This window comes from Puntigrus tetrazona, chromosome 7 (assembly GCF_018831695.1).
Source record: "Puntigrus tetrazona isolate hp1 chromosome 7, ASM1883169v1, whole genome shotgun sequence".
Taxonomy (NCBI): Eukaryota; Metazoa; Chordata; class Actinopteri; order Cypriniformes; family Cyprinidae; genus Puntigrus; species Puntigrus tetrazona.
In genome coordinates this window covers 18,359,024-18,431,112 of record NC_056705.1, presented here as the reverse complement: position 1 = coordinate 18,431,112, position 72,089 = coordinate 18,359,024, and the positions used below count along the sequence as shown (strand labels likewise).

Here is a 72,089-nt window from a genome sequence, read left to right as displayed (position 1 = left end):
AAGATCCAAAGTAAGAAGTTGCATGTGTGTATATATATATATGTAATCAGTTTCAAATGAAGCGTGTTCTGCTGAAACAATTTTAGTTAGACCTCCTGGGGCAAAGCACGACTGGCACATTCGATGTCTACAGCCAGCTAACCATCTGCTGTTATACAATTAGGTGGTGTTTTTTCTAGTCTTTTTCTGTTAACTACAAAAAAAAAGTTACAGAAATTACTCAGCTGACAGAATAAGCTTGTGGTTTGCAGACTGCTAAGCCACAGCAGTGTTTTACAAACAGCCCAGCCCAGAGTGTTATGAATGTTGAAGCAAAGTGGGTTTTTCTTTTTCCAGTCTTTAAAATGTCTTTCAACTCTTGTTAGTTTATTTCAGCTCTAAACACATTCTAATTAGTTTTGTGAGTGTAATTATGTCACAAAACCGAGTTTTTGTTGCTTTTATACCGTTTAATGTTTGAAGTTTTACATGCTCCAATATAGAAAAGCACATCACTTTTATATATCATTAACAGTGCTCTAAATACTAGTACTAAACTTCGTAGCTAATCTATAATTACTTATGTATAAAATTTCACATTACAGAAGTTACCACAGTTATAAGTGAGTCATCTGACTTAAAAAGTGTATATTGGATGATTTTTTCTCATATATTGTTCAAATGTTGAATGGCATCAATAACTTTGTGATAAGCTCTTTAGATCAGGTACATTTTAGATTATATGAAATTAAGATGTATCGGTGAAAACATAAAAATGTTGTAGGAGTCCACGAATTGTGAATCAGTGTGTCAGAGGGATATTGAGCTTTGCAACTCATGTCCCATTTCAAATGCCCACAGGACTGCTTTGGCGTTGAAGAGAACCCCCAAACGCTTTATTCTGGCCTTATTTTAGTGTTACATCAGTCATTAAACACACACTTGCACACCCTATTTCACTTTCAGAATCCACCACAGAAGGATATAACGCTTAAGGCTTGAAATATTTTTTTAGATGCTTTCAAGCAAATAGATTACACTTTTGACTTCACATTTCTAGTGTAGACACAACATCAATCTTACTTTTTTTTTTTTTTTTTTGACTCAGGTCTTGGACATTGAAATCACCAAGTGGTGCCCCATTCAGTACTGTACCCCCTCTTCCCTTAATTATATTTTTAGTGACTTGGTCTACTGGCTAGAACCTGTTTCAGCAATGCCTGCGTCCGAAGTCCTCTTCCTTGCTTATAGGAGACCTGGAGTTTGGTTGATAGCCTCTCTGCTCTGTTTGGGTAGCTACCGTGGCATCTGGCAGGCCAGCTGCTACCAGCATTCCATCCAGCAGACAGACGGAGCCACAAAGTCAACCACATTGCTGGAAACCACAGCTGAGGCCTTACAGACTGGGCTGGAACAGGGAGCGTCTAGTTCTGTTGACCACCATCAAAATACCTGCTGCTATAAAAGGACAGTTATTTTCTCACAGTCAGCCGTTGTTAGCCACTTCATCTCCTCCAGCCTGAGAAGAAATTTTGTGAATTTAACAGCAGGGTGTTTAATGGCCACACATGTTTAATTGCAACAGATAATCTTACTTAGTGAGGAAGGCTGTAGGAGCTAAACCTGGAGTGTTATAGTGTGCTGATCAGTGGATCTGTTTGATTTGAGAATAACATTTTTAAGGTGTTTTTACTGCTTAGTCTACAGAGCAGTGGTGCACAGCAAACTCCCATTTTTCTCAGTTTATAAAAATGAATGGGCGTGTTCATTTAGAACAGCTAACTTTCATTAGATAAATGTTTAAAATATGCAGTACTCGCTCCTTAAAATTGCATTGAAATTGGTAGGTTTTTAAATATTTTAAAGAGTCTCATTCTATTCTCCTCAAGGCTGTATTTTTGTTTTTATCAAAAATACATAAAAACAATTATTGCATATATTTATGACTGTTTCCTAATTGTTTTAAGTGCAATTTATTCCTGTGACATTACTTCCAAATTTTTAGCACCATTTTGCGTGTTTCCAGTGTCACATGATCACTTTCTAATACACTGATATTGAAACATTTCTTAATGTATTAAACACATTTAAGCAAAATAATTAAACAGTTTACAATATATACAATAATTGTTTTATGTATTTTTGACAAAACAAAAATAAGCCTTGAGAGAGAGAATAACAGACTTCTTTTAAAAATGTTAAAAACCTACCACCCCCAATGCCATAATTTTATGAGCAGAGTACTGCATATTTAAACCCATTTATTCACAGTGCTGGCTGTTCTAAATAAACCGTTCCATTCATTTTTATAAACTGAAAAATGGAGTTGCTGCACTCTGTAGACTAAGCAGTAAAAAACACCTTAAATGTTTTATTCTCCAAATCAAACAGATCCACTGATCAGCACCACTTATAACACTCGGGTTTTGGCTCTGCAGCTACGAACGTTACCGTTATAAATTGAAGCATGTTGTGTCATTAAACGAGATTCTGCTGCTAAATTCTGGAATTCTTTCACTCGGGCTGGCGCAAGTAACTAACAACAACGACTGTGAAAGTAACCGTCGCTGTGCAACGAATGACACAGATGGTAATAACGAACTGGGCCAACTTCCTCCTGTTGGCAGTCTGTGAGGCCTACTCGGCTGTGATTTCTGTGCACCGTGATTTCTGTGGTATCTGCTCTGCTGATGAAATAACTGATGACGGCTTTGCTCACTGCTAGACCTTATTTATAACTACCCAAACGCAGAAACGAGAACTATCAATCAAACTCCCCGATGCATAATACTAACGAGGCCAGTCTGGAACAAGTCAGAGGTAATATAATTAGAGAGAGGAAAATTACAGCTTTGAATAGGCTACTAGTGATTTGGTAATCGAACTCGAGCAAAAACGTGTTTTGCCGAAAACGTGGGCAAAGGTACAAAAGATGTATTCATTGTTTTAAAAGCATCCTGGCTCTTCGGCTTATACTTGGTATGGCAACAAAGTGAGCCAGAAAACAACAAGTGACCATGTGTGTTTAACTGACTGATACAATACGCTAATAGGCAGAATAAAGAATTTTGAGATTCTTCTTCAACATCAAGCTGAAGTCTAGTATTGGAAATGAGACATGAATTATAAGAGACTCAATATCCCTGACAATGATTCTGAGCCGTGACCTACAACTGTTGCTACACTGACTTTTTATCTTATTTTACATAATCTAAAATGTACCTGATAAGCTGTTGCAAAATATTGATAACCATTCAGCATTGAAATAAATCATAAGAAGACAAAAATCATCAATATGCACGAAGTACAATTAACTTTCGCACAATGGCTGTAACAGCAATGTAATTTTATGCATAAGTAATTATGAGCCAACTAGCGAAATTTTTAGTATTTTTATTGTTTGCTATTGTATTCTGCAAAAGTGATATTGCTTTTCATATTGGTATGTAAACTTCGCCAACATTAGCGACGGCGACAACAATTTTGTGACAACAGTACTCGCAGAAACTGAGTAGAGCTAATGTTTAGCCTGAAATAAACCAGTCGGCAGTTGGTGACCAAAACACCGAAAGAAAAACCACTTTTACTTCGCGAACATTCGCATAGATGCGTATTTTACTGGTAACACAATTAAGGCAACTAATGAAAACTCTGTTTTTATTCTGTAAAGTGCTGCAAACTTTTGTAATTAAATAGAAAGACTGAAAAAAAAACAATTGGACTCCAATTATATAACGGCAGATGATTAATATGACCTTATGCTGATAATGTGCCGGTCGTGCTATTCCCGTAATTCAGAATTTACGCATTTCAAAGAGAACGCGCTCGCGAACTGAATTACGCCTATATAACTGTAGCCACGCATGCAACACTTTTGAACAGCACGGCGTTTCTTTGCTACTCGATCGCAATGCTCATCTGGGAGCACCTTTCAAAATCGAACTCCTATCACGCCTGAGCCCTGCGTATGACGTTCATCTGCCCAACACAAGCAAACACAGATAAACAACAATATTTTAATTATTACAAACTAACCTTTGCAATAGAAAGCAATTAGACAACATTAGTTAAAGCGTCAGCAAACATAAATTGAGAATGAACAATGCTTTTGTTGTTGGCTGTGGTGCATTGTGAAACTTATTTTGTGAATAAACAATCGTAACTGTCTACATTGTCATGCAATTAATATATTAACTATTGTTAACAATGACTTTGCTTAACGTGAGTGCCTGTAAACTAAGTCTCGATAATGTTAATATGTTGACTTACACTATTTAAACATTAAATATTTTTCTTTTTAATGGAAAAATATCGGCATAAGCGCTTCTCAGTTGTACATAGAAAATGTTCGTTGAAGTAAATGAAACGCAGTAACTTCCCAATCACCTCAATACACTGAAAAATAAATCTAAACGAAGTTAATTAAATTGATAAAAAATAATAATATAATTATAAAAAAAGCATAATATAACAAATAATGAAAACACTATTTACTTCTTAACATACAATAGACATAAGCTTAGCAACACTGACCTACTGCTAAGAAGTAACACTGTATCATCTAGGCTCTGAATTTTATTAATAATATATGACAGGCTAAACTACTAATACCAAATAATATCTGCTGTAATCTTTACAACATACAAAACAGACAAAAAATATTTAGTAAGCTGTGTAACAGTAGTCCCAAAAATTAAGACATGAAGATAAATAAGAGGCTTTTTAACTTGCTTTAAAGCCAAACTGACGAAATACTCATTACATTCAGCATCTACATAAATATGAGAGCTGAGACAAGAAATACCGGAGAAAGGCTGCTGAAAGGGTCAAATCTTTGTTGCTTTCTTTAAATGTTAAAAAGCATGGTTTCATGCAAACAGTGTGGGATTCCCGATCAGGCTGGGGGAGAAGACTGGAAACCACGCAGCACCACACAAAGAATGCAGGAAGAAGACTATTAAAAAACGAAAACAGAAGCAATTTCCTGGCATGAAACACAGGCAAAGGCTGAAACTGAAGAACACACATGTGACATGATTGTAATGCATGAGGAGCGGCAAATGTTGCTGTAATAATGAAATTTACTCACTGAAGTGTAAGCCAGGCTTCAGGAAAGGAAGTGGAGAAACATCGCCTAGGTGCCAATGTGAAAGCTCGGCGGCTTCTTTCGGCTTCGCGACGCCCGGCTGCAAACGGTAAGCCATCGGCCGAAGTTCATGGCTGACGTCAACAGAAAGTAACGATGTCGCAACGCGCAATATCTTTGCTGTGTTAAGCTGAGCCTTTGAATCCTTCAAATGACTTGTGATTTAGTGAGCAGCTGTCCACAGCTCTGAAATCATTCAGAAAAAACAACCTCTTCGACTGTGTTTTGTTTTGTTCGGCTCGAAGTTGAGCTGCACAGCTATTAGCGGAAATATGGTCGAAATTATGAGATATGTGACGAGCAAGTATTTAAACTATTCAATGCTGATTTTGAAATGCATGTATTACAGGCGCACTAAACCGCTTATGGTCAGTCTAACCATCGCGATATGCTGGAACAGGCGCCCTCTTCAAGCCTTTCTCTTTTCTGAGCTGGGATGCGACCATGAAAACTCACGATCTATTTCACCATGACTGATGTTGTCACGAACAAAAAGTTTCTGAGCAACACTGCCTCTCTGAAGATCTGAAATACAACCGTCAACCACATATGTCAGCTGTCGCCTCACTGCACGGCATCTATGGTTCTGTTGTTTTCACTGACGTCACTTCATCGAGCGAACGAACAGCCATGTTTCAGTAATGACGAGGCTCTTTGTTGCTCAACAGAAATTCTTTATGGAGTCGAACGTAACGCAACACATTACTCCTCATTGACTCGCTGAATGACTTTAAATCTGCAGACACTCATTCGATTTAAATACAGTATTGATGTATACGCATTGTTTGAGAATGCCTAGCTGTGTGAATAGTGAGGAAATATTTTAGACTGCTTACAGGTGTCCTTTACCTAACAAACCAGTCTTTCCTTGCAGTGCATAGAAAATTACCATGAGAGGTAGTATTATATCGGTTTTAAACACAACTATGTATTGGTAGTGAAATATAAATAATTGATGGAATTGGACTCGACACCTTTCAATGTCATTACCTGTGGCATGGCTAAACTAATGTGAGAACCAGGTATAACAGAAGAAGAAGCTCTATGTTGAACATGAGCTTTTAAATGATGTAACAAACAACTGAGAAAGACCTAATCAATTCTGCTTTAATTCTCTATTTCACTTGCTGTTAATAGCAAACATCTTTGTCACACTGAACCTAATGTTTGTCTGGGCTTATTTGAACGTCACTTAATTTTCTTTCTTGCAAACTTATAGATGACTCGCATGGCAGTTGCAGATAAACAGACAGAAGACACAAAGAATGGATGTCTGCCAGGTAATCTACATGGGGTTTGCTGTGCACAGTGTCTGGACATCTGAGCATAACAAGCTTCCCCTCTACCTGATCTGCTGGCATGCTGACTGATCTGGGTAGCTGTTGGCAAATGCGAACCTAGGCTCGCAAGCATGCTGGCGGCTGCGTTGACACCCGCAGTTTTGTGACATTCCAGCTTCAGCAGGCTGTGACTGGGGCGGAAAGATGCTGCACTCGTCGGCGGCGTCATCCTGAAAGTGGGTGACAATAGGCTGAGAGAGGCGCAGCTCATCGGAGCCAATGGTCTGGGGAATAAGCAGCTGCACCGTCCACTGATCACTACGTCGGTCTTTAACGGGACGATGAGCCGTCATCTTCCGCGAGATGGCAGCCGGCAGCGGCATGGCGCAGCTTTTAACAAGCTTTGGCAAAAGCTACCGAGCTCTCGCTCCGTCGCTGAGAAAGCTCATAAGAAAATACTCGGGAAGAAACTGTGGCGAAATTGCTGGCATCAGTTTGAGAGAAGAACTCGCAGTGTGATTTCGGTGGTGTTCAGGGCTTCTTCCAGATGAACAAACGAACTTCAGACGGACATTGTGTTAGCCGACAATGCATTTTGAGAGTACTTTGTTTTGAATGCCAGGGTACATTCTATTCTGCATAAACTGGGTTGATATGGGCAAAAGAAGAACAATGATTATTCAGCGGAATACGTTAAATTATTCGAGGAATTACACTAAACTTTTATATTGTTTTTTGTTTTGTTTTTTTAAAAGAATTTCAACATATTGCGAATAAATAAATATTGAATTGAGCTGAAATCAGCATGTAAATTTAAATTAAAAGTCAAACTTTTAAACAAGTGTATCTCTTTTTCTTTTGCACATTACCTGTGAATGCAGAAATCCCAAACAAATCACATTACCATTGTTGTTCAATAACCATTATTTTAAGCATTTTCATAACAGCACTACCACAAGCAATCCAAGTAATTTGTTATAAGTTCAGTAATGTTGTGAGCCACACAGCGACTGTTAGCTGCACAAATGAATGCCGAAAAAATGTATGACAAAAATAAAAAGATGCTCAGCAATATTATCCAAAGCTTCTGTTCAAAAAACATAAATACTAAAGAGGCATGAAATAACTGTTGCCAGAAGTCTTGAATATGGCCAACGGTGCTCACTCTATTACTAAAAAAAAGAAAAAACATGTATAACACATAGTCATGCTGACCAATGCAATCTAGCATCTTTAAGTGAATTGCCTTATCACTGGAAAACAATCGGCAGAACAAAAATATTTTGTCGGTTAGCTACATTGAGAAGCCAGTCGCTCAAATGGTTGGCAGCACTCTTAACTGAAGACAAATGTGTTCACCTTTCTTCCAGCAGGTGATCTTTGCCAATATTGAAACTCGACATATAAAATGTGTTGTTGCGCGGATTAGATATTCAGTAAAAAAATAACATGCTAAGAAATAGTTGACAATGCGACAAAATGCAGCTTTGTTCAGAGAGGAGCAACACGTTCTGAGCACGATGTGGAGCGTGCAGAGACCGAGGAAAGCGAGATTCCTGACAAGGCTCAGGCTCCAGAAACTGCTACGACCCATGTTTATCTGCTAAAAATGGTAAAACGGCGAGAAGGCCCAAGGCAAATCTGGTGACTACGCTATGAACGTTAAGCTAACTACAACAAGATACTCTGCAAACACTGACAAACTGGCAGCTCTGCGTATTTGATAAAGAAAATTGGTGCTCTCAAACTACCTCGATACAAAGAGACCGTGCTGCTGAAAAACGATCGCAACTACAATATTCGCTGACGTGAATCACAAACGTTCGTCTTACCGGCTGAATTCCTACGATTTTCGCCGGCTTGACCCTGCCGTGAGCGCTCTGTCTGGGCAAAGAGTGCTGCAACGGACGATCTCCCTCACTGGAAGATTTCACCGTCGCCTCGCCGACGGAAGATACCATTTCGAACCGCGCGGAGGAAGCGTGCTAACGAGGAGGAAGACTCGAGCGATCGCCTGCTGCGAGTAACGGAAAGGAACATTTAAGCTTCGCTGCTCAAATTGCAAAGGTAACTAGTGTGCAGAAAACACGATATTTTAGCTCGTATTTTTAATCACTTATATTCAATGGAACACGACGCGACACGTAACCAACCACATTTTAACGCTGTTGCACAGTCTGCAAGTATTCAGTTTAATCAGAAGTCTCCATTCAGCTGCTTTCTTTCAGGCTGAGCGTATAATGTCTGCTAATGTTTATTAATTAGCAAACCTGTATCAGTTTGTTCAAGGCCTTTCCCAAAGATTTGTTTATTGAAACTAGAGTCATCTTTGTTTTGTGCAATCTAAGATTCAGGCTACTGACTTTACCAAGCAATTAAATGAAGAGATGAAGCTAACAGTTGAACTCTGCAATACTGACACAAAAATAGAATTCTGGCATCTGTATTGTTCCAAGCTGCAGGTAAAAGGGCACTAAAATAGGCGTGTTCAACAGTACTTTATAATGTAACAAGTATATTTCACTGACTAATTGTAATATTAGTATTGAATTAGACTATTTGAACATCTGAACTAACATTTGAATTTACCATGGATAACAATTTAGTAATAACACCAATATTTGTATGCCTTTTAAATGCTACGCTTTACTGATAGCTACACTTGAACCTGTTTTCTTGCGTTTAAACCTATTCATTATGCATAAGGAAACTTGTGTATTTGCAAATATTTGTGCATTCTGAAGTACTATAAGCTGTCGCATCAGTAGATTGACACTCCTGGTAAAAAATATTTGAAGCTATTACAAATAATATATTTGAGGTAGAACACTTTAAATGAATTATATGAAATGACAAATATTTGCTGTATTACATTTCTACTCTATTTGTCATGGCTCATTACTTCTGTGTGATGTGTTTAATCACGCACTGAAATACATATAAAATGTTTCATATATTTCAGTTGCTGTTATTACACTTTGAGAATGACAATTAGTGCATTTATGTTATGTTTACAAGTACTACAGTTGTGAGGAAATTTCACTCTTACGACCAGCAACAAATAAGAATAATATTTGATTATATTTAAATTATTTAGTGAATTATTATATCTTAATATAACTCATGTACTATTGTCTCATATATACTGGTAAATGGGCAAATAAATAAGTAAATATAAATATATATATATATATATATATATAACATATATATATATATATGTAGCAGCATGTATGTATCTTTGCCTGGGTATGTGAGGTGAAATAATTAGTGTTTGTGAAACCTGTTCAGCAAGCTTTCAGAACTCTTTGATTTTACGTAATTTGAGATTTCAAAATGCATTCTTTTGACTTTTAACATGAAGAATTAACAGTGCTATAATGACAGTCAATTCTTGGGTGTTTCCTCTTTATAGTTTGTGCCGCTCCTAACACAGATAACATGATTGTATGTCTGCAACGAAAACACTACATTGTGCTCACGTCTTATTCCCAAGCATGTCCAAGTAGCTATCTCTGTGCATTAGATGGTGAAAGAACTATTCTAACTCTACCCCAGATACTCAATTTCGAGCATAAATAGGAATGGTCGGCATCCCTGCTAAGTGTCGGTGATTTAACTAAATCACAAGCAACAACACTAAAAAAGAGCAAACAATAATATCTCATCTTTCGCTCAACAAATAACGGAAATGTGAGATGAGAAAGTATCGTAATCTGACTCGTCACTTCACTAGCGATTAATCATTCGAATGCTCTTTTGAAAGAGTACTATGTAAGTCGCTTTCCATGGTATAATCCACCATTTTTATTATGAACTAAAGAAGTTAGACTCCATGCTCCGAATGTCCATGATGTCTGGGTGCATTCGGCTTGTTTTTGAAACTACGTAGAAGAGGAACATTTTAAAGGCCACAAGGCTAAAATGACTGAGGACACTGTGTCTGTATGTCTTTCTCTGCTCATTCATGCTATATACATGTTTGCAATCGCCCTATGTAGTCTTGATGCCATGAACTCTTGGTCATCGCGATCAAGCATATATAGCTTTTGTGTAACTGTCTGTTGATTGTTGTGCAATTGAAGCAGGTATAATGTTAACTTTCAAGTAAAGAACTAAGGCCTTTCTTTGCGTGAATTCGGCATGACGAGCAACCATGAACATAAATAACGTATTGTCGCGACTGTCGTAAACATATAGCTCGTTTTTATAATTAACCAACTTCAAGTGTTTTTATAATACTTATAACACTATAATACCAAATGTTTATTCTCGAAACTGTCAGAAAGACGCTTTAAAACGACACATAATGACGACACAGGCTCTGTTGAATTATCTCAAACATATGTTAACATTGTGCTATGAAAACTTGTAATATTTCCTCGATCGGCTTAATAGTATTTAGATAACTTTCAATAATGAATTTGAGACCAGTCATACAGCTTTGTTAATCACATGAAACAATACGAACAAATAACGAATGATGGCAAATCTCCTGAACGAACTTGGTGCTTCAGGTATGGTTTTAAAGTGTTCGTGCTCTCGACAGATCGTCTGTTTGCAGATGTTCTATTAGTCAACATCTATTATGACTTTTCCCAGTAAACTGGATGCATTCAAGGGTTAAATGTTTATACGCTAGATGTGCATTAGGCATGTGAATGTGAGATGATAACGTGAGCTGAGTTGTGATGCTGTGCTCTGAGAACTCGTCTTCGATTTACCTGCTGGCTTTCTCAAGAGAGAACACTAGCCAGTATCTGATTTGGAAATCTGGTATCTTTAGGTAATTGTAATATTACAATTATTTCCTTTCAAAAGAATAGCTAGTATAGTGTGCAACTTACAGGAGTATTGACTGGCAAAAACTGAACTGAACTGTTATTAGCTTTTAAGAACCAGTTCGTCTCTCTGTTCTGTTGCTGCTGCTGTCTGCTGAAACTTACATCTGCATTGATAACGAGGCGTGTTTGCTGCGTGTATTGAGACATTTTAAGTAATAGCGAGACAGGCTTACTGGCATGTCATATCTTAATTTCCTGTTAAACTATTAACATGTTGGGCAAGCCAATTTTAACACACACAAGAATAACGTCGAGCTCAAGCAGACTTGAGCACAGTGTCTGGGCGTCTGGCGAAGTTTCTTTCAGAATGAGCCTTTTCCTTTAAGCTGCTGTGCAATGTTGTCTTTCACCAACTTTGACAACATCAATCTATTATGCTATGTCTCATGTGATACTTATGTAATATTGAGCAATAGCGACTACGCTGTGTATTGATGATTTTTTAGCTCACATCTACAGTGGTCATTAATTATAATGTTAGTCTGAGTCGTGTCTGTTAATGCAGTGTGACCGCAGGCTGAACCGAGAGGCGAACCTTACGGGAAGGTCTGCTGGTAAAAATGAGCCCGCCCTCGTCCCACTCCCCCACGAAAATGCATGGACGCAGAATGAGCACTTTACTGTTTGATAATGACTGAGCCTTGCACCTGCAGCCACGAAGACAAGCTATCGAAGGCTATGTGCATTTGTTTGCAAGTCTCTGCTGTGAAGCGAGAAGTTAAGGAATAGGAAAGACATGAATCAAATGCACTGTTCGTGTTGCTCAGCGAAACGTCATGGTCGAGCTCTGATGACCAGCAGCTTAATGCTCCCTGACTGTTCTCAGTTCAAGCGTTGATAGGTGTTAGGTGGGGTTCATTCGAGGCAGAAATGGAAACACACATAGCTTACTGAACTTTCAGTGTGCTGAGCATAGTGATATTGGGCAAAGGAGCCTTCCGCTCTTCCCAGAAATAACATACATAGCATTTTCAAAAATGTCTTTGTATGCTGAAGTAATTTCCCTTCACTACAGATGTGAAAGTATCTGGCGCCATGGTAATATAAATCTGTTGTCTCACTTACCGCCAAACTTTACATTGGCAAAGACTTGAAGAAGCATGATTTATCATTCACGCAATACATTTTACACTGCTCCAGAATCAGCTTTCTCTGCTTTCCGGCCAATATGCTAGTGTGAACCTGCATTATACTATATATGGCATGTTGCATGCGAATGGTAATGACTTTGAGAACAATTTTCACGTGGCATTGAAAACGAATCACCTCCCAATTTCGGCAAATAAATTAAATCTCAAATATACCAGCTATATATATTTTAGAGGAGTATCTTGATAAGATACTCTTCTTTCAAATAGGCAAATCACACGGTCATATTTGCTGTATGATGAACGAGATTAAATGATAATTAGGAAACATTAGCTAACAAATAATTGCTGAGGTACGCAAAAACAAACAGTCGTAAGCGCAACGGCTGCTGTGTAAATGAAATATGAACGGCGACCCCAAAAAGGCTTTGTCTTGCCAATTACATTTGTATCGCTCACGTAATCATGCACTGCAGAGCGACGACAATGGTGACTTCATCTTATATGGCGATGTTTTATAATGTCTGTAAATGAATGACTGACCAGAGATCGCTTCAGTAGTATTGGTTCTGGTCAAGATTAAAATGAAGTGTAAGTGGTGGATATTCCCCTGCTGGCGTCCCAGATGGTGTGTCATTATGAGAGGCCACCAAACCTCTTTCTTGCTTTTGCGAACGAAAGGAAGCAAAACTGCTCTGTCAAACAAAGCTCACTGCATACAGTGTTGAAATCTTACATTTAACAGGTCTTCCCCTTTTAAATTTGTTACAGAGATCTGAGTTTATGTTCACCTGTATCACACCACAACACATATTGACCTACCTAGCGCTGGAAAGCTGATATGTTTACTAAAATTCTGTTAGAAAGGCCGAACTTAAAACAAATGCCCTCGAAATGACTCATGTGACGTAGTAAAGAAACGAAGGCTGAGCGTCTAAAGAAAAAAGACACGTCTTTGAACTACATGCGGGAAACAGAGAAATTTCCCAAGTTCCCCAAAAGAAATTCTGTGATTAAAGTCTTTCTGAAAACTACTATGCAATGAACTAAATAATGAGAAACAGTTGCCAAAATCTAAAAGTTTGTGTGTCTTTATTTTACATTTTACATTGAAAGAGAGAAAGAATAGAAGAAAGTATTTTCCTTTATTGCTTATGAACACAATAATGTATTAAAGAAAACATATTTTACGAGAGGCTGTTATCAAAGGGTCAACGCGTGTTATACGTCATCTTATATACGTTTGATTTTATAGCATGTAAATAAATGACATTACGCTAAATTACCTTAATTACGCTGAAGTTTAAGAGAGATTGAAAATGAAACTTCAGTCTCCCACATTCAAAATCCCAAATGAAAACTAATCACTTTTATGAGCAGTGAAGCATAAAACAAGAAGTTAACGTCTCTTACCTTATATTATTACTGAGCGAATCAAAAAGTTGTTGCAATGAAGCTGTTGATCAAGTGATGCGTCATAGCAGTTTTGATACGGCCTTTCGTGTCGGCATGAGCATAATGGACATCAATCTGGTGAGAACTTCGAGCAGGCAAATCGTGTTAACAGCATGCACTTGCAATCACACAAACTCCTGTGTATTACTGGCCAGCAGTGCAGAGCAGGCTCGAGCTGAGCTGATGCTGCTTACCGTGAGCCAGAGATAAATCCTGATAACTCTGCATTCATGTGTGGCTTTATTTTCTTGCCATTTTAATGAACCTGTTGACGCTATGCATTGAATGTTGCTTTATACATTGTGCTGGCACATTATAACTCCGCAACGGCGAGAAAATGCCCATTATGGAGGCAACAAGTCTTAAACCAACATTTAAATTATTCCCCAAAACTTTCAATAATGACAAAATGACCAGCAATAATTTTGTTATTGAATAATCACAACGAATTTTTAACTGGCTTAATGTTGATTAAAAAGCTTGTTTAAAAAATGAGGCTTATTGTTCAGTGTTCCTTTGGTTAGCTGCTAAATAGCAGTGTGACTGCAGCGCATAAAAATGTGCATCGCGGGACGGCGAACGAGTATTGATGTATTAGCACCCCGTGGTGGCTGTAATGCTGCACGCAACGTGTTTCTGCACTACAGTGCTTCGACCAACCAGCATTTGCTCACGTCTTTCTGAATCTACTGGGCAGCCTGTCATGCGTTCACCGATCGCAGCTGGTTTTTCTAAATGATGGAAATCTGAACGGGCCTCTCAGGCGTTCTGCGACTGAAGCGAACTGGGCTGCGGCTAACCTTTGGAGTAAGTCTGAAGACTTGATGATCATTGAATTCAGCTTCAAACACCTATGAAGACCGGTGGGTGACTATTTGTGCTGACTGTAACCCTGTGAAGCGAGAGGCTGTGTCTTAATTCAGCATTGGTGAGTACATGTTCCTGGATCGGCACGTCGTGTTCATCTGTCCTCATGGTTGGAATTTAAATGAAGGACCGTAATCGAACATTTTTAATTTAAATGTTATCTGAGGTGTCAACAAACTCGGGAACATGTTACGAGCAGTCACTACGAGCTACCCATAACGAACTGGGCCGCACTCCGTATTGACTTTATGATGACATATACCTGTTTCTTGCAGCAAAAGAATATAAGTAACTCATATTACGTACGGCGCATCGAAGGCATTAACAAGCTCCAATTACTCTGGTGGCACACTGCGCACTATGCACCTAATTGCTCGCTCGCGTTCTATGTTTTCCGATTATTTTACATTTGCTGCTTACATGTATCATTCAGTGAGTTATTTGTAATGTGAATTATAAACATTAAACTGTAAATATGTACCAGCTAATGTACTACACACTAACAATTATACACATACACATCCCAATAGCTCACATAAAGTATTAAAGAGACAGATGCTCACAAAAGAGTAGAACATGACCTATACATTTATTATATTTAACTCTTGTATTTAGCATTCATCATTTATTACAATCTTTGAAATAACATCTAATAAGTATTATTAAACAATTACACATATATATATATATATATATATATATATATATATATATATATATATATACTATATATATATATATATATATATATATATATAGAAATTTGGTTAGTAGCTAATACTGCAATTTTAAAACGCAAATATTATGATGTGGGACCTAACGTGGCCAATGCAGCTGTCAATTTATCTTGAGAATGACTGAATAAGTCTGCACGGTAACATTTTGAGCATTCTTGCGAGTAGTGAACAGGTCGCTGCGTGATGCTGGTGAAGAGGACTCCTGCTGCTCACCCAGGCTATGTCACCTTCTGCGTTCATCAGCCGCTGCAGTGCCAGTGTATGCTGTGCATTATCGTCATTGCCGCATGCTCATGCAATGTTTTGGCCATTAGTGCAGGATCCTCAGGAAATGGTCATTGGTCTGCGATGGCGTCCCCATCAACACCCAGGAAGTACTGGGTCTCACTGCATGATGTGCAGCCCGAAACCATCACTGATCACCCCCATGCTGCTACCAGGTGTACCTAACTGAAACTACTGGCAACTATGGTGTTCGTCTGCAGTGAAGATGAGCGTATGTTTTGAGATACAATCGGTTGATACCGAACTGTCCTTTCAGAGCAACTGCATCACTGAATTGTTCTGTTGATTCATCGCTATTGTGGTATGAAAGACATTGCCGGGCGCGTGACCGAGACTTGCTGTCTGAGTTACAGATGGGCATTTTGTCCTGCTGAGCTCTATGCCATATGTTGTGTGCATTTAATTTTTAGCTTTGCAACATATGTACTCTGTTGCTGATTAAACTCTTCACCTTCTAACTTACTGGTGAATAATGCAATAGTGAGATTGACCGCCGAACTAGTCAAACAACCGTAGCTGGTGGAAGCTCGTGTCAAACTTTGCAACGCTTTACGTCTTTACATTGAGTTTGTTTTGCTGCTATGGCAACAGTATACAAGCACACAGAGATCTACTAAGCGGTCTGTCTGGAAATGTTTATGAAGAAAGCACAACAAGCAATCGCATCTTCAGGCTCTTTAAGAAAACTGCGACAAAACGATTTTTAGACATAAATACTGTAAAGCCTTGTCCGTAATATCATAAATAATTTTCTTTATCGATTAACAACCATTAAGATTCTGCACGAAATTCAAACACTGAATCAAAAGTTCATTCTTTCTCAGAAGATCATGTATTGTACATTAACGTATCAAATAACATAATTGTTAAGTGGTTATGCTACGAACGTCACTCAGCAACTTTGTTAAGGCACTCTAATTTTTCATCCAACATTCACTGCGTTTGAGACACAGATCTGACAGAAGCCTCTACTTCTGCTTTTTCTCTGATACCAGTGGTAGCTGTTGTGTGAATGCTGTGAAGGTGACGTTTTAAACAACAGGTTTCAATTGAGAATCAGACATCTGAACACTTTACCAACTAACAAACTCAAACGAAATGGTGAACTGTCACTCAGCAGAGAAGAGAGACTGTTAATCTACGAATGACTGTTTGCTATTAACTCTTTTCACTGACTCCTGACCATTGCACCATTCTCAGTTATTGCTGTATTTAAAGAATGAGAAGCAGAATATTTCTGGTACGCACATGACTATGTCTGGCAGTAAATGCAAATTATTATGTTGTTATGAATCAAGTGAAATGTTGCTGAAAGAATTGCACAGCTCTCTTTGTCCAGATCACTGAAGGCCAGTAAACTAACACTCCCCTTTCAATCATTAATAGGCCTTGCATGAGCGAAGTTTTCAGCGAACATGGCATAATCTGTGAAATGCGTAATCTTCATTTTCTCATCTTCACATTATTCCAAACCTGTCTTTCTTTCTTTCTTTCTTTTCTTCTGTGTAACTACTTGATTGAAACATCATGTGATTTGAACGGTGGTAACTTTTAGTTGTAAATGAAGCAAATACTACTGGCTCACTAGTCGAGATTGCCAGTTTGAACGAAGCAACCTCTTTGTAGGTTTTTCGATCGGTACATATGGAAGCTAATGTTATGAACATTGCGCTTTCGCGGTCTTATGTGCGCGAAAGAGTGGCAAACTAAAGGCAACATTGAAGAACGAGGAAGGCAGTAATGGTAGAACATTCATGACTTAAGCGCCGAATAAAATGCCTCATAAGCAATGAAACCGGCAACTGAGTGAAGAATGAACCAGGTATTTCTGTTATGTGGAGAAAAAGTCAATGTTGAGCATTGTGGAAATGCAAGCTGATCGAATCAAATGTTTATCCTCTGAAAAAGCTGTCGTGGCCGATATAAGAGGCCCAGTTACTATTTTCATCAAAAAGCACGCTATTCGTATGCGTAAACGCTGTGCGCACGCAAAATAGCGTTGAAAAAATAGACTGCTGAAAATAACTGCGACACATGCGGTATGACAATATATGAAGGCTGGCGAAGTCATCGGTTTTAACGGTATTACGAACAGCGTGTGTCGCGAACATACGTGAATAAATGGTGAAAACGAAAACATACAATACAAGCGTTAACTGTGAAACTATTTAGAAAGTATATTTAATAACTGATTCCCAAAAGTGTTCCGATGAAAAAAGTTTTAACAGTCAAGCGTTATATGGAAATACAAAGACCTACTACAATATTATACAGTTGCGTAAATAAAATGTGTACTACAAGGCAAAACGTTTCAAACCATTTTTTCTTTTTCTTTCTTTTTAGACATATATGTGACCTTTTTAACTGCAAAACACAAAGATGGTGATGACTTGTTGTGGCGACTTAAAAGACTACTATGCTTTTAGTTCATATAAATATTGTCATTAGCTACCGAAGCACCATATGCTTTCACTTTGTTGAAATCGAACTTGAAATGGCTGCATTAAGCATTCGCTCTTGTACTGGCCATTCATCGATGTGCGCTACGCTTTGCATCCTTTCAAACAAGATGATAATGAAAAATTATTCTTCTCTGCAGAGAGATCGATTTAATTTAATGTTTGAAAGTGAAGAGAAAAAGAAAAACTGTTTAACGAAAATGAGTGATATTAAAGTTTGTGTTTCGAAACCAGTCGTAATCTGCACAATTAACTAGCTCCTGATAGCAATGAACAGTATTACTGCATTTTTATTGAGTTAATGTTAATTAATCAATCAATTATTAAGTGATATTTCAAATGTGTCTTAAACTACTACTGAAGCTTCATATTGTTTCTCTTACTGGATATTATATTAATTTGTAAGCATTTATTTAATTACTCAATTCCGAATTGATCGGTATTTGTCAGGAAACTTGGAAACAATTATCTTCAGACGATCAGCAAAAGTCAGGATGGCTGTGTTTTGCGCTCTGAACTGGAGGATTGACAATTCTCATCTTTAAGGACATACACTATGTTGGGAAAACGAGTATGTTAAAAACTCATAATTGAATAATTCTGTACAATTGAGATATGGAGTTTTAGAAGATTATATATTTTTCCCAATCTATTTTTTGTAATCTTTATAATAACTGTAAACAAATCAGTAATAAATAAGTTTAGTATAAAAAATGAAAATATATACAAGTATAAATATATATTTTATAATGTCATAAAAAATGTATATATATATAACTATATATATGTATGTGTATATATATATATATATATATATATATATATATATATATTTTTATAACAAACTACCTAATGAGAAATTAGCTAATCGGCAAGTAATCATACGAACTTGTACTCAAAGAAGCGACCACACCATGCAATCTCTTGACTGTTATGTACTTTTACGGGCAAGCTATCTTTTTTGCTGTTCATGTCACTATATGAAATGAAGAAGCAGAAACACTTTAAAAATAAACAGGCTTGCAAGACAAAAAACTTAATGACCTATTATTATGCTATATGTATATATATATATATATGAGTTTATCTTTATCTTCATGCTGCAGCTTAGCACTGTGATAGAATCGAACGTGAAGATAATGGTCGAGAGACAATGGCATTCAAGCATTATACTATGTGCAGTCACTGGGCACATTATTTTAATGCATGTCAAGCATGCAGTCTAACTCAGTAAAGCCTCACTATGAAACTCATAACTACATAGTGTTCAGCAATATGTGGCACCAATAATGTTAACTGTATGACAGAAGAAAAACACAAAAGTCGGGTTTGAAATGAGAAAAATTTGATAAAGATGAAGATATTTCATCATTATCATTCGGGTGTATCTCTTGCCCAGCATACTGCTGATATGCCGAATGAGAAATGCGGCTTACCATCAACCATACTATCTCGACCAGAGCTCTGTCACGGCCAGATGAAGCTTGAACCAGATGTGAAAGTAGTGTATTTATGAATTTGTTGTGTGAATTTCATTTTTATTTGTGATATATTTAATTTGTTTTATTCACTTTCGCCAATTTCCCCTGCAAAAATCATCACAAATAGAAAGCCTTTTAATGATCTGTAAAACTGTAAAGATTTGTTCATAAAACTTTATTCACGTTTCCGAAAATGGCATCACTGCATTAAACGGCATGGAGGTGAACGGGAAGGTCAGCTGGCTTCGATGGCCATTGAGAGAAAAACGCACTGCTTCTGGCTAACTGCGAATAAAATCACACCGCGTACTAAAATCAGGAGACACTCCAGCGGTGTACGCCACCCAAGCAAGTAACGAACGAAACTCTGTCCTTTTCTAGACACTGCCAAATTGCCACTCTGCGGCGTGTCTGCTAACGAAAGCTCTTTTACAGGCGGCTGAATACTGGTGAAAGTGACAAATCTTGAAGAGACAGGCTCGTCATTTCGACTTCAGTGAAGGAAATTTAACGGAGTTGAGCTGCCAGTGATAGGAGTTTGATTTGAAGCCATGACTTTTATCGAATTGCCAGGTCAGTGTCGGCGGCGAAAGAAGGCCCATGCCTCGTACGAAATGAGGTATCATCCTGAAATGGTATTTTATTCTCTAAATGATCCCTAATAGATGCGTGCGCTGTTAACAGTGCGTACGCAGTGTCTGGAATTTTCTGGCATATTGCTGTCGTAATCAAGCACTGAAGGAACTATGTCGTCGTATACCAACTTTGGCGAAAGAACAACTTTGGATCTTTTTCTTTTGTAGCTGTTTTGTGTTTGACGTCGTCGTCTTTATGTAACAATGTGGAATAAGCTTTGTGAATTTAAACGATTAGTGGCTCGAGATACGCTATACTACTGTTGTTCCAGCTTCTTCAAACACAGATATAAAATATGCACAAATACTGAACCTAAAACATCTTAAGTAGACAAACAATTAGATCGGCCGAAAATTGACGGCAATTCATTCATTTGAATTTGGATATTACAAAATACTGACTCAATAAATGCCTGTAATCGCAACTGATATGCTCGAAAGTATTTAAATTAAAAGTTTTTCTCCAGAATAATATAATGATCATAGTTCTACGCGCCGAAAAGAAGAGAGTGAAAGTAACCTGAACTGGCTGGATAACGAACACCATCTGCTTTAAGATACTGGGCGATTTTAACAAAAATGAATTTTCTATATGTTACAGTGCGATATCGACACGGTGACTAGCTCAGTCGATGAAACTGATCACTTGCCCCCATCTCTATTTTGCTTGGCGGCGCAAACAGAAGAAACTATATTTGAGTCGAAAATATGCCATCGAGCACCATCGATCACAGACGACGTCAGAATGAAACGGTTTGCTGTTTGCTCTGGTATTCCTGTATTGAAGTATTTTGATCAAGTGGTAATAACCAGTTTTATTTTAACTCGAAAATCGAGACTTTTCGCAAATAACTTTCTGTTAATTGATGACAGAAAATGCAACTAAGTATTATTCGAGGTAAGGCTTCGCTTTAGCATTCGCTTTCTGATATGTTAAATGACTTCTGTCCAATCGGAAATGATGGTAAAACATAAATATCGAATTTTACTATAACGAAGTGTACCAGCGAAAACCATCAGTGTTTAACGGATAAGCAATGACAACCAACCTGTTTTATTTATTTAATTTTGTTTCCTTCTTCACTTCAGTTAAAATGCTTTGACAAATGAGCTGCGACCACTCGCTAACATGTAATCGGCAGTTTCTGCAATTTCGACGCAAATAAACACTGCTAACACTAAAGCCCGTAACAAGCAACGTCGTCGCTGTTAAGCTAACGATTGAAAATGCGCAGGCAACTGGTAACGAGGAACGTTGGAAAACGACGGCCAGGCGATGACAACGCAAGAAACGAGAAGCGAATAACATAACTGACGGGCAGAAGGCTGAACGTAGAACATTTAAGACTTCTGTCTGAACGATATGTTTGAATTTAGTTATGAGCATCCTGGCGTATTAGCTGAGGCAACGGAACTTTGAACTTTGAGACGATACTGCTTTTTCGTTACCAACCTTCAGAACTGTGATGTACGGTTTATGGTGACTTGCTTTGTGTCGTGATCGAACATCTAACTCAACCTTTGATTTTCGAAGTTCGAACGAGGAAGGCTTGAAAACAGTTCTGAATTTAAGATTGCTGCAACGTAAAAGAATTAGCATGTGAAATTCCTCGCTTTGACCCTGACTTGTTAAACAATTTGCGTAACGGCTTTTCTGTTGGCGGTAATAACCCGTATGTTACGAAAGAACAATGACGTAAACCAGGCAAAGCGTTTGCGATCTGCTTGTTTTACTACCAATCCGGGTAACTTCGGCGAAAATATGTGAAGATGAAACTTGCACGACTAGTGTTGATTCTGAAAATGAAAAATCACAAATATTAAATACGAGAAAAACAACGATCTGACCTATTCAAAGGTACGCGAAAACAGTGGTAATGGCTGAAATAGGTACTTTGAGACCTAGTGAGTAAATGTATTCTTGTCTTGAGTAATGGGCGGACAGCGAAACTAGTGAGCATGGCTCTCGGTGTGACTAGCACAAAGCATAATGACGTATTTAATCTATTACATGCTGAATGAGATGCTTTCCTGCCCTCGTCTCAACTTCGCTGTCATGTCTGAATCGCGCTTGAAGACTATAATATACATCATGTCCATCGAATGAATTTGAAGAACCTGCCCGAAGCACTTCTGAAGGCTTCAAGCATGCAACCGCACATGCATCGATAATGCATCTTCCCGAGCGATGATCGAGGAGCCATTTGAGCCTGACCCGAGCATCACCTCGCTACTGCCCATAAAGTGGTTTACATCGCTCATGCCTTTGCTTCAGCATCGCAATTTGCGATCTGTGACAGAAGCCGAGAATAACCATTTATTGAACACGGTACGTGGTTTATTGGCTGAAGAAAATAGGTAACTGCGTTCTATAAAACTGAGTTCGAGCAATACTGGTAACTGTGACCTGGTAGATGTTGATGCTGATTGAGTTGTCGTATCTGTGTAAGCATTAACAACAAACGCCTTATCTGACAAGCTTTCAACACTCGCCGCCAGCTGCGGTCTGCGCACTCATCAACTGCCGTACACGAACGACACTACACAAACAAAACCACTTTTCTGTAATCTTGCCAGCATACAAGCACGCAAATCCACAGCTTGCAATTGACTTACACGCAAGGGCTTGTTGAAACAAGAAATTATAAAGGCATTAAACATTGTTAATTTGTTGATTTACTGCTTCAATAGTAGTTGGTGAAAATAGCCACATTCAGAAAACTGCTTTGAAAAACAAACAGATCTGTTTAACTGTTTAGTTGATTTTAAGCGATGAAAATGAACAGGTAATGATGACGCTCTGTAAATCGGGGACTTGAAGAATCGTTTGGAATATCTTTTATAACGAAAATCCTTCATGATTGACGTTCTTTAACGAGCGAACTCTAACCGCCAAGAGCTATCGCAAGCTTTTCGCTATTGTCATGGCAGAAGAGCAGTACATCACGTCGAGCTTAATATACTGCCTGTCATACGAACAAACTCATGAAAATTGCGCAATATAATGAAACAATGAAACTAATTTTGTATATCTTTGATAACCCCTGTGTTTTGATGGTTTTGAAAAAGTCTCTCAAGGCTGCATTTATTTATTCAAAACTAAAAGATTTTTTATTGTGAAGCATCATTACAATTTTAAATAACCATTTTATGTTTTATTATGCTTTTAAATGTTATTTATTTCTCACGATGGCAAAGCTGAATTTTAGGACGATTCCAAGGTCCAGACGATTTCTACACGCTGGAGGCAGAATCGTAAATATTGTAAACCTTGATTGCTGCCACTACTAAATCCATAATAAATTGCATGCGATAAACAATGCGATCTCTTTCATACAGTGTAAACTTTTTTCTTATTATTATTACTTTCTTGTGTGACAAATGCCAAGCGACCGCATTTTTAATGCTAAGCCACAACAATAACTGTTAGTTTAGGCGGTAACTGTAGTTACTATGGTGATTTCTAAAGGGGCTGTTCTTTAAATTCAGCGGCAGTTATTCTGTAGATTAGTAATTTACACCTCAAACCCTAAGCAGTGACAGCTTTTTTTTGCATTTAAGCCTTGTATGTACAAATATAACTATCAGAGAAGAGCAATGTTGCTTTCTTGTCTGAGTAGATGAGTATCACTTTATCACACTGAAAAGTGTTAACTGCAGATATAAGTATTATATAGGCCACATTCTAAAACCAGGCATGCCTTTAAGGGCCTACGTGCAAAATAAGGGTGTAACAAATCCATAGTAAAATTATGTATTTTTATTTGTTTTGTTTTTTTATTCTGTGACTTTATTTCAAATTCCAGTGTTCGCTATTAACAAAGCTTATGACCTTTTTCTTAGTAAACTCCTAATTTGCTTCTCATTAAGAGTTATAAAGGTAGTTGTTATATTTAGGTATTGGGTAAGATTGGTGATATAGAATCATATGCGTTTTATAAGTGCAAATAAACAGCCTGTATGTTAATAATAAACAGCTAGTTAATGCCAACAATTGATCTTTATACTAAAGTCTTACTAGAATTTCAAAATTGTATGACTATCATGTGTTTGTGAAGACACTTTCTCAAGTCATCAGACTTTTCAACCGGGTCGTGTCACAAGAAATTGCTACCCCAGCACTGTGTGTGCAATCGCATGAGACCGCTGTATGAGGCTCATCACATTTTACAGTCAAGTGGTTTAACTGAAAAAGTGAGTGTTTTATTTTTTTTTTTAAAATACATTTCTTAATAATGTTATTTATTCTTTTTATGACACCCCCACCCCCACACTCCTATATTGGCAATATATAAAATGTAAAGTTCCTCTTTTTTTAAAGTTGAACAAGGCTAAAATCTCCTGATGACACATTTCAAAACCACCTGATTGCACAGACATGGTTTCCCTCACATATAGAGAATTTCCCATTAAAATAAGGATTCTGAAGTGTTTCTTGCCGTATAGAGTTTGCGCTTGCTATATTCCTCTTACTTAACGGATGATGTACTAGTAATGTTTTGCCAGGATGTACTTCATCTCTGGATGAGCAACATATTGACTCTGGCCAACAGCGTGTCTTTAGAATAGTTCAATTTAATCAGTTGACTCTAATTGGAACCTTTATTTTTGTCTGTCCGCTCTCTGAAAAATTATGTCTGATAATTCATGTCTTCCCAGATGACGTATTTGTCATGCCATCTGTGTGCTACCCTCACAGTGTACAGCCATCTCCTCTCCAGCGCGGCAGCTCAGATGATGATGACCCTGGAAGTCGAAGTCCTCCAATAGAGGTGTCCGACGAGGAGTGTATGAGAGACCACATCACATCAACAACGGGAGGAGAGCATGGTAAGGGACCAATCTCCGCTCGTGGCGACACAACCATAACGATTTGTGGATAAGCGAAGCAAACCTGTTGACTGCTCTTTTTAGAATCTAGATGTAGGTGTTCATTTCCTTTGTTTTTCAAGGTAACAAGAAGAAAAATTCGCATGTATCAGTTCCTGCTGGACCTTCTGCGTAAATGGTGACATGAAGGACAGCATCTGGTGGGTTGACCGAGAAAAGGAACATTCCAGTTCTCTTCCAAGCACAAAGAGGCTTTAGCGCACTGCTGGGGGCACAGAAGGGAAACTGCCTAGAAGATGACCTACCAGAAGATGGCAAGGGCGCTGAGAAAACTATGGCAAGACGGGAGAAGTCAGGAAGATCAAGAAAAACTCACCTACCAGTTCAGTGGAGAGGTACTTGGGAAGAGCCACACGGAAAGGAAGATTTATATGTAAACACATGCATAAAAAGGCAAGAAAGAGGGAGAAAAAGACTGGAGAAAAAAAAGAGAGAACCTTTCCTTTGTGAAATGGACTGGAACCTCTTACCATAGTTATGAACTTATGGTTTGAAAAGTCGACGATTATATTTTTTAATTCATTTTTTTATTATTCACCTTTGCATTAAGTAACTTTAAGTTCTTTAAATTTCAGTAGCTTTTTGTGACGCAGGACCAACATTAACACGCCTGTACAGTGTGTATATATATGGGAGAAACACATTTGAAGAGTAGATACATTGACCAAAGTGGGTAGTTTTATAAATTAGACATAAAGCTATTCTTGAGTTAAAGACAGTTGCAAACTTCACCACCACGCATGATGGAAAAAAATCACAAAAAATACAAAAAGCAGAAGTGAAACCAATGACACAGGCTCAAACAGCACGGAAAACTCTGTCACGTCTGGGTAATACACACACACACACACACACACACACAGAGTCTGTGCTCATATTTGTACTGTCTTTTTCTCAACATAACATTCCATCGTAAGAAAATGAAAAATCTTCACAGAACCATGAGGAATAAACATTAATTGTCAATAGAAAACAAGTGAGTTTGCTGTACACTGTTTGTTTAAAAGTTTTTTTTTTTTATCATATTTCAGGGTAATTTCACAGCAGTGTAATGACTCATTGCAATTGTTTAAATATAACCTTAAAAATAACAAGAACCCGAGCATAAGAGCTGTGGGAAATCTGAGGAACAGAACAGACGCAATGCATAAAAATATTTCAAATGACCTTTGGACAAGGATTGACAAAATGTTCAATGTATTTACACTGATGGATCTATCATTCCAAGTGGAGGTATAATTTATTATCCATTTAATACAAAACTTGGATTAATGACTTGGATTGAATTTAAAACTAAGTCAGCGTACAGTTGTTCTAAAGGAATCTTAACTGTATTTTTAACCAAACACATGAAATTTCAGGCCAAAATACCTTCATCAGACGTCATTAGGATCAACAGTATGCCAATTTTGCTTTAAACTTAATCTGATTTCATCCTTTTCTATTGAAAATGTTTAATTCTATTAAAAAATGCTTAAAAAATGTATGTGCCATATCTGTTATTTTTGGATGTGCATGCTTTTATGAATTTGGATTAAGTTTAAAACGATGTACGATGACGATGTAAGACCCTCGAACTACATCTGAAAACCTGCTCAAAAAGCTTTAGTGAAAATCTAACTTCTCAGAAGCAGCTTAAACCACACCCTTCACACAGAACCAAAACATCCTCTGAGCGCCCCCTGTCAGCAAAAACCTTGAACTGCCGAAACGGTATTTAACAAGGTTTATTTGTCTTTTAATGCATTTAAATAAAATATCATAAAATGAAAGTTCAGTGATCACATTTCATTTCTTAAACAAGAATTATAGAAAACAGTAAACAGTTGTTTCTGTGGGGGGGAATGCATGCACATATTTCTGAATCCATTCTGTGATTTCTTTATGCCTAGGGTTCATCCGATGCTCATGTACGCACTAATTTACATTAAAAATTTCCAGAATGCAAAATTGTTGTTTTAATAAAAATAAATCCAATCAGGAGGTCTTCTGTAAGCTGGAGGGCTTGACAAGAGGAACATACCACTGTAGGTAAAAGAGGTGATAAACCAAATTATCATTTGTTGAACAAATAACAACAACATAACGAAAACTAGAATTATTCAGAAATTAATCAATGGTATGTATACCTCTTCTGTCATCCCTGCTGTCCTCCTTCCCTCTGTGTTGAACGGAGGCTTCAAAAACCCTTTGAAATGCAACTTCACCAATTCATGGAATGTTTTCAAGGAATCCTGAAATATATTGAGGGGGGAAAAAAACACGTGACTTCCTTGTTAGCAAACAGACTACTATGCAAGCATTTCAAGCCTATTTGCAGTGGCAAAGTCGTGTAAAAATAAAATAAAGCGTGATTTTATGATTAAATACTTTAATTTGATTTAACACCCCTTAAACTGTACTGTTACAAAGTTTGCTTTACAAAGATCTCTTACACGTCCTTCTTTTGAGCAGATGTATGTGAACCATCTCAGCCCTGCAGCCACGTGTGTGATTTCATCAGCGTAAATCACCTCCAACACCTTCACTGAGCTCGCGTCTCCCTGAGCAGCGAAGCGACAGAGTCTGAGGGTGCATCTAAACCTCTGGGTAAAAATACAACTAATTACATACACGAACGTGACAGAATCTGACGCACATGAGACGAGTGTTTTACCTGGCCTCGTGGACCATGTGCACTACGGCTAGCCTCGCCAAGAGGTCATGAGACGTATCCGTTGCCGATTGCCACAAACCTTGTTAAAAAAAGAAAAAAGGCTAATAAGCTCATCTACGTTACGACAAAAAAGATGAACACGTGAAATCGCTGACCGTAGTGAACTGGTAAAGCACCAAAAAGAAGCTGCCAAGCTCCACGATCCTTTGCTCTAGTAGCTGATAATGCTGCAGATATCAAACAAATCAGTTAATTAGTTAGCATTTGGCCTAAATGAGTAAAAGGTGTAAACATGCATACAGACCTTGGCTTCATCTCCTGCTACTTTGACAAAGTCTTCAAAGAACTGGCGAGGCAACGGCTCACCATTGCTCAATCTAAATTTAGAGAATCTTGCTATCACATCCCAGGACAGGTCTATCGCCCACTGCTCTATATTAGCAAGAGAGTGCAGTAAAGCAATCCTACTTCGCCTGTTGAAACAGAAACCATTTTTTCTATAGCTTTCCACTGAAGAAGATAAACTAGTGTTTAACTGAAGCAAAGTTTACCAGAGTGCCTCCCTTGCCCCGTTTGATTTTTCCAGGCTCCACGACAGTCAGATTGTCTTTTCTGTTAGGCTGCACGGGGGGGCTTGCCTCCCCAGTCTCCGTTATTTTCCCAATGTCCCAGTTCTCTTGCACCATCTTGGTCAATGAAACCTAAACAACGCAGAAAAAAACAAACAAAGCAGAAGTCATACGATCATTTACTTGAAAAGTGTACGAGTATGACACCGTTTAGTCAATCCCTACACGCTAAAGGGTATTTCCAAACCTTTCCTGTGGGTCTGGGGTGTGAAGGATTCTGGTGGCCCAAATGCAGAGTGTGTTTTCTGAGGAAGTTATTTCCACAGGCAAACTATCTGCAAAGAATACAGCATAAGCACGCACTGTGTACCATAACATGCCATACAGATCATACTTTTTGTCATTGCTCACCTTGGTGGGTTATTTTTGTCGTCGGGATGGGACAGAGGGACAGTGTGCTCTGAGTATTTATATACACTTTTCCATCCAGTACATGGACATCATACACTTGGTTCTGGTGACAAGTATATGAGACACATCAAGAATTCTAGCAGTTTGATCACTGAACGCCAAAGGTATAGTTACAGTTATAATGCAGATTATTTTTTATTTGGTGAACTATTCCGTTAACTTGGACCATCATAATAACTTGCCTGCAGTCCAGTGGAAGAGGAACCAGTTTCAAGGCTGAAATCAAAGTAGTGCCACGGGCAAATCAGTGCCAGTTTCCCGTCGCCCAAATCCTCAATATCACCTTGCTCAAGTGGGCCCCCTGTTAAGCAATGGATCGTTATATTCTATATATATATATATATATATATATATATATATATATATATATATATATATATATATATTAAAACAATTCCTTCAATTTACTGTATTACAGTGATATTTTCATAAAGACCCATAATATTTAGCTGTTGTCAGAAAAAAAGTTTTTAAACATAAAAGACATAAGAAATTGTTTGTCTTCATATGTGCTACATAAAAACCTTAAAGAGATAGTTTAACCAAAAACAATTACAAATTTATATGAACTTTATTGTGTAGAATATAAAACATCTTGAGAAATGTCTTTTTGTCAATAATTTTTGTCTTGACAAATCACAACAAGGTTTGTTTGGTTCAAAATGTCTTCTTTGTGTTCACAAATGAAATAAATGTAATGTGATTATTTCGTATCCGTTAAGTAGGCGTTATTCAATTAGAGATAAAGCAGATATAAAACATTAGCCAGGCAAATATGTATGACTAATGTTTCACCTAGAAGTGGAAGTTTTGCATAACATTGTATGGGAGGACATAAAATAAATGACTATTCAAGAGGAACCACGTGAAAGCATAAAACTTAACAGTAGTTGTGATGACAAGCTGAATCTAAAACCACATCACTTACCTTGGCAATAACGCACAAGAGTTCATTATATCTGACTACACACAACTAACCTTCATGTGGGCAAGATGAATCCATAGCCCAGAATTTATCATCCTTTGTATGCACCAGGACTATATGCTCTCCATCATCACAGTAAAACCTTAAAAATATTGTGGTTATTATTTTATAGAATATGGGTAAATGTGTACATATGAAGAAATATTTTACGGACATAAATCTTCTTGGCGGAAATACTATATACACAGTCATTCTTTAATACAGGCAAGTGTTTGGACCCCACTGTATTTCTCTAATTTTATGACATTTCCTTGTAAAACCATTTAGCCTTTCAAAACAGCCATCCATTATGTTTTAGCAATTCAAAAACATGTGCATTTTAAACAGATTCTAATGTCATGTCTAAATGTAATTTTAAAATATACTTTTTTTTAAATCTCCTTCCCAAAAGGTTATGTTTTATTGAACATAACGTTCAAGAGCATCGTATATTTATGTGTGCATTTATACAATGACAGGCGCTTACTTTGTGCATGGTGACTTAAATTTAGATTTATCTCCCACACACTGCCAGTTTCCAGCTTTGACAATGTCTTTAAGCGCATCGACTAAATCCTTATCGAAGTGATCCATTCAAAAAACCTCCTTACGCCTTCCACTACTTTTCCAGATCCATGTGGCTATTATAAACACCGAGGGAAATGTTTCTTAAACTTCCGGTTACAATTTATTTCAAAATAAAAGTTTGAGACGTTTAAGTCTATTTCTTTTTTTCTTTTTCATGAAACAAGCGCTTTAAAAAACGCGTTGTTTTGTCTATCGAATAGTGAAGAAATGGCTTATCCCCAAATACTACGTGATCTCCGATGAAACTAAATTTATCGCGCTGTGTGGCTGTCCAGCGTCCGCCAAACAAATAACCGCGCATGCGCAGTTAACAAGGTCCGTATGCACGAAAAAGTGGACACCAAACGCCAAAAACTGGATAGAAGAAAAAGAATAAGGTCCGTGTTTCGATGCGTTTGTGGTAATGCTTGTGTAAATGATTGTAGTTCGCGTTGAAAAATAACCTGTTTTTGTCCATTTTTACATGAATACAGCACCATGCCCATCTCCTGTTCAGCTATTGATTGCTCAAATCGGTTTGCCAAAGGATCAGTGATCAGATTCTACAGGTAATATAATGCTTTTTTTTTTTTTAATAATAATTGTTTTAAGTTTCTTACTGTGAGATGCTGTGCATCCAGAAAGAGGTTTTCTAGTTAACTAGTTTTCTCTGTAACTTGTCGTTAACATGTAAAATACCTAAAATACTACTTTCAGCCTTAGACAAGAGGCAACACAACCTTCACCCTCATCGCTTATTGTGGTGCGTCGTGTTTCCTTGTCTTCCTTTTTCACTTTTAATACGTATAGTCTATTATTGATGGCAGCAGATAAGGATGTTATAATTAATATAAAAACATAATTAGCGTTCTTGTGTTATGTTGTCATTAAAAGAAAACGGGACTTATAACAGCTGATATGATGGTTCATTTAAATGTAGGTAATGAGCACTGGTTGCTGATTTCAGTGTGCACTTCTGGATAAACCCTATTGGAAGCAGGGCTTGACATTAACTTTTTTGCTCACCAGCCACTGTGGCTTGTGGTTTTCCAAATTTATTAAAGACTTAATACTGCACACAAATGTTTCCAAGTCATTTGACCCATTTAAATGGGATTTTCCCCATTACCGTGTTAAATGCGTGCATAAGCTTAAAAATCTTACATTTTATTAATAAATGCATTTAATATAATAAGATGGTATAGGGCTGTTACCAATCATGTTAAGTACAAACAATCATTCCACTGCAGAAATAGAAACATCCAGATGCATTTATGACATTTCAATGTAGCTGAAATATAGCATGAATGTATTTACACTGCATGCAAGTTATATAATGTATACAATATAGCTATATGTATATTAAAACTCACAACATTATGCTGCTTCAAATTTACAATCACGGTACGCAGGGAACTTCCTGCTCTTGTCATGTTGCTTAACTAGGCTGTATGCTATAAATCTAAAAATAACTTATTTTTTGCATTTGCATTAATTTTTTCAGTTTTCTCCACAAGATTCTCTCACATGGACAACCTTTGTGAGCCTTATTGGAGTTGCCTTGTTACTCATCCTATTAATCGCTGTTTACTTGAACTGAATGTATTAAAATTAGATCCATTCTCACCTTTATTTCGGTGCAGTTGGATGGTTTAATCAGATTAGTTGTCCGGTTGGGCAAGTAAAATTCTCTCCTTTCACTTGCCCCCTCAAAAAAAAATCTACTTCTCTCAGACAAGCATTAATGTCGAGTTCTGTGACTGTATATAAAACTCAACCCGCCAGAGTGGCTAGTGGCAGCGACTGTGTTACTCGCCACCAATGAAATTGCAGCCACCTTTTCTTTCTCTCTGTTCAGGTTTCCAATCAGCAAGCCTCAGCTAGCCGAGCAATGGGTACGAAACCTTGGGAAAAAGAACTTTGTTCCCACTCAGAATTCCTGTTTGTGCTCCGAGCATTTCCAGCCTGACTGCTTTCGTGACTATAATGGAAAACTGTTTCTCAGAGAGGACGCAGTGCCAACTATTTTCGCAAACCCTGGCGGAGACGGCACAAAGGTGTGCGTCTTTACACTTAGTAGAGTTATTCTCCTATTAAAAAAAACTAAAATCAGTGCTTTAGCGGTGCAATCCTACTCATTGTTTTGTCAATTTTGTTTATGTATTGCTTACAGATTGAGTTACGGAAAAACAGAGGAGGTTTAGTGGCAAAGGATGCAAATGATTCCAGTCGGTTTGGTTCACTTTCTGATAAAGATAGAGCCAAACTAATCACAAAAGACAGAAGACAGCCTATAAGAGACTCTAGCCTGAAGGTAACACATACACTGCTGAATATGCAATTACTAACACTTACTTTAGTCTGTTTTTAGCTTGTCTGAAAGTCATTAACACATCTCACGCTTTTTTTTTTTTTTTTTTTTTTTTTTTTTAATCTCGTAGAGAAAAATATTTTCAGATTTGCTGTATGTGACTTGAGCAAATCTTAAAAGGTGTTTGGTCACAAGGTGCGTCAAAGATAAGAATGATTCTAGATATGTTGATTTAACAGCACAGCAATAGAAAACAATGTGAAAATTAAAGCATGGTTAATGTATTGCAAAAAAAGAGAGGCAGATTTTTTTAAACATTCTAAATGGAAAAACATGGAAAATAAGCTTGCTTGAGTCTTTTTTTCTGGTGGAAATGCTTGGAAAAGTAGTATAGATGAAGCATCATAGCATTTTTATTATTTTTTTATTATTACATTTGCAATATAACACTAAACCTTTTTTGTCATTACTTAAGGCCTCGAGTTATAGGAGTTTTTTTTCTGATATTTTTATAATGTTTAATACATTTAAATTCCAAATAACATTTTGCTTATTAAAATGTCAGTTTCTGCCTCAGATTGAAAAAAAATGAAAAAGGTAATGCTGATGTGGGATTACAAATGTAATAATCTGTTTAAGATATGCTGAACCTGTATGTTCTGACATGGCATAACACACAAAAACTGAGGTGAAGTACATTTTATTTAGCATTTAAGGTTATTATGTGACATCAGACAAATTACTCTGTCAAGCAAAGTTTGTTGCAAGAGGTTCCTGTTCTCTTATCTTACATTAAAAAAGCCAAATTACTGAGACTCTCTCCAATTAATGAATTTTTTCTGTATTGCAGAGCAGAGGTGTGAATGACCGGAGACGTGCAGGGAAGGTCTCGTTAGGTGACAGGTACATGTCTTTCTAGAACTTAGAAACACATCCCCTTAGTTCTAATGAAAAGCATGTAAATCACAGGTTTGTTTACTGAATTTCAGTTATATTCCGAGATTTACATGGTGTCATAAGCATTGGAGGAAAAAAAAAGTTTGGATGAATTTACCCCATTCTGCCATCTTTCTTGCCCCTGCAGACAGACCATGTCTCTGAAGAGTAAAGTGTATGACAGCAAGGGTCTTTTGATCTCATGTGCAAGGGATCTGTGTGACTGTCTGGATGTAGACTGCATGGGTTGTTTTTACCCCTGTCCTGAGTGCGGATCTCGGAAGTGCGGTGTGGAGTGCCGATGTGACCGAAAATGGTTATATGAGCAAGTGGAGGTCGAGGGAGGAGAGATCATTCGCAACAAGTTCGCAAATTAGCTACCATGTTGGTAGACTGTGAAGATGACACCACCTCTGCTCCTGAGCAAAAAAACACTGACGCTGGCTTGGTATATGGACATTGCGCAAGTACTTGCTTCCGTTTGCTATATTGTTTATTTTTTAAATGTAAAAGTTTAATAAAGAATGTTGTCGTATGTTTTTGCCATTTTTCCAGGCTTCCCACTTTAGTTATGTTAAAGTTATTTACAAATATTATCTTTCAACGCTGTAAACTTCTCTTTATCTGAATCACTCCATCTACACTATATCTTATGTAAAATACCAAGCATTGTATGTAGCCACTTTATTATTGTTATTAGATTTTAAGTTTGAAAATGCACATGTTTAGCTCTTTGGTTTGCTCTGTAAACTACTACGATATCCAGAAACCTGTTGGTGTACTGCAGGGCACTTTAGTATTTGTTTGGAGATATCATCTATTAGATATTGTCTAAGATGTTTTTTCTAATTGGCCCATTTGTCTCCGCCTGCGAGTTGAGGACGCTCCACCTCCTGTTGCAGTGCTGGAAGCCAGGAATGTCAAGATGAAGAACAATCTGTCATAGGCCCGTTTTGCCTTGTAGCTGCACAACAATAAGAATGTACAAACGGCAAGAAAGTTGACTCGAAGCAGGGATAATGCATTGCAGAAATGCTCGAATGAGGCTGATTTTGATGATTTTCAGGATGTTCACATCTAGGCAGGCAGTTTATCTAGGGAAAATTGCATGGGTGAAGCTTTTTGCAGTGCAGTTTTAAAGATGTTTTTTTTTTAATACAGTTGTTTAAATATTACATTCTTTGCAAGTGGCCTTGAGTTATATAGAGAATTTCTGCCAGTTTTAAATCAATTAATCAAATTAAATTTGCAGTGACCCTTAAAATATTGAAATGTGTTTGCAGTGTGCCAGCGTTAGAAAATCACATGTACACAGATGATTTGTTTCTCATTGACCTTGCAAAGTTTCAACTACCAAGCAACTGAAATTCTTGTTTTTTTATTTAAATGGCACCTTAAAAAGAGCACCTGTTAGGATGTAGCGTCTCTTGTTTTTATCATCTGCTCCTTTATCGCCATGCATGATTATTAAAGGCTCTTTGTGATGTGCCCTAACCCGTTTCTCTCTATTTATATGTAAGGCATTACCCTTTTTCTGAAAACTCTTTGATATTCATATTGATTCATTACTAATTTGATTATGTAAATGTGGTACGGTTTCAGTGAGTGAGTTTACTCGGCGTATCAGAGAGAGCGTCCTCACAGACAGAATTTTTTACACTTGGTCTCAGAAGGACAATTATAAGCTCTGGTAGAAATTCACCAATTTCACAAGTAAAATGAATGTGTCTGCGTCTCGGCGTTAGGGAACAGATGGTTTATCACAGGAAATGAGTTCTGTTTACGCTATGTGAGAGCTGTTTTAATGCTGAGATTACTGACACGTGAGCCTACAGAAGATTCAGAAACGTAACAGGATGAAACGGCGACCTGTCAGGAGCTTTGAGCCAAGCATCCATCCTTTATACGGCTTTAAAATGTATTGTATTTAGCCATTGCATTCAGGTTCTTGGGGAATGTTATATTTTTTGATGCTTGCAAATAATACCAAAATGTTTTATACTTGTTTTATTCTATTATGCAATTTGCAGGGTGTTATGAAATATTAAGAAATGTACAACGGGCTTTGGACGGTTGCAGAGATGGGTTTGCTTTCCTCGTCTAATGTGCATTGCAGCTGAGTGTCTGCTGGCTGAGGACTCCACAGTCTGTGATGTCAGAGTTACACTTGTCGCATGCGCAGCTGAGGGCCACTGGGTGCGTGAAAACAGAGTCAGCCCTGCTCGGACAGCCTTTAAACTCGTAGGTCTCAGAGGGTCCATTCTTTGAAGATGCAGATGCTCTGGTAGGGCAGCATCAGTGGGCTACGGATAAACACTTTCCTGCCATGAGAAAGTATTTTAGATCCCTTTATGTGGCGCAAGAAAGAAGAATGAAGGTTGTATTGATAATTTAAAAAAGCTCGATTTGAGAGGAGAGACATATACTAGACAGATATATTCTAATATTATACACACACATGCATATATATATATATATATATATATATATATATATATATATATATATATATATATATATATATATAATATATAAACATCATTTAATGGTCTTAAATGAAGTCTCATGCTTACTAGGGCTACATTCATTTAATCAAAACACAGTAAAAACAGTAGCCTAATATTGTGAATTGTGAAATATTATTACAATTTAAAAGAACCGTTTGTTATTTAAGTGTAATTCATAGCAGAGCCTATAAAGTGCCCCTATGATAGATTCTGGAAAATGACCCTTGTAACAGCTCTAAGTGAATGAAAACATCTTCCAGAGTTTTAAATCTGAAAACTCGACTTTCGCGGGGTTTGAATGGAAATGCAGTTTCGTTCTTTGCCACTAGGCGGCATTTTTCGAGCGGTAAAACTCACAAACATCGAATGAAATAAACCAATAGCCACAGAATTAGCTTCAAGCTAAGATTCAAGATTGATTCAAAGGGAATCGTTGGGAGTCCTTGAGCAGATAAGGTAAAAAATAAAGCACCATCACTAAGTCGTCGGTGCAATATGATGCTTCAGAAATTATTCTAATTGGCTGATTTGGTACTTTTTTTAATGTTGAAAAGGTTTGTGCCATTTATTGTCTTTGTGGAAACCGTGACACCCTGTCTAAAATAAAATGTATTTTTTATTTATCAAAGTATCCTAAAAAAAACCCCCACACGATTTCCACAACAATATTAGGCAGCAAAAATAGTTTTTTAAAATAATTTATAATAAAGCAACATCATATTAGGTTTTTGAAGGCTCGTGTGTGGCACAGATCGCCGGAGTAATAGCTGCTAAAAAAAAATCATACGAATAAATTCACGTATATGTCAGATGTGCACAAATCAATTTAAAAGAAAGGTTACAAGCACGTTATTTCGACCTACCTGTGTTTTACAAAGCCCGGCACAGGCAGTGGTGTCAATTGTGATGCAGCTGCCACATTCCTCGCTTTCCACAGTAATGGAGATATTGGTGAGCCGACAGCTGGACCTGCATTCTGATCCTGCCCTCATTAGCGCTGGCAACAGCATCACCATAACAACGAAGCGCATCCTCATCTGGGAATCAATGCGAAAGCGTGCAGCTAATCAAATACAGGTACTGCAGTGGGTAAAGCATTAGCAGTGCATTTGTGTCCAGCTTGGGATTTATTGCTTAATTTATTGCAACACCATTGAAAGCCAGACCACACTAAACAAGCTCACATAGCCTGGACACAAACAAAAAGTTGGAAAAATGATTATTAGTTGAGCGACTCATTTTGATTCGGTTTGGGAAAAGCAACCATCAAACACATTGAAACCGAATGAGATATAAATGCTAAAATACCAACATGAAGTTCACGTCAGTCCTACCTGCTGGAGTTTGGCTGAGACAAAATCCTTTCACCTCAGTTCACACGGACACTTATACCCTCCTGTCAGACGTGACGCCCACATCTAGTCGAGAGCAGCCATGTCTTATCTTACTACTGCGTTTGCTTTTGTGGAGGTGGCACAAATCCCCAAAAGCCCTGTGGCCATGGCATTCAGTCTGGAAGAGGCTTAGACAGAACAGGATCCATGTAAAGGCCACCACTGATGTTCTGCTTTTCAAGGTCAGTGTTCTGCAGCACAATTCCTGGATTGAAAATTACTGGAACAACAGCTTGTCATCTCTAAGAGATACGTACATGGTTGCTTCAACTACCGATTGCTGCAGGATATTTTTAATATTTCACCACAAAAATCTGTCGGTTTTTAGTCTCCACGGCATCTGTTCGGTTTTTACCTGACTAACTTTCGAAACAGTCTCTCACAACAGATGGAGGTGATTTTTTTTTTTACCACTAGATCCATCTACTGATATTATAACTTTCAATAAACTGATCAAATGTGACAGATCAAAGACATTTAGAATTTAGTGTTTTTAAATTACTTGTAATATTTATTTTTAATTATACTTTAATTTGAGAAATATCTGTTTCAAATGAAAGTTGTTATTAATATTATTATTCTTTTAAATAATACTGAAAAACAACTTTTTTCATTTTATTTCACTTTTTTTTTTAGTTTTCAGATTATAATAAGAATCATTTAATTGCAACTGAGCACCAAATCAGCGTATTAAAATTATTTCTGATAATTATTTTGTTTATTTTGAAGACCGAAGTGAGGGCTGCTGCTTTGTCGCATTTAACTGCAGTTTCGTAATTAAAAAATTAATTCATTGCTCTTTTATTGATTTTGATTGCATCCATTGTCCTCGTTTGTAAGTTGCTTTGGATAAAAGCGTCTGTTAGATGACTAAATGTAAATGTAAGTGCAAAAATGCGAGACAAAATCATACTTTTGATCTGTTTAATGCATGAAATCACCCATTACTTTTTTTCAAAGCGTGTGAGCATTTCAATCTCCATTTAATTTTCCAATACAAACGGCGAAAGATTTATCTAGAGTTGTGCTTAAAGACTTATTTCAAACATAGAAATCTTACTGACCTCAACATTGGGAACATTTGATATACAGTATATAGTCTACGAAACCGTCGTCTGTAAAAGAGCTATTCTAGCATTCATTCCGTTTAGCAGCGGGCCTAGCCATTATCGCCTTGACCATTATCTGTTTTAAAGTCATACAGCGCCCTGGATTTTCATTTTGATTCTGTTCATTCTCTTCAGTCTGGCTCTACAGCTTTTCATCTCCAGCTCAACCTTGACAAAACGAAGCTCTTTTTTTCTTTCGCCCGCCCCCGGTCTCTTTCCATCGCATTTGAAGGTTGTACAGTCATTGACTCCTGATGTGTACAAATCTTGGAAATTGTCCAAGATGACCCGCTGACCTTCATTTATCAAGCTGCGACAAGTGCCCTATCAGAATAAGGCCTTTCAACGCAGAGAAATCCTGTCTTTTTTAAATCCCATCGGAGCATCCGAAATGCTCCTGACTTCGTGTATCCACCAATTCTGACATTTGCTCAGGTCTCGGTGTACTTCCCACGGCTGCCACAGTCATATTCAGGACCCCATTCTTGGCCTACAGCGCAGTCAGCACCATTATTCTAATAACTACGAGCCATTATCCAATCGCACACCCACAACCTTCACACTACAGTTACAATCTTCACTCCCTGCGTATATAAACCAGTCATCCTGCGTGCTTGCCCGCAATGACTAAATGCTGTTTCGTGAAATACTGCCCCCTTTTATTGTGCATAGTGCCAGATGCAGACTCTACACAGAACAGACAAGCGTAGAAAAAACATAAGCCAGGTCCAAAGCAAGCTACTAAGGTGGAGCATTTGAATGATGAAACAGCAAGAAGTCGGTTTGCCAAGATAGTAAAGGTTAGTCGCTGCGTACTGTATTAACAAGCACAAACACAACGTCTGCTGCATTACTAGCGAGCTGGATCAAACACATTTCCCCCCTCTAAAGCAGAGTAAGGGTGGGTTTTGTTGTCTTGTGAAATGCGATATTTGTTTTCCAGGTTATAATCGTAAAGCAGTCGTGGCTTAAACAGTGCTGCTGACGAAACTGGTTTTTAAAGATCTCTGTTGTAAAACAGAGTGCCAGGAGAAACAGGCAGGTGGCGTAGTGGGAGTAGTCATTTGCATTTTGCTTTCATGCAAGTTAAGGGCATTAACAATCTCAGAAAGCAAAATTTAGTTTAAACGATCTTCAGTGTCTTTTTATTGCAAGGCCACTATAGTCTGTATCACTGTATCATGCAAATGCAAAGAAAGTCACGCACGATCGTGTTATAGACCATTAAATAAATCTTAACATTGTTCTAAAGGCAGACTAAACTGATGCAAAATATTATTTTAGAAAAATGATACAACTTATTCCAAACAAGATGACAACTTCTTTTACAACATAATAAATATGCGAGTTACGACAAAATAAACTGTGATGAATCTTGTGCTTCCTAAAGCTGTTGTGTTAAACTGATTTAATTGCGTCAACCTTTAAACTTTAAGTGTTGCAAAATCGTTCTTTTTTTTCCCTCAGGTTTTCAGCAGATCCTACATCACCCGCTTTCCTTCTCTCGTGGGTCTCGTTGGGTCCCCAGGGCCCCGGTTTTCGAACCCTATGTCGAGCCAAAGGAGGTGAATCTTTTATTTATGCCCTTTGTATAAACGCTCGCTCGTTTAACGGAGCGTGGAAGAGTGAAGTGCAGAGCTCTCACAACACAATCACATTCGTCTTTTTTATGCTGTGTTTACATTCTTAACTTTTTCCGAACGATGACTATACACAAACGGGGCCGTGACAGAAAGTGTATGCGGCTTTTTGACAGAGCCACACACAGGCTGCTTGGTGTGTGCGGCTCGCGCTCTGCAGCGGTCCCTCGGGTAGGCAGTTGCGATGAACTGGATGTCAACAGATGCATAAGGGGGCTGTCGAAGTTTGAGAGCCGCAGCACACCGGCGCGCGCCTGCCGCGGCCACAGGGGGGCGATCGAGGTCTTTCCGCGCTGCGCAAACGTGCCTCTCGCGGCGGAGCGCAGCTCCCCAATAACACGAGCACAATGGTCAACGGGCGAGACTGAGCGGCAGACAGATGCGCGCTGCGCATACTTACCTAAGGCTATTTCACATGGCATCCTAAAACTTTGATACATCTCGATTCTGACGCCGCTCGCGTGATTTATGGAGCCGCGCAGCACGCTCTCGGTAGCAGCACCTGCTTTTTGGTGAGTGCGAGTCCAGGCTTAATGCAGCGGTGCATGTTTTTTGGGGAGGGGGAGATGGGCAGGTGATGAGAGATCCTGTTGAATAAAGACCCGACGGCGAGCCGTGGCCGAAACTGTCATCCCTCGAATGCGATCGCACCTGACTGTTGAGGTGTCATGTTCTGCGTTTGGCTACGTCGAGGAATATCTGAGCGAGAGGGAAATTTGGACAAACCTGGGATGTACGTCCTCAGCCATCTCTAGCTTGTTATATTGAGGGTGGAAGCTGAGAAGACATCCTCATATCATTTCCTACGTAAGTGGCTCGAATAATGGAAGGTGGAGTGCATGAGAGGGCTGATAAATTGCGTGCGACGACTGTTTATAATTAATTGTCATGGGATTTTGGATCAGTAATATCACGCGCTGTTTCCTGTTGCCTTGCTCGGCTGGCCTGTTACAATAAGGATGTGCCACAGTAGTGTTGTTATTAATATTATTGTCGATATGCAGCGCGGGAATAGTGACTTGCGCCGTTGTTACCGATTACTTTTCCAAAATGTTCTGCTCACGTTTGGTGTACATAGGCTACCCATCGCGGTCTGCTTGGACTACATTACGATGAGCAGTTTGCATTCTACAACACGTTTTTCTTTTCTTTGCAGCTGTTGCTGGTGTCAAGCGGATTCAGTGATTCATTCATAGAAACCGAAGGGGCAGAGGACGGAACAAACCTACACCCCACCCCTCCCTCGCAGCGAAGATGGGAACCAGCGATTTCATAGGCGAATAAAGTCTCTACCCAGCACCTCAGATAACGGAGCTCTCCTCCTGCATTCGGTTTCCTTTTGATAACGCAGGCGCGCGCCGCGCACATGGATTCTAGAACTGTTGGACACCTTTTTCTCACGATGATGATGGTCACGATGATGGTGATGTCACCAGAAGCGCGTCGCTTCTCCACAATTGTAAAGTCCAATTACAACAAGTAAAAGTGCACCGAAAGAGCTCAAAGCACTTCCGAAGGCAGCGGACCTAGAGTGCCATTAAAGTGCATTTATGAACTTGCTGAGGCCGTCTTTTGCTCAGCCTCGTTCTTCAGCCCGTTTCCCATCATTCTGAACGCTTCGTAGTTTGAGAAGATGGAGTTTGCTATGGTGGGTGCGGACAGCGGGGGCTGCAACACCCACCTGCCCTATGGATATGCCCAGGCTCGCGCCAGGGAGAGAGAGCGCGAGCGCGAGCGGCAGTCTCGCGCGCGCGGCGGCGGCGGCGGCAGCCGAAGCCGGAACGGTCGGAGAGGAGGTGGGTCCAGCGGCCATCCCCACAACCATCCGCATCAGAGTCGCACCGCCTCTTCAACGAATGCCAACAACAGTAGCGCCGGGACCGCCTCGCGCCCCTCCTCCTCCTCCTCCTCCTCCTCCCAACAGCCGCAACAGCAACAGCAGCAGCAGCAGCAACACCACGAGCCGCCACAGCAACTTCTCCGAGAGCGAAAAAAGCAACGAGGCGTCGCGCGCTGGAGACGGAACCGCGCGGCACTCGGCGGGGATCTACGCCACTCAGAGTTGGCGCTCCTAGGGTCGAGGAGGACATAATGATCGAGGAGGACGAGGCGGAGGGCGAGGAGGAAGAGGAGGACAGGGCAAGCAAGAGGTCGAGTTTTGTCTATAACATGGATGATGAAGAGGAGACGGTCTCGTTAACGGACAGGCGTCCTCAATCAGGCTACGAAAATGTTTACAACGAGTACGGCTGCTGCGAGAGAGTTGTCATCAACGTGTCAGGCTTGAAGTTTGAGACCCAGCTGAAGACTCTCGCGCAGTTCCCGGACACTCTCCTGGGGGACCCTGAGAAGCGAATCAGGTACTTCGACCCTCTGCGTAACGAATACTTCTTCGACAGGAATCGACCGAGCTTCGACGCCATTCTGTACTTCTATCAGTCCGGGGCCGCTTGAAGAGACCCGTGAACGTGCCGTTTGACATTTTTTCCGAGGAGGTCAAGTTCTATGAACTCGGGGAAGAGGCGATGCTCAAGTTTCGCGAGGATGAGGGCTTCGTAAAGGAGGAGGAGAAGCCGCTGCCCGAGGACGAGTTCAAACGCCAGATCTGGCTGCTCTTCGAGTACCCGGAGAGTTCAAGCCCAGCCAGAGGATCGCGGTCGTGTCAGTGCTGGTCATCGTCATATCCATCGTCATCTTTTGTTTGGAAACATTGCCAGAATTCAGGGACGACAAAGAATTCCTCAGCCCAGGTAAAAACTCAACGCAGGCGGACAATGGATTTACGCCGTTCAACGACCCCTTTTTCATCGTTGAGACGGTGTGCATCATTTGGTTCTCGTTTGAGATCATCGTGCGCTTCTTCGCGAGCCCCAGTAAAGCTGCTTTCTTTAAAAACGTGATGAACTCCATAGACATCGTCTCTATTTTGCCTTACTTCATAACTCTCGGCACAGACCTCGCTCAGCAGCAAGGCAACGGGCAACAGGCGATGAGTTTCGCGATCCTGAGGATAATACGACTCGTCCGCGTGTTCAGGATCTTCAAGCTGTCTCGGCACTCGAAAGGTCTCCAGATCCTGGGGCACACTTTGCGCGCGAGCATGCGGGAGCTGGCGCTGCTCATCTTCTTCCTCGTCATCGGCGTCATCCTGTTCTCCAGCGCGGTGTACTTCGCGGAGGCGGACGATCCTCGTCGCAGTTCACCAGCATCCCAGACGCGTTCTGGTGGGCTGTGGTGACCATGACCACGGTGGGCTACGGGGACATGAAGCCCATCACGGTCGGGGGCAAAATCGTGGGCTCGTTGTGCGCCATCGCCGGTGTCCTGACCATTGCGCTTCCAGTTCCTGTCATCGTGTCCAACTTCAACTACTTCTACCACCGGGAGACTGATAACGAGGACCAGACTCCGTCGTGGAACAGCCCCGCCGGGCTGCCCGTACTTTCCGGATTTCCTGAGAAAATTCAAAGGGTCCCCATCGGGGTCGTCTTTGGGTGACAAGGCGGCAGAGTACATGGAGATGGAGGAGGGCGTGACGGAATCTCTGTGCGGGGCTGACACGCAAAGCCCGAGCAGAGGGAACGGTACTGACTTAGGCGGAAAAAACAGTTCACATTCACGAACCCTACAGACAGATGTATGATTATGGACGAACGATAACCTCCTCGGGAGGTTTTCATAAAGATGACTGCACAATTGAATCAGTTAACAGCACACATGCACAACTTGAAGACATATACATAGTACGCGCGTGCGCAAACGTTCACTCACTCACACACACACACACACACACACACACACACACACACACACACACACACACACACAAACACACGCGCGCACACATACAGACACGCACTCGCTCACTCATCGAGTTCTGGACCTGAGCTGAAACATTTTTGCAATGTGGCTACTTTTGTAGTGAAACATACCCTGTAATCACGTGACAGGCAACGCAAAAACCACCAGCTTTACGTGACGTGGAGAGGTGTCTCTATCTGCCCGCGACTCCCGGTTCATTAACGAAGGCAACAAAAAGGAACTTGCATAGGCACTTTATGAGTTACATTTGTCAGTAATTGTAGGGAAAAGAGGCGAGTTCTTATCTAATGCTATTATGCAATAACGTTTAAATCGTTTGCACTATCATCAATTATGTTATAGTCTCCCAGTTTAATGCAGAGGAAAGAAACAGGTAACACTGAGGTAGAGAGGGAGGGCATTGAAAAACGACTCAGTAATCACACTATGACTTGCATTATTAATTAATTCGAAATACTAGCAAACATATACGCTGCAATCTTCTCTGATTAAGACTAATTCAGCTAATAGCAATGATTTTTTTTTTGACATATTTAAATTATTACGATTAATTGGAAAGCAGCATGCTGCTTAACTTAATGCAATGTTATCTTAAATCCCATTATGGCAAACATGTCCGCATGGCAGTATTCAGTATGTTCTACACTCTGGTAAAACCCCTCTTAGCACACCCGTGTAGTAGTTCTTTGTGCATTGTCCGCAGTTACTGAAGAGTCATTTTTAGTCAGTCCCTTTTTGTGAGTATTGGAAAACAAATCAGTCATGTTAGGTTTTTGATCATTAGCACAATCTTTGAAACAAACACCACACTTCATCCATCACGCGATGCGAGGATTCATTTTCTCTAAGCATCACAGTCACATTATGGCACACCGAGGCCAAAATAACCGGTTCGCATTGTCTCACAAAGTAAACACCTTGTACAACAGAGTCAACGACACCATGGCTTGAAGGATCAGTTGGGCCACAGTTTTCAAGTTACTGTCATGGGAGTATATTTCAAGGAATGCTTCATGCAACTATTTGTCTTCATCCCTTTACCAAATGACAATGCATCCCTTTATAAAAACGCTGGCGGAAATGTGCAGCACGGAGGGGAACGTGAACTTGGTGGACTTCATGCACAGCGATTTCTCGTCCTTTTGGAGTGCACGATGACCACTGAGCACGCGCGGTGCTTTGCAGAACCCAGGTAAGCAATTTCAGCGTCAGGAATTTGCACAGTCACGCAGCCATCGCGTTGTCATCATACACGCTCAGTTTTACCGGCATCCAGGTGTTTACACATCTGCGTGGACCCGCTGGTTGTCTGTTATGGCTAGGAGCAGGTGTTCCACGTGATCTCAGCATGCATGCGATTTCCACTCGTGTTTTCTCGTTTTATAATAATATGTCAACAATGTCTTGAATTGCTTAGCAACAAGGGGCTTATTGTCAAAGAGACGACTAACTGTGCCGTGTTCCCTCGGAATCCAAAAATCCTCATTGCTCATTAAGTGTTCCGAGCTTCATTCTCTGATGTCATAATAGCTGTTACCATTTTTCGTAGACACGATAATTAGCATTTAATCTCCAGTAAACCGATATTTTGTCATTAATAAGACATAGTCTTAGCACACAACTATGGCCTCCCTCGGCCTGCTCATCTCTCACAACACGATTACTTGGCCAACGTGTACTTGTGTAAAATATGCATACCCGATATTAGATTATCGTAAGTGCCTTCTGTGTCATGTCAATCTAGTGCCTTGTGGGCTTGTTACAAGAAAGACGGTTGTGTAAGTTGATGAAAAAATGAACGACAACTGGCATTTATCAGCTGTTAATGCTGTCACCTCTATAAACTATGCACACTACGTACAGTGTCCCTTTTCAGCAGTGATCCTCTTACAGCTTGTAGTAGATGCACTACTGATAACGAGTTGTATAATGACATTAAATTACAGGCAAACCACTCCGCCTTTTGAGCGTGTTATTATTGTCTTCATGATGTTTTTCAAATCTTTTAATTGTAAAATAGACCTACTTTGTTTATGTACGTTCCTGGTCTTGTTATGAACAATTCATTGGTACGTTTTATTAAGAAGGTCTTCACAATCACGTTTCACACACCACATTTCATAATCAGAATGCAATAACTTTCCCTTGCTTGCTTTTCTGATGTCACTTAGGCTGCACAGATTGTAGGATGATTTTAAACAGTAGTCTGATACTTAGTCAACAGTTCATCAAAATTGTTAATCAAAGACAGTAACGCATTTTGGTTTTAGGACTTTGATGAAAGATTTTGATCCACTTCACTGTATATTATTTGTTAAATTCACATCTAGTAAGTCTTGCTAGAAAATTTAGCTCTTTTTTTATTGGCAAATATCATGTAAACATCCTGTTAATGCATCTATCTATCTATCTGTCTATCTGTCTGTCTGTTATTGCATGCTTTATTTTTTGATTGATCTTTTTCATAATGATTATTTATAATAGACTGAATGATCAGTACGGAGTCAATCACCCTTTTACGCTTTACCCTTTTAAAGATAAAAAAAGAATTATTTTCATTTTTATATGATCTATTTTTCTACACAAATGAAATTTGATACATATCTCACGTTTTTGTTTGCTACGTTAAGGTACTGTATTGGCTGTCCCACTAATATAGTTACACAAACAAAAAAGTGGTGGTCAGTATTCTTTGTACTAAGTCTTTACGTTTACTGTTGAAATCCGAAATGATATTCAGAGTAAATGAGGATATATTGATGGTCCTTAAACATTATGAGATCCTGCTTGCTGAGTCATGCAGTACTTTTGCACACATACGCACAGGCACTCATATTCATGATAACCCAGGCTATTAAGCACTCGTTTACAGGTTAATGTTGCATAGCCTGTGGAGAGGTGTTGCGCCAGCTCTGTGTCTTCATTTTCTGCTGTAGTTCATATTGGATTGCACCAATACTTCACAGCACTAGTTATTTGCTGTGCTGAACATTTCTAGAACGTTTGGTGCTGGCTGTGAAGTAATGACTGTTGCCCGTCTTGAGCTCTTTTAAGTTTCTCTGGGCTTAAACGTTGTTGTTAATGATTCATTGCATCCAAAAGACGAATCTGCTTCAGCTTCAGAGGATATTTTCTGAAAACAATCTGTTGTGCTGCAGTCCAGGCATTTGTAAAATGGATACCAAACTAAAAGTTGGCTTCTTTCTCAGACTTTATTATCTGGCGTCTTTTTATCAATCTGTCTATCCCTTTTCTTCTCAGTTCCTTCCATTTGCCTCGTCTTCTACAAGGCGGTAGAAACCTATCCCTCCTTCACTTCTCTGTAAAATAACTTGAAGAACCACAGCGTCAGAGACTGAAAAACGTAAAAAACGTAATTCCTGTGAGATCAGTGGACTGTACAGTTCACAATGCACGTTATTTGTTTAAAGTGTAGGTCCATATGTGCACACCCGCTTGTCTGCGAGAGTGTAATAAATCAATAAAACCCTTTCCCCACATCACCTTCATAAATATCAGGCTCAATGCCACAGTAAATGGATATTAAACTAGATTTCCTAATATCAATCACCCATGACTACGAAAGACATTTTGCCATATTGATAGATCAGTGTAACAGCACTCATTCCCATAACACAGACTCTCTGTAATATCAAGACTGGCATTTGAACAGTGTGGAGAGCCAGAATAATGTGGCATTAGTCCAGCCGAAAGCAATCAGCATCACTCCACTCAGGGCATTAATTAGCTGCCGTGCGTGATGTGTGTAGTATGACAGAGAAGTGTAGCTGTACTTGGCTTGATCACCGTACCCACACATACATTGGGGCTTAGTGGATGATGGGAAAGTAAACAGCGCTATAGATTAGAAACGGAGTTGGCACGACAGATTTTTCACTCTGTAATCCCCTCATCTTCTCTCAGTAGAAACTACAGCGTTGTATGTGTTAAAATCAATTGGGCAGAAAACACATGCTAGTTACCCTTACGTAACCTTAAAATTAGTGTTGTCCTCTAAACCGCTGTTAGTGTCAAGTGCATTGTGTGGCCCCAAGCACAGGTGGTGTGACGCGGCTGACAAATTAGCATTACTCCTTGTTCTATGTAAAGCAATGTTTAACATCTTCATGACATAGAGGTGCATGTTCGTGCTCGGAGGGGTGCAAGCTGGGTTTTTAGGATCAAAGGGGTTGCTTGCGCTAGTGTACAGAGAGTTTTGTTTGGATGGTGTCCAGCGCGTTCTTTCATCATGTCCCTCAGCTAAGGAAAAGTTCAGTAAGGCAGTCAGTGATGTACAGTGCAAAAGGAGTAAACACTGAATTCATGTCGCTTTTAAAATATTTCTAAACCATTTAAAAACCTTCAGTTTAAGGACTCATGTGGTACAGACATTAGTTAAAATGTGAGTTTTAAAAATACATGCGAGTGTACACATGTTAATCATTATTTCAAACAAGATTTTTAATTTGTTTCTGAAGGGATGTATGTTGCATTGTTATGGGAGTGTTTTTTTGGAGTTGCATCACATGGCATTTTACAACCTGAACTAACCTTGCCTTGCTATGCAAAGGTCAAATCATCTGATATTTTAAGAGACTTATTGACCTTGACACACGGCGCTGAGGTTCTGCAGGGGTTCTTTCTGTCATATCGTTTCCTGTTTCATGTTTTTTCCTGCAGAATTTTTCTGCAATGTTGCACAACATGGCTTTACTCAGCACAGTTTTCACCCTACATTTCCGATTTTATTTATAAGGGTAAGAAAATCCCCCAGCAAAACAAATAATTTCATTTGATTACCGAAATAAAAACACGTCCAGCATAGAATACGCATATTCAAGTCACTGTACGTGTAAAAGGCATTTTAAATAAATTATTTGTTAGGACAGAAAATAAGTTACACTTCACTGACCCAAGAGCATATTCAGTAAAAGATTTAGTGCTTCTAACAGAAGGGTCTTTCACCCTCAAGTCATGTCTGCTGAGGTTTGTACACTCATATTTTCCTGGAATACAGACAAAGTGACTCTGCACCTGGGTGTGTGGAAGAACAGATTTGATGAACAAATATTCATGTTCTTCTGCTTATATTCCATGAGTAAAAATTAAAGCTCGGTTCTATTGTTGTCAGCATATCCCTCCTTGATGTGTTTGTTTGTGTGGTTGACTTGTCATGGGCACACGCACACAAAAAAACACTTCCCTTCAGGGTTTAATAACACTCCCGTAGGGCAGGGCACTGGAGGTCAGGACGTGTGTGTTGCTGAGCAGTTCTGTCTTGTTGGGTTGTGTTTCTTTTATCTGATGGCTTATGCCTGGAGGGTCGGGGTGGATTGTCTGTACTAATAGGACTGACCCCTCTGATGAGAGGCCCAAGACGGGACACACGCAATGGGACGCTCTAGCAAACTTTATGACCTTAGCAGAGGTCAGCACACCATGTCTGTCATCTGCATTCGCATACAGCATGAAGAAGAGCCAGTGATTGAAAAAAGCAATCAAAAGACAAATCCAAAAGCTCCTGAAGCTATTTAGAAAATCACAACCTCCTTCATTAGCATAGCGTGTGAACATGCAATTACTGAAAACATTACCATTGTAAATGAAAAAGGTGTTCTTCTTTATCTGATCTGTCAAATTGTGTTGAATTATATGTGTACTAATGTGTATGTGCACTTCCTTAACAGTAACGTGACCGATGCTTGCCCGAGTTGTTTTTCATTTGACCGACATACGCTTGAGAACACACTTCAGTAATGGTGAAGGAATAGGATATGCAATTCAATTGAATTCCGCTCTGAGTAAATCCTGTTCTCCAGATATTGTAGAAAAAATGAGTGATGCTTCAGGACTGCTAAATATGATAAATGGTACAATCTAGATGCCACTAGATGTTTCAGAAGACTACATTTGTTGTCAGTTTCAAATAAGAATAAAACACTAATTAAAGATAAAAAAGTCAAGATTGAAGGCAGCACCTAACAAAAGACATCACTGGAACACGTAACATCATTATATCATCATCACCGCAATTGAACTTGGCCTGGGCTACAAAGATTTTGGAACAGAAGAGACCTCAGTATGCTATTCTCAATATCTTTTTAATGGATCTGTTCATTTATATATATGCAGTTATTAGAGTTGACAGCAAGTCGATTTGATTCACAGTTCTTTTACAGGTTTCTTAAAAGACTTCCCCTAATGTATTTCAAGCAAGACAGAAAAGATGGACAGACCTTTCAAGCCTATTTACTGCAGCAAAAGTAACTTGAAAGGAAAAGCGTTTTGTACTAAACACACAGGCTACTTAGAACACAGCAAATCATTTAACAAAAGCATTCGGTCTGACACGGGCTAAAATACCAATCGTATATAATGAAATATACATAACGTCAATGTAAAATAATCTCTTCTTTTCGTTGTTTTGTTTACTTACAAGTCACATCAACAATCATACCTTTATGTTGCTAGTAAATTTGCACGGTTTGTATTTTAGAGTTAATAATTTAAAGTAATTTTTTCTGCTTTTAAAAAGTTAACAGATGTGAAAAGAATCATGCATGTTCAAATTTATGTACATTCATATGAGGTTTTATAAACTCTGATATATATTAGACATACAGTGGGTCGTTGGGACAGACATATTAAGATTACATAACCAGCCAAATATACTCACATTACCCAGTTAGCTCTACTGTAAAAAAATAAAATAAAAGTCACTTACTGTGAATAGGGCATTTTTTTTTCAGTAGTGGCCATTGCAATGTGTTGGACCAACTAAATCTATGGTTTGAACACACCTGTAGCAGTTACAGGTGGCAGAGTATTGGCAAAACAAATGATTTGTTACAGCCCTAGTTATTAGTTACATCACTGCAAAGACACATTTCCCAAATGCATAAGATCGAAACATACAACGATTCAGTTTCTTGTCCTTCCTTGTCAAGTTATTCAACCATCCATTCCTTCCAAATTACACCATCTTTCAAGTCGTGACATTGTAGTGTCCTGGGGAGGTACCGTGGCCTTGCTCTGCATTATAGTCTCCAGACCACAGAAGACACACACACACACACGCTCATCAGGAGAAAGGAATTACAAACGGGACCGACTGTGCCCCGATGTAATTCCTGCTCTGTTTGGTGGTTATAGGCTGACAGCAGAGCTAAGCGTTAGTCAGTGACCTTCTGACATTCATGCACTCTGGAAATACAGCATGGAAACTGCTGAGCTGTAAATGCAGTATACTGCTGCACAAGCAGGGCCATCATTTCCTGCATGTTGTCTATGGATCTTATGATATAGCAGCTGAAATAGTATTTCAACTTCTAGCGTTTGCCTCGCATCCTGGCCGCGTTTTACAGCTATTTATATTTTTCCTCTGTGCTGCGCAAGGAAATCTTCATTGCTGTGATAATACTGGTCTGAATGTTTATCTTGGTGGGTTTCCTCTGCTTTAATTGGCTTGTCATGCTGCCCCCAGAGAGCAGGCAGAGAAACTGCAGTTTAGGCCTCTGGAATTAGCCAGCATTTCCTGTCTCTCCGTGGGACAGACACACTGCAGTTATTATAAATGTAGACTAATGTGTTTTTGTATCATTATGTATAGTTCTGTTGCGGATGGTATCCGTGGCTTTCTTTAAAAGCTTTTTATTCGCTTTATTTTGTTGTTCTGCTAACCAAATGTTTAATGTAGGTTTACCTGTGGAGAACCATCACAAGGATATAAATCTGCTTTGGCAAAAAAATGTTTCCCAGTAACGGTATAAAAATGTATTTGTTGCTCTGGCGATGTGGTCCTTAATGAAAAACATCTCAATGAAAAAAATGTAGTTTAACAGCTGAGGCACTGGCAAATTGAGGCGTAAATGATATATGATAATCCCATCTAGCTTTACAACGTGGATAAAATAAAGTGGCACCATAACCATTCACCTGCTATGACATTTATATTGAAGTTGTTTTTGATTCTTCTCATCATAAATGCAAGACGTGTTTACAGTAATTCGAACTACAAAGTAATAACTCCAGATTAATCAACGCTCAAATGAGAAATGCAATAAATTAAATCAAATTATTGATGTATTAGAATGTCTGTATTGTATTTTCTTGATTGCTTGTATGCAGTCTCTGTCAAACTGTGTCTGCAAACTTTACATATCAATTCACATGAATCTATTTCCACCCTAGAGTTACACAGAGACAGATGGATGAGGCCTAGCAAGATGATTGACTTCTCCCTTGTTGTTTTGTCTGCAGGAATGGAGGGAGAGTTTTCCTTTCCTTTCCATTCTCTCTCGCTTTCTCTCAGCCTCTGTTTAGCTATAGAGCTGTCTTAGTTTGGGGGGCGGAAATGTTAATGTTGCCATGGAAACCTTAGCTAAAATCTATTTTATGGTACTAGCTCCAGAGCTATGTGTGTGTGTGTGTGTGTATGTGAGGGAGAACGAGAGAGAGAGGACTTGTGTGTTGTTTGATTGGAACGATGTTTTCTTTATTCTTTTTTTGTTACGTTTTTATCCAACTAGATGATTTGTTTTAGATGATTCAGCATAGGCAGGGTTACTATTGTGCAGAGGTGTTTTTACCAAAGGAGGCTGTGAATGTTTATTTTGAAGGCAGTGAATTATAATAAGCGTATGCTTGATTTTGATTTTGATGTGAATCGATTTTATTACATAGTAATAAAAATTCTAGCAATGCTGTAATAGTGATAAAAAGTCAAATTAATATTAAGAATGAATTGTGGTAACAAATTACTTGAAGCTTTTATAAATAATGAATCATTGAAGGGTTATTAAAGGTATAAAGCATTATAATTATTACTAATGTAAGTCGTAACACATTATATCTTGTCGTAAATAATTGCGACTGAATTGAAAATGTATAGTGTAATATGGTAACTCTGGTTAATTTTTTTCATGAGACTAACTACGTTTATCATGCATTATACATAAAGGCTTGCCAATCCTTGTAAACGAAAGTGAGCTCAGCAAAGGTCATCGTGTCACTCACAGCATCAGATATTGGCCAATCTCCACTCTCTATGTAAAATTCTGTCACTCATAATAAAAAGTAATTTTGGTGGCTTAATGCAAGTAATGTCACAAATGCATCACATCATGCTGTTCAATAGTAAAGCTTAGTCGTTAGATGTGCTGGACAAGTAAGTCACTTAATGAGCTCATATTTTTATGGCCGTGTCCAGAAAGATCACACTTCCATCATTATTAGACAGTCACTTTAGGAGAGTGCTTGTATGTCTTGTTTGATTCCCTCATGTCACTTACATCAAGTAGAAATCAGCCAGAGTTTAACTATCAGTCTTGGCACTGCATTATGTGCATTATGTTCCTAATAAAGCTACCAGTCAAATGCCAAGAAAATCCATTTATGTTCTTGCCAAAGACTGATTTTTCTTACATTTGGCACATGGTGAGTATAAATTTTGATTTCTGGGCACATATATACAAAAGGTATGTTTACACAGAACTGTTTAATGAGCTGAGGGGACATAAATATATTTGCAGAGTAATCACAATGGCAGGAAACAGTGCATCACATGCAGAATTGTTGTCATGAGAAAATATAAGGTGTAAAAAAAAAACAACATACTGGTTGTCATGGCAACAGCAAAGTTTAAGACACAGAAGGAGGAAGGTAGATTTCTACACTGTCCACAATGCTCATTTTAACAAAGTCACAAATTTTCTTCACAAGCTCATAAAACAATCAAACATTATTAGCCCTTGCCACTGGAGGAGCTGTGGCCCCTGGCTCTCCTTAAATGCCTGTGAGATGCAGGTCTATTCCCCCTCCATCTCTCATGCTGTGTTCTCTCGCTCAGTTACCTGGGTATTGTTTATAGTGATTCCATATTCATTGCAGTGTGGCAGACGCCACGACTCGGCTCATGATATCTCTGCCGCTCCCTCAGGCTTTGCTGCATGCAACATGTGGAGCACTTAAGTGCTTTCCTGCTCCTTACTGCTGGAGAGAAGGCTAGATCCCTGAGCACGGCTCATCACGGCAGCTGCTGCCCTCTTTCCGCATGGATTTTGACAAGTTTCTCCCTGTCGCTTAAATAATGCAAACTCTCTTGCCTCAGCTTAGCGCAGTTAACCACAGTGACACTGTGTGTGTGATTTGTGACTGCATCTTTTGTTTTGTATGTTCTGACTTTTGCCTGTTGTGATACAGAATTACATAATTAGCCGGTTTGTGTAATGCAGATAATTGAGCACCAATTGTAAAAATATTGCTAATATGAAAAATTTACTCATGTTTATGTTCTTCCAAACCTGTATGACATACTTCCTTGTGTGGAAAATAAAATATTTGAAGTTTATATAATCTATAACTGAATATAGTTTCAGTTCCCATTGACTTTCAGTGTGTTTTCATATAATATATGTATATATATAAGTCATTGGGAACTGAATTTGATTACCCACATTCTTCAAATGTTTTGTGTTCCACAGAAGAAAGAACATCTATAAGTTTTGAATGACAAATTATGTAAATTACGACAGAATTTTCATTATTGGCTGAACTAGTAGTGCGTTAATGATTCCAAAGGAGCAGTTTCATGTATCCTGCACAATGCATCATGGGCTATTTTCTGGCTATTTCACTTTTCTAATCAGTAACAAAATACTAAAGAAAATATGTTGTGTTAGACTTGATTTTGCTCTTCAGGGATTGATTGGATCATGAAAAGTGGAATGTTACAAATCAGAACGGATCTAGGTAGTTGGAGTATGAGGGATTAAATTAAATAATTTTAAATATATAAAATATGTTTCATATTATTCTATCCTGGTGCAATGCAATATTTATAGGGGATCGTATGTTTTATTATATGAACCTTCTTAAGATTAATAAAGTGTAAAATATACTTTAACTGACAAGCACAAAACAAACGTTAAAAGTTAAATTCACAATTATCTGTTTAATAAAAAATCCTCAGTTAAAGTGTCATGATTTCAGATGGTTTTCTAACTGTGCAATTGTTAATCCCTCACTTTTAGACACCACTAGATTCCTTTTACCTCAGATCATTCCAGTATATTATTGTTTAGCTTTTGCCTGAGAACATTCGTTGTCTCTCCGGTGACATTGCACTTTACATCTTGCTTGTGTCTCCCACCACCTAGCTGCCCTGATTTCATTTAGATGAGGCTTGAAAAATGGCAGTAGACCGCAGTGCTCATTGTTAGCTTGTGAGGGAGATTTGTCTCAGTCTAGAAATACCCTTATGCTTCAAATACCAGTGTAGATGAAGCAGGCTGTATAAGAAGTGGATTGTCTGACCAGTAAAGCAAACGCATGACACTTTTAAGCAAGACGTTTCATAAAATGATGTTGACATGCTGTAAAAGTGACATCGCTGCTGAATAGTGAGCTAAAAAGCAGCGTGAGCAGCACTAATGTGACAATAGAGTCTAAATGTCCATGGCATCTGTAAATTGGTATATATAATTATACATATCGGTATCGTCCTAATTGCAAGTTCTGACTTAATTGCTCAAAAATATTTATACTTTAAGGATTCTTCTTTATTCTTCTATATTCATCTTTTAATTTCTTTATCTGTATAGCCACAATATATGCATCTACATGTGATTTATTCATTTTTATTAGCTTGACGGCTAATGTAAATGGCATCTTGAGCCCTGAGAGTATTCATTCATCTGTCACAAATTGCAATAACCAAACACGAAATGCATAATGTTATGCCTCGCTGCATATGACAGAAGCGAGCGTTCGTGCAACAGATAGTGTCAGGTAAAGCATTATTGATTTGCGCGCGCGTATGCGTGTTTATGTGCGTGCATGTATGTGAGTTTGTGTTTGGAGGAGGCAGAGAAAGCATTTTAAGTCCAACGACTGTGCAGCTTAGACGCTGACAGCTGAATCATAGGCTGCTAGGGCAGAAGGAGAAAAATCAATGGCTTTTAAATTCACTTTGTGAGGTAATATCAAAGGCAGTGACTGTTGAATCGCAAATAAGTACATGGCTGCGTGCAGGTGTTATGCAGGGGCCGGGTGAAGGGAATGAAGTGTTATGTAGAGGGTGTTTTCAGCATGCACTGGGCAACAGCATGATGAAGATGCCTGTCGCTGATAAAAACTCTCTGAAGACCTCCCACTCACCTTCACTAAATGCTGAAAAATGTCTATCAGCTGCAACAGCTTGAAATCTCAAGCTGACAACCCATCAGCATACAGTATTGTTGTTGTGTTGGTTTTGAATGCTAATATGGTTCATTGTTGGTGATTTCATCACTTGCCATTTAAAAATTGTAATATTGAATCTTATTTATTTATTTTTAGTTTTCTAAGGTATGCATTTTGGGGCAGAACTATATGTGTTTGATGGGTGGACTGTTCGGAAAACCTGTCTGACAACAGTCATTATTTTTCCCATTCTGTTTGGTGATGCTATAATGCATACATGACACACTTCTCTATAAAGGGCATGTTTTAGAGTAATTACATAGGGCATAAAATATAAAAAAAACAGTTGGGTGTTGGCATTGTCTTTTCTGTTAGTGACACCTTCTGTTGTGTTCTGCAGTTTGTCATTCACCAACTTTTTGAATAGAATCTGATCTCTTGTTGATTTCATAAAACATATCGATTTGGGTGAGGCTGTGGTTGAAGACGTGTCATGAAAGTTTTCTTTTTTATCTTAAGATCAATTCCCACTTTCACATTCCAGCCCTTGAGCAAAGCATGTTACCCTATGACGGTATCTATACACATTCAAGTTTACTTGACACTGTATAGTTTCTTTTCAGTGGAACACAAAAGAAGTTATTTGGCAAAATGTCCAGGCTGCATTTTTTCATAATTAGGGCCACTGGACTCTAAAAATACAACGAATGGATTATATTAAAATATTCAGAATATTTAAAATCAATACAATAGCTTTTTTATGAAGTACAGAACCTACATTGACTCTTAATCATAATTAATCACATCCAAAATGAGTTTAGATAATATATGTGTGTGAACGGTGTATATTTATTATGTATGTACAATGTATGTGTATGTACAGTTATTATGTATTATACATGCATGTGTGTGTGTATTTATATATACGAAGTTATTATACACAGCACACATATAAAAATAAAATAACACTTTTATTTTAATTGTGAAAAATTAAGCAAATATTGACAGAAAAGATTCAAATTTTGCAGCTTATCTACTCATGTGCACTAAAGTTTAAAGAACCATGTACTGAAGACACTGACACAAAATAAAAGTGATCATTAACCTGCTTGTTCACAGGCACACTCTAACTTGCCAGCATTTGTTTTATAAGGACAGCAGTAGCACAGGGTATATTTAATGTAGTGGTCTGTGACATTGTGTTAGTCTTGCATTGTACCCCCACTTGCTGGAAGGCCAGACGTGTTTCTCATGGCTGTACAGCGAGACATAATTGGCATTAGGCAGAGCCCGTCTGAGGCATTAGATCTGTCTTCCTCTAATAGGGATGAAGGTCATTGGCAGCATAAATCTAGCGCATGAAAAGAGATGAAAACGGGCACGGGATGACTGCTGATATCATTTCTGTTTCAGATATGTCTGTGTGATTGATGAGGCTGAAAGCAAACAATAAATCTCCTCTCAGGTGAGGAGAAGCAGCAAGGCAACTGGCACACTTGTGTCCCTCCTTTAGATCACCTGCAATCCATTTCGGCTCTGAATGATCAGACATATTGGCATTGGACTATATCACAGATAGAGGGAGGTGTGAATCAAAAGCAGACACTCTTGGCATCTGCATGTTCGTTGGTTAATGGATTTATCGATAATGATTATATAGTCTGTAAGTGACACTATGCAATCTCTGTCTTATAGATCATCCAGCACCAATCACTTCTATCGATCTTCCTTACAGACATGCAATAAATTAACTCAGAGAATGTTACACACAGCAGTACCATGTTAGCTCACAAAGCTCTGACCTAACCTGGGTGGTGTGGGGTAAAAATGTTTTACATCGATTTTTACACAAAAAATTTTACGCTGTTAAAAATGTAAATATATATATATATCAATAACTCCATGAGTAATGGTTGCTGAAAATTAGCTTTGCCTTCATACAAATAAATTAAATTTGAAATACAAATGCAATAGAAACAGTTATTTCAAATAGTTTTATTATATTTATCGTATTTTTGACTAGGTGGGACTTCTTTTTATATATTAAATATATTATAAACATAATATTTTGGATACAATAAAGTAAACGTTTTTGCATACATAATAATGTGTGTGTATTCTGTATATTTATTACGTATATTTAAAACACACATGCAGTATATGTATGTGTTTTAATATATTTATATCATTTATACGATATAAATATGTGCAGAGGTGTAAAATAAAAAAAATTGTATCAAGTATTATAAATGATTTGTTTTCACGTATCAAGCACACACACATTTCTACTTCAGTTATGACTTTCATACTTCAGTTATGAGTTCACCAAAGTAGCAAAGTTGTGTTTTGCCCCAAAAAAGATGATTCATTATTGTTTCTGCTTTGATAAAGCCATTAGCTGTGTAATATATTGGCTGAATGCACAAGATTGAATGCAAATAAAATTAGTGATGAAAATGTAAATATAATTTATATTTTTGTTGAAATGTTTTTTTTTATTTTATTAAATACTTTAAGTAAATTGCCAAAAAAGTGTTTAAATGAACATGTTTTTTGTTTAATTGTTTAGTGATGTTCTTACTAGGAAGTGGATAAGTTTTATAATATGTCATTATATGAGTAGGAATTTGGACTCTAACATATAGATTTTTTAAAATCTTATTAATTACATGATTTTCTCATTAATTCATAAAATTAGTCGCAAATAATTATATAGCAATATTTGCTGGGAAAAAGCCCAAATAAAAAAAGATTAATTATCCTTTTATCCACTACAGAAACCATGCAACGTCAGCCAAGTTTTATTTATAAAATAAAATATTAGTATTTACAATCTTCTTACATACGCCTACTGTTTCACTTAAGAAGATACTGATTCATTAACAAGGGCCGTATGATTTTGTGTCGTTTTTGAAGTGTCATTTTTGGATGTGCCATACTTACGTTATACAAAGAGAGATTATTTAGTTTTAGATTAATCTGAAAAATGAAAGTCATTAAATTGTTATTGCTGCAGTATATATGTGTTTGACCTGTGTTATTGCATTTTGTTTAATTTTCTCCTTTTAACCAAAATTTTGCGCATATGTCCGTCAGAAGAAAACTACTTTTAATACTTAATTACAATTTAAAGTTGTACTTTTTTACTTTTACTCAAGTATGTTTTTGGCCAGATACTTGCACTTTTAATTGAGTGAAATTGAGTATGTTTACTTTCACTACTTTTTACACCTCTGAATATATGTAACATATTTTTTAAGTATATAAATGCATGTGTATGTGTTTATATATACATAATAAATATACACAGTACACACATATATGCTTATTAACTATTTATTTTTATTTTATATGTTTTGGATGCCCAGAACTAATATGTAATTTTGACGAAAAACTGAAGTGAATGCAAATTACATACCAGCTCACAGAAATGTATACTAAATACAGCTTAATTGTGTCTTGAATTTTTTATACAGGTATTTAAAGTCGAGTCCAGTGCCAAGAGAGAATGCTGAATTAACTGAAGCTTGATGATTTAATTGAAACATCATTTTACAGAAGAGTTAGTCAGACAGTGATGTCCTTATTTGGACATGTAACTCTCAAGTGTTTATGTAAATTTCATGCACACATCTGTTTGTACATTTTATCATTTTGTTGCTAGAGGGAGAGTGTACAATTAAATCTGTTAGACTTTATCCATTTTTACTATTCCCCTAATTTAAATCTATTAATAAACACTGCCTCAGAGCAACACCACTGACAAGTCTTTTTTAACGTCATTCTGAACATTGCCCTTTTTAGTCACCATGCTGCTACAAGAACGTGTTTGTTAACACTGCCAGAAGCATCAGCTAAAAATGGAGTTTAATAACCCTGTACAAGCTAAAACGTCCATGCACTGTCACAAAATTGGTTGCTCATCCACTTGGGGAATGCACTATTTGGTTTTCCTGAAACGACGCGGCCGGTAGAAGGGTATAATGGCAAATAACCTCTAACGACAGCTCTCTGTATATTCACTTTGATTTGGGCATTAGCCTATGAGGAGGAAAGATAAGAAAAATAATTTTGTTTGTGGTCTTGAATAATTTATCGGTTGTCTTAACTACTTTGTTTCTTTTTTTTGGCTAAATGTATTAGCTAAATTTGTGTTCTTCCCATTTTAAATATTTAGCAAGCTGGGTGTGTGTGTGTGTGTGTGTGTGTTCGACATGGCCAGTGCACTCCGGTCTCATTTTTACCCTGGTAAATGCACACTAATATTGAAGGTCATGCTTCATTGTGCAACTGAATTAGTGAAAGGGCTTTAAGAGCTTAATACAAAGACTTGTGTCACATTGCAGGTTATACAGTGTATATTCAGCGTACAAATGTATCTACAAATGGTTTTACATGTGTTATATTTCACTCTCCGACCCACTTAGTTTACAGGATTAGAGATGTTTGTGATGGATGAATCAAGAAAGCGATCTCTAATTGTAAATGCTCTGCTGTCAAACTCAAGGCTGTCCGTAGAGAGAACGAAACTTCCTCTGATTAAAAGTCGATAATTGCTCGACAGAGCGTAGCGCCTCATGTTGCCGTCTTCATTGTCTCGCGGAGACCCCTGATGTACCGCCGACTTGGTCAGGGATCGATTCTCACTGCCGTGTTCTCGATCAGAGGCATTCGGTGAAGGAGAAGAAGGCATTCTGTTTAGATGCCTTAGTTGTACGTGGTTGTGTTTGTGCCTTGTTTTGAGGAGGCGGAGGACGTCTTTGCTTTAATGATGTTCCATAGCCCCCGCCCCCGTGAACGGGATGCCGCTAATTCGCACTGACGGTCTGTCATAGAGTCAGATGACTCAGAGGCACATCAGGCACATGTGCCTCCATTGTGCACCCCCCCACCCCCGAAATCAGAATGCCGAGGGTTCCAGCGTTACACTCTGTCACATACTTACTACATGCTCTGCCTGCTACAGGGACGCCAGCCAAGAGAGGCATAAGAGAGAGAGAGAGAGAGAGAGAGAGAGAGAGAGAGAGAGGGGAAAAAAAACAACAGCAGCTATGTAGGCATTCAGGCAAGCCAAAGAGAGATACATTGCTCATTGCTCAGGATATATTTGCAGTGATAAATGATGTGGATTTCTGCTGTGGACATTTTGTTTTGGACTGAATGCGTGCGATGGTCTTGTCGCGAATGTTAGGTATTAAAGGGAAAGTTCACCCAAAACTGAACTTTCTGCCATTGATTACTCACAAACCTGTAAGATCTTCGGAACACAAATTAAAATATTTTTGATATTTTTGAAGGCCAAAAAAATAGGAAGGACATTGGTAAAATAGTACATCAGTGGTTTAACTTTAATTTTATGTGATTAGTACACTCTCAAAAAATAAAGGTAGAAGAACTGTCACTGGGACGGTACCTTTTCAAAAGGTACATTTTTGCACCTATTAGGTTTAAGTACCAAAATGGACTCTTTAGGTACAAACGTGTAACTTTAGAAAAGGTGCTGCCCCAGTGACAGCTTTTGTACCGTACCTTGTACTGAGTATAGTAAATCTCCACCACCTGCTTTTAGATGGAGTGGCGTTGAGCCGTAGTTCACTGACAAGTTACGCAATATCACGTTCACGGTCTGAAAGCTCATGGATTTCACCAAACATACCTTATTTTGTGTTCTCAAGATGAACAAGGGACTTACAGGTTTGTAATGGCATGAGGGTGACTAATTAACAAAATAATATACATTTTTAGGTTAACTATCTATTTAAGTCGTTTTTTGGTAGAAAAACGAACAGATGTAGCCTATATATACTATATTTATTCATTATAATTTTTGTGTCACGGCTGTGTTGACATTGTCTGATATTGCTGTTTCTGCTAGTGTGATATTGCTTTTGTACAGTTTAATAAACCAAACAATAATAACAACTTTTTGCTCCGCTCAAAAAAATTCATTTGTAATTAGCTATCCAACACAATTGCGTTCTGAATTTCTGAACCAAATCAGTGTTTGAAAAAAAACAGTCGAGTAAATGATTCAATGACTTTTGAAAAAAAAAAAATGAATACGAATGAATGATTTAGTGGCCTTCTCTTAAAGACAGTAACTTAATTCCTTCTTGAATTAATCAGCATTTTTTCCTAACAAATTGGTCAATAAATTATTCACTCGTCACCAACTACCGGTGTAATGATGAGATCTGCAGAAAGATTCCCATCACTAACACGCACAGGCACAGGCTAAGCTAAGCGAACCAAGCAGTGAAAAGTCCTAGTACTGTTGGACTGTATATGAACAATCTCAGAAGGCCACTCGTTCAGTCGGATTGACATGCATACATAATTATGAAGTTCGATTTTGGTTACAAAAAAAAAGGTGCTGTAAAATAAATGTTAGTTCTAAATGTAAACGTTATCTTTCTTTTTGTTACCTTGACTTTTATTGCAGCTGTTGATTCAGTCTGTACAGTAAATCTGAGCGGTGCAGCTTCAGCCTCGTCAGAGTTCATGGGATTTGTGGTTGTTGTTGGATCCCTGTTCACAGCACAGAAAAGACTGTGTGCAGGAGCGCTAAAATTAGCTTCGGAATGAAATGTCTCAGAAAAAGGAAAATTGGACTCAATTACTGGAGAATTCCTTATTCAGTCATGTTTTGACCTCTCCTGTGCCAGGAAAATATGAACGTCGTTTAGTAGCGAAAGAGAGAGGAAAAAAGAGGAGAGCAGCAAAGAAAGTCAGAAGGAGAATGTGTATGTTAGTCGGGGGCTCTGAGGGGTACGCTTGTTTCCAGTAGCGTGAATCTACTCAAAATATTACAGATTGATTAGACCATATGCTTGGCTGTTTTTATACGTTTGACTTCTCAGCACAGAAACAGATCTCACACATTTGATGGCTTGCCAGCCCGACGCTGTGCCAGTGTTTGTCAGTGTTTATTTATTACTTCATAGTGTTTATTAGAATTTCAGCTGTAAGAAAAGAATTAGAAAAACAAACAGGCATTTCAAGTAGCTTAGACATGCTTGCTGAAGACTGTCCTTCAAAATAAATAAGTCTATTGCGCTCACACTTTCAGTTATTCACTACTCAACTACACAACTGTACAGAACACTAATCATCTTCAGTTCTTTTATATGTTTAAATTCCATTGAGTTTCTTCTGTTAGACTATGTTATTAAAATACATTTTTTCTTGTTGTACACCGTTAATTTTCGAACGATTTTGAAACATCTTTTATTCTCACTGCGGCTGCATTTATTTATTCAAAAACATACGGTAAAATGGTTATATCGTGAACTAACTAATGGTTGAGGTTAGGTTTAGGTGTAGTGATATGGTCAAGACTAAAGTTTTGGATTAAAATGTAGTTCCAGGGTCACCAAAATATGTTGACCTGGAAACACATCTAACTCAGCAAAATGTTGATGTGCATGATTGCAAATTTTTTATGCAGTCTTTACTCCAGTTTTTAGTGTGACATTATGCTTCAGAACTGCTGAGTTAGGGCTCTTTTATTTTTTAATATTTTTGAAAGCATTTATGTACATTAGGAATATTTTTTTATATACAGGTATATATATATATATATATATATATATATATATATATATATATATATATATATATATATATATATATATATATACATGTCACTTTTGACCAATTCATTAAAAAATGAGAGTCCCTGGCACCTGTTTTTTGTTTTGTTTAGCTTTTATAACTGTCAAAATTTGTAGGATTTTTTCCCACATATTTTTGCAAAAGGGCCTGACCATGTTCACTGGCTGGCAAAAGCTTAAGCTTCTGGACTAGTGTGACGTGTTGGCGCTGTTCTGGAGTAATCAGCCTACATTGGAGGTTGGATTGTTCATCTGTTCTGTTGGCCATCTTCTCGGATGAATTAGCAGCCTATACAGTGTCTTGCCACTTCAGTACGTGACATGGCCAGTAGCATGTCAACCAATCACTCTTGTTCTGGCTGCAGCTGGCATTTTAGGCATTATGGAAAGCACTGAAAATGTGACGGATGCTTTCATTGTATTAGCTTAACCGGCATTAAAAGTACATGTGACTGGCATGCGGTCCTGTTGTAATTCAAGCTGTACAGTAAATGACTTAAAGTGATAGTTCAACCAAAACCAAAAATGGGCCGATATCTTTTTTTATAGCTTTTTCTCATTCTGCTTATGTTTATGTGTGTGCTAGTGTGCTTTTGATTTGAATAGCAAAGTGCACGGATGGGTAAAGGTGATGAGAAAAGTAATTTTCTTGTTATAATAATTTGAATGTCACAAGAGTACTTCTTCCTCCTGAGTAATCACGAACACTGAGGTCATTTATTCTGAAAATTTGACCTATTTATTAATAATCCGGTACATGTTTACAGTTAAAACAGCTGCATGAATTTTTCTCTGATATTATGACGATTGCATTCTGGTTTAAAATAAAACGGCATATAAGATTAAACAAAATGTTTCATTCAGCAAGGATGCATTAAATCGATCAAAATTGACAGTAAAGTCTTTTACAGTTGTTACGAATGATCTGTTTTTAATAAATGCTGTTCTTTTGAATATTCTGTTCATCAAACAATTGTGCAAAATGGAATGCATCCTGGCCTACTGTGATATCTCATTTACATGCCCAAACAGCGTTAGTGCAACATATGAGACAATGCTCTGCACCCTTCAGAGCGCTCAATTCAAGTGCTCCGTCCTTCGTAGTAAGTAGGGCACTTCTGAATGAATTTACCCCTAATCTCATTAGCTTGTAGTTGTTATTGAGTAATGGTAAAGTATGCTCTTTACAGGTGAAGGTTGTCTGGGTTAATGTGCCGGACAGGACAATCTTCCGTGCGTCACTTGACACTGCACTTCTTTGTCACTGTAAATACCGACGCTGTAATGACACGACTGAGGAAACTCTTACTTTAATTTGCTACTTAGCCAGCCAGACTGGAATAGTCAACATTTTTGTCGTTTTCTTTCTGTTGCAGTGTTGTGAGTCTTGCCTATGAGAGACTTTTCCGTCAGCCTTTGGACTCCTACAGAGGGGAACGGCCATGACTGCCAGTCAGCGGACGGCCAGTGGACGGGACGGACCCGTCGGCGCAGGTGTCACCTAAGATCCTGCCGGACATCAGATAGAGAGCGGACACTGCAGCCTCTTCGACGAGCAGTAAGACAGGAAGTCCATCATCAAGCCAGGTGTCAAACTGTTTAAGACCCGCCCCAATAAATGCCTTAAAGACACAGTACACTACATCTTTATGTAGAGGAAACTGCAGCAGGAGACTTCTTAAAAAAGCTTGACATGTTTTCATTTTTCTCTTTACGAGTGAATCAGTGTCTTGCAAGAACAGATGTGAATATTTTCTTATAATAGAGAAATATTTGTTTGGGTGTAATATTGCCACTTGTTTTTTTGTTTTTTTTGGTTTTTGTGGTAGGCCTGGTGAAAGCTGTTAAATATAAGTGAAGGGAAAGTCTACTGTCTGTCTGTGGCAGCCTCTTCCATCTAGTTTTATCTCTTTTCATTTCTTAAACCAAAAGACTGCCAGCTGGAATGGAGAAATTCAGCGGCAGTGCTCAATGATGTCAGTCTGGACGGGTCACACATATACAGTATGAATGCAGGGTCAAATCACATTCCCCTTAGCACCAGACTCATTGCTTTTGCTCAAAGCTTCAACAATCAAGAACAATCTACTTTTAGAATAGAAGAGTTGTGTCTCTCGTCAAAACACACACCTATTTTAAGGGACGGTTCAGCCCAAATAAATATGCAGATCATTTACTCGCCCTCATCATGTTATTCCAAATTCATATGACTTCCCTTTTTCTAAAAATTAGATTACTGCTTTTTGCCCATACAGTGCAAGTCAGTATGTTTGCATGGACTCAAATAATACATTTTTAATGTGAAATGAAATTTCAGTTAGACTTCAAGAGATAGTGTACACCTAAAATAAATGAACACAAAAAGCACATAAACATTTGAAAAATACATTTTAAGTCATTGTTTACATATGGTGTACATCTTGTAATTGTGCATATGTTAAAGTGTCACGTCTTCCTGGTCAATGGAGGAGACGAGGAGTTAATTTGCAAAAACTATTTTATTTTATTTATTTTATTTTATTTATTTATATTTATATTTATAATTACAACTAACACAATAAAACTCGATAGCATAATAAAAAATCATGATTTTTGAACATTTTTAGTTATATTCATATTTTTAGCTGTTTTGCAAATAAGCTCTTTGTATACTATATATTTGCTAAAAAAGCTCTTCTGACATATGTCTACTTGTTTCAATGTCTGAGCTGGATATCAAAATTTAGAGTTCATATAAATTCATTTAGCATCTCAAATCTGACTGAAATGATTTCATTTGCTTCACAGAAGAAAGTAAGTCATTTAGGTTTGGAGCAACATGAGGCTGACTAAATGATAAAACTTTCATTTTTATGTAAACAATCCCTTGACAACCCAGAGGCGTAAAACATCACTAATAGCCTTTTGAATAATAGACCTGTTTGGTGGCCTTGATGGTCTCTAAGGTGCAGATAAACGATGAAAGTTGAAATGTGGGTGCCATCAGGTTTGGTGGACAGCTGGTTATTCATTTGAGTTGGTGCATTACTGGACTGATGCCCAGCGCTCAGATGGTGAGCCGAGTCTGCTTCTCTCTGCCTGCATCCACTTTAAATATCAGAGTTTGGTATATAAATATTAACGATCAGTTCATCGCAACCAGAATAACACTACTCTGCTGTTGTGAACTGGGAATTCTGGTATTGCGGTTCAATTCTCCCCTTTTGCGATACCCTCTATAAATAGTGCCCTCAAACAGAAGACTGCAAATTACAGTGCCACACACCGACAGCATGACAATAAAGCCACATATAAACAGATCTGCAAGTCATATTCCCAGTTAACTAACACTCTCTCTCTCTCTCTCTCTCTCTCTCTCTGTTGGGAGACACAGCAACAGAAAGAGACGACGATACTCTCTCTGAAATGACTGCCCCGCAATCCTCCCTGTCTCTGTCTCTCTTTTCATCTCCCACTCCTTTCTCGTTCTTTGTCTTCTGCTTTCCCTCCTTGCCTATCTGACATGCAACCAGGCATGCAGACTTATGCACACAGTTGTCTTCTCTTTCTCTGTCCCTCTCTTTCTTTCTGTCTGTCTGTCCTGTCGGAACTACTCCGAATAGACGACGTGTCAGAATTTTAGGATAAACGTGTTCTGATCTTATAGCATATAAACACAAACAATTTCTAGAATGAACCAGCTGCTTCGTTGTCATGGAAATACATTCAAGTAATCTGTATGCAAAGTTCTATGGAAGTGTACTATCTATTTTTTTAAATCTAGCCTTGAATATTATATAACCAAAGTCGAACCCTGAAAATCTATCTATGTTCTATGTTTGGACCTCTTTTTATTTCTTGAAGAGATTTAGACCTAGTAAAAATAGATGCACATGAAACACAACGTATGTACATAAGCAGATGTCTATTTTATTGTGTCCTCAAGGTCACACGTCATTTTAGGCAGATCTACTTTTTGACTGTTAGCCTTCTCGAGTCCCGGGCCCTGTTTTTTCTCTCCTTCTTCTTAATTCCCAATGGTTTTGTGCACCTCATGGAAGCCGTTCCTGCCGGTTGCAGACTCTCTCTCCTCAGCTCTCTCTTTTTTTAGCGTGTGTGTTAGTTAGTTGACTGGACTCTCTAGCAGAGGACCACTTGCTGAGTGCTTTTCATAAACTGAAGCCGAGATCATCAGGTGGATCAGCGCCATGAAGCAACTAAACATGGAGCATTGCGTCGCGTCACATGTTGTAGATCTGCATGTGACTTTGATATGTAAATATGTGTTAGTGCTATTATGATGTCACCACGACATGTCGCTCTGTGCTCGATGCAGTGGATCGGAATGGTTTACATTGGAGAACAAAAGAATTCCTTAACATCCACGATGCGATGCGCATGGCTCTTTCATTACACACTGAGTCAACAGCCAAGAATTACCAGCCAACCGTGAGGAGACTTTGTTACCATGGAGATGCTCTGCCAGTGCTGACTGGTCAGCTGGCTTTGGAGGAAAAGGAAGCTTTGCCCTGTGAAAAAAAACCAGGAGAATTACCTGCTAAACGAGATAGACCATATCAGCACATCCTCTCATTGATTCGATCGATTATTTTGTTCATATTCAACTTGCTGCGATTAAACAGTGACTGATTTACACAGGAATATGCAATGCTACGAAGAGAAATCTATTAGATGCACAGATACACAGTATTACCATTCTGAATTCTGTTTGACTGTTAGGGGTGCACTGAGATAAAGTCATACCAATAATTGTTTTTTATATGTCAAGGCTTATAGAAAATAAATGGCTCATATTAAAATTCACTGCTTTTTTCTCTTTATACATTTTAAAACTAAAAACTAAAATGTTTTTTAGGTGGTGCGAGTGAATTTAGGCCTCACAAAATGGTAACGTAGAGAATATTCATTTTAAGATTTGCTAAAAGTGACGTTTAGCAGTGATATTGAATTAGTGTTTTTCAAAACTTCAAGCGAGAGTTAGATGGTGGAAACAAGCATGCACAAATATAGGTTCAATATCACCCAATGTCTCGCAGAGTTTAGCTCAAGCTTGTCCCGGCAAACCTAGCTGGGAGATTCTAGCAATCCTAAAAGTCTTGATTACTTTGTTTCAGGTGTGATTAACTGGGGTTGGAACTAAGCTCTGCAGGACAGTGGCCTTCTAGGAGCGGGATTCGAACACCCTGATCCAATTTATAAATTAAAAGGCTACTAATATTGACCAATATGTTGTGCATCACTATTTGATTGCAAAACAGCCAGAATCCCTGCTACTGTGTGAGAGATACTGAGACAAAATGAGGAGGATTCCTTAGAAATGCAACTTAAAATATAGCAATCATAGAACATCTGAAACTTTAGTACACCAATGTGATATTTGATGTACCGTATGAATAATAATAATAATATATATATATATAAAAATCTTGTGGCTTTCATTTCAGCATGGAATATATTGTACTCTGTGTACAAGTGACTGTCTGCTCATTGTTAATGGATTTCAGTGAGCTTACATAAGTTCTTGAGAATCATTAGGCATTTTTTTCACTTTTGTAATGGACAGAGTTACCTGTGTAACGCTTGGCTGCTCACCCTCGTCTCCACACAGTAACAAAACCGCAGGAGAACATTGCTGACTGGAAGAGATCTCTCAATAACCAGATCCCCTTACTTCTAGTGTCCGTCCTACAGCAGTGAATGCAGCTACAGGTCACTTACACAAAATCAGGCAATCGCACGTCAGAAATATGAATCTAATATCAGATCATTTTGGTAATCACAGGTGTGTATTTCCGCTTCGATGAGAGGTGTGTTGGTGTGTGTTGGGTCAGCTTTTGTGCCTCCTAACAAGCATGCAGAGGGAGATGCGCTCGGTGAGTCTGTGTTCTTTTGATGAACAATCCTGACGGCAGGAAAGTGTATAGAATCACCCCCCCCCCTCAAAGAAGTAAATAAATAAGCAGATGTTCCTCTATTCATGTGAGTTTTGGATGGGCTTGCCCTTTCTTTCTGCATGATGCTTTGGTTTTGAAAACTTGCATCCTGATTGACGATGTATTTGTGTTATTTATTTATTTGTTTTTTTGTTTGTTTGTTTGTTTTTTTTGTATATTGGAGACCCTGTATCATTTCTTTCTTTCTTTCTGTTTCTTTTTTCGGGGGTTATTTCATCAATCTTCTGGATTTTTCTACATGCATATCATTTTGTAGGCAGCAATATGAGATGTGATGGAAATGAAATTATGTGCAATGTTGAAAATTAAAAACAAAACAAACATAATATATTAAATAAAAACAAAGAAGGCCATTTTTTATCTTTCCTCTGTGTGTGTGCATTTTTGATTGAATGGTTTTGGGAATCTAACTCTTCATTATGTTAGCAGCCATCCCGCTCCACTTCTGAGACTCAAATCTCCATTTGTGCGCGTGGCAGCTGATGTAGCTCGAGTCCAGCGAGTCTCTCGCCATGTGTTGGTGCCGTCTTCGACCGAGGCCTCTGACCGAGGACAAAGAGTTTTGCCATTAAGGGACATTTTCTGCTGCAAGGGCTCACAGACTTGTTTTTGACACCTGATCCTCCAGTCATTCATGTACGGCAGCAGTTAAATATTTAACATGGAAGCTGCATGGAGCAATTACTAGACTCTTGGATTTGCTCCAGACGCAGTTGCCGAACTCCCACTGAAGAAAATGTGCCTGAGCTCACACCCTGCAAACAAAATATTCATCTAGGGGTCACACGCATACGCTCAAATGCGGCGATGTAAACACAATAACACTTGAATGCTGATGCGGTCCTTCCCCTTTTACGCACATTCACTTGTCCACACCAGTGCACCAAAATAAATGAGGTGTTAATTAGTCCCAGTCTTATCTGCTGCCGTTGTTTGACTTCAGGGAAAAGTCACCAGTGGCTGGAGGAGAGTCAACAGGTACTAGGGTACAGGTGACCTTTCTACTTTAATTATAGATCGTCCCGCTCTCTGTGGGCTTCTTTATTTACTGTAAACTGCAGAAGCTGACATGGAAAGAGACAGATTTGTCTTTGTGTGTTTGCATTCCGCCTTGAAGGTCAGTGCCTGTGGACTCTGGGCTACGGCCACAGGGTGTAAATCAGCGCTGGGTGCTGATATTTATAGACGAGCGCCCATCATTGCTGTCTGTAAAATGGGGGTGAACTTGCCAGAGGACCCTGAAACAATCTGTGAGGTCTTCCCATCTTCGCTTCCATTCCAGCTCGCAAACGCTCGGCGCGTCTGCATCGGCACGCTTACATAACGCTTCCGACGTGGAATGTCAGCTGTCACATTCACATTAGCTATGTCCGAGCGTGTTTGTTACCATTGGCCGGATCAGTCAGGGTGTATACGCTCATTTATGGTGACTGGCTCGCCAATGAGCTAGTCCCGTTTGGATACTTATGCATCATCCACATGCAAGGTCATTGAATGAAACAGGCCATGAATGTCCTTCTTGCTGGCTTTGAGTTGGGGCTTGTGGCTGTCTTCCAGGAATAGGCCACATCACTCAAAGGTGTAACATTAAACCTGACACAGGACAATAGCCGAGCACATGGTGGGCATTCTGAAGCGTTCACACTACCAGGGAACGTGGCAGTAAGTGGCTAGCCTTATGCCTAACACTGCTGGAAACATAATGCCTGGCCCGTTACTGTCCCTAGAAATTCTACACCATTTTACGCTCCAACAGTTTCCTTTAACCTGACTCTCTCTGCGCCATACCCTCAGTCCCTCTCTCTTTTCACTCTAAGCCCCCCGTTTTAGGTTCCCCCAACTCATCCTCAGATAATGTTCAATCTCTCTCTTGCTATGTTATTGTGCCCTCCTTCTCATCACGAGTCTGTACCCTAATTACCAGCTCTTTTCCCAGGGCCTCTTCAGACGGCGTTTGATTCTCAACCAATTAAAGCAATCAAGTGATAATCAAAATTTTAATTTGCCCAAAAATGATTGCCGGTCATGGGCCAAAGAAGATTTGGGAAAATTATTTCCCCCTTTGGACAGCAATTGAGGAAGAGATCAATTGTGTTTTTGCATCATTTATGAGATACGTGTGTAATAAATGACATATGGTCTGTGATCAGTACTTACTGAACTGCTAAATGATCATCGTGATGCTTGTCTTTTAATTGGAAAGCTTTGAATCTTTCTTTTTGAATGAGTTCAAAGGTCATGGCTTTTCTT

General features: G+C 38.6%; 2 protein-coding genes, 2 long non-coding RNA genes and 3 pseudogenes across 4 annotated transcripts; 4 read left to right on the top strand and 3 right to left on the bottom strand.

The window, feature by feature from the left end:
* The first annotated feature begins 15,579 nt into the window (after window positions 1-15,579).
* Window positions 15,580-25,535, top strand: LOC122347934 (annotated as a pseudogene).
* A 1,534-nt stretch (window positions 25,536-27,069) lies between these two features.
* LOC122349714 lies at window positions 27,070-27,953 on the bottom strand. The gene is made up of 4 exons (XR_006251484.1): window positions 27,803-27,953; window positions 27,582-27,689; window positions 27,276-27,380; window positions 27,070-27,171 (listed from the first exon to the last, which is right to left on the bottom strand). It is a non-coding gene; the product is annotated as an uncharacterized LOC122349714 (long non-coding RNA).
* Window positions 27,954-28,493: 540 nt separating this feature from the next.
* LOC122347933 (Rieske domain-containing protein-like) lies at window positions 28,494-30,538 on the bottom strand. Its single transcript, XM_043243178.1, has 6 exons — window positions 30,294-30,538; window positions 29,821-29,909; window positions 29,025-29,143; window positions 28,783-28,885; window positions 28,619-28,706; window positions 28,494-28,503 (listed from the first exon to the last, which is right to left on the bottom strand). The coding sequence occupies exons 1-6, from the start codon at window positions 30,398-30,400 to the stop codon at window positions 28,494-28,496; spliced, it is 516 nt and encodes a 171-aa protein (XP_043099113.1). The 5' UTR covers window positions 30,401-30,538.
* Window positions 30,539-30,606: 68 nt separating this feature from the next.
* Window positions 30,607-34,091, top strand: LOC122349713 (ARL14 effector protein-like). Its single transcript, XM_043245857.1, has 6 exons — window positions 30,607-30,771; window positions 30,868-30,942; window positions 32,232-32,430; window positions 32,547-32,687; window positions 33,535-33,587; window positions 33,769-34,091. Exons 1-6 carry the CDS (start codon window positions 30,716-30,718, stop codon window positions 33,995-33,997), a joined length of 753 nt encoding a protein of 250 aa, XP_043101792.1. The 5' UTR covers window positions 30,607-30,715; the 3' UTR covers window positions 33,998-34,091.
* A 1,629-nt stretch (window positions 34,092-35,720) lies between these two features.
* LOC122349131 lies at window positions 35,721-38,037 on the bottom strand (annotated as a pseudogene).
* Window positions 38,038-42,358: 4,321 nt separating this feature from the next.
* On the top strand, window positions 42,359-44,759 carry LOC122349129 (annotated as a pseudogene).
* A 342-nt stretch (window positions 44,760-45,101) lies between these two features.
* On the top strand, window positions 45,102-70,197 carry LOC122349130. The gene is made up of 2 exons (XR_006251422.1): window positions 45,102-45,284; window positions 65,262-70,197. It is a non-coding gene; the product is annotated as an uncharacterized LOC122349130 (long non-coding RNA).
* Window positions 70,198-72,089: the final 1,892 nt, after the last annotated feature.

Coding starts and splice junctions, on each gene's coding strand:
- LOC122349713 (XM_043245857.1), top strand. CDS start 30,716: ATGCACGAAAAAGTGGACACCAAACGCCAAAAACTGGATAGAAGAAAA. Junction 32,431..32,546: donor CTGGCGGAGACGGCACAAAG/GTGTGCGTCTTT, acceptor TATTGCTTACAG/ATTGAGTTACGGAAAAACAG. Junction 32,688..33,534: donor TAAGAGACTCTAGCCTGAAG/GTAACACATACA, acceptor TCTGTATTGCAG/AGCAGAGGTGTGAATGACCG.
- LOC122347933 (XM_043243178.1), bottom strand. CDS start 30,400: ATGGATCACTTCGATAAGGATTTAGTCGATGCGCTTAAAGACATTGTC. Junction 29,144..29,820: donor TTCATCTTGCCCACATGAAG/GTTAGTTGTGTG, acceptor ATTGCTTAACAG/GGGGCCCACTTGAGCAAGGT. Junction 28,707..28,782: donor GACAAAAATAACCCACCAAG/GTGAGCAATGAC, acceptor TATTCTTTGCAG/ATAGTTTGCCTGTGGAAATA.